Raw genomic sequence first — 72,089 nt, 5'->3', positions numbered from 1 at the left:
ATAGAATGTGGGAAGATGTCCTGCATGTGGGAAATGACAATGTTGGAAAATGTTAATGTGGAAACTGCCCGTACACCGTCACCGTGACAGTTCAAAATGAACCTGACTTACGATATAGAACGTAAGCTCCACTACCACCTCCACCACTTCCACCACCACCCCCACCCTTATCACACACTGCTGTTACCTGAGGACATGTATTGCAACTCTGTTCCCAACCACAGTGCACCCGGGAACATCTGTGAAACAATAACAATTAATCGTTGAGTCCGTTTTCTTCAAATAGTCACTTGTGTGTGTCCTGAACAACGCAATATGGCATGTTCCTACACTAAACGCATTATCTTTTTCACTTTTTTATTATAACTTGTATCTAACTTCGGTCACACTATTCCTCAGCAAACAATATTCCATAAACATCATTCGTGAGTGTTCAATTCATACTTCAATTTCCGCGCCTCATTATTGTATAATTAGACCATTAGATGAACGACGTCCGAAACATTTAAAGTCGTTTTTTTATTACGCAATAGCGCCATACAGTGGGGGGGAGGTTTTCATAATGAATATAGGAAGGCAACTGGGATGCACATACACATACAATTATATATATACACTTACATACAATACACTGGGTATTGTACATCCATTCAAAAGGGAAGTAAGCTAGAGATGTCACGCAGGGCATCAGGTATTATGAAAACCCACCAAAGCGGGGGTAACGGACAAGTATTTCATCTAATTTATTTTGTGATAGGAGATGACGACAGATGGCATCTAATGGTAGTCCCTGGGGTATTAGATGTGTTACAGTGGGGCACGCTAGCCAGTAGTTGTCGATGGTGTTGGCTAATGGAGCGTGGCATAGGCGACATTCTGTGAATACAGGCTCGCCCTCCACCCCGGCGACCTGCCACGGTGGACGGTAGCCTAGCCGCAGTCGGGCTGAGACAACATTGTGGCGACGAACCATAACTCCCCTGCGGCGGTATGAGGATTTGTGGCGGCATACGGATTCGTAGTTGGTGATGGTGACACTGAAGGGTCTCTCGGTGTCCCGTCGACGTTGCTCGGGTAGAAGCGCAGTGGAGCAGACCCTGTTGAGGTAACATGGCAGGGAGATAGGTCGTCCATCACCACGACGGGGGAGTCGGCAGGCTTCCTTTGCTAGGCGGTCTACTTTGGTGTTATGGTGTAAACCTACATGAGATGGAATCCAAATAGATTTAATGCAGAGATTACGGATAGTCAGTAGGTACAGAAATGAAAGGATTTGTTGTACAACAGAATGGTGATTGGAATGAATAGCGGAGAGGGATTGCAGTGCAGGCTTAGTCACATCTAATGACAGCATTTACTCCTCTTTGACAGACGAGACTGATAGCATCTAAGATGGCGTATAGTTCGCACAACGTGGAGCTGGAGTGATCTCGGAGTCGACAGCCGACCCAGTCCTCAGGAGGAGGCGGTAGGTCAGGTGAGAAGACTGCTCATCCAGCTGCACCATCTGATTGTAGTGATCCGTCAGTGTACAGTAGAGGCGATACGAAGCAGTGATGGAGGATGTTACCTGGGTAACATGTTCCAAGGCCAGCTGTAGTTGTAGAGGAGGTGGGTCACATTTTGCTGTAGGAGTGAAGCTAACCACAGGCGATGGTAGCGCCCACGGGGGAGAGCCTGGGGTTACGTCAGCTACTGGTACTTGTAAATCTAGGCTGCGAATGAAGGAGGAGATAGACTTTATAAGACGGCGACCGGGGGTCATGAGGGGAGGGGGGCTGAGAGAAGCTCTGACCATTGCTGTGAAGTGTGGTGAGAGGTGGATTGAGGTCAATGCACCTTTTTATGCAGTTGCTCGTGCCTAGATAAATCCTATTTATTTAGGCACCAGGAGTAACACAGGCTAATTCCTCTGTTCTGTTTTCTAGTCTCCGTCTGCTTCTTTTCGACCTGTCGTTTGTTCACCAGTTGGCTTTTGGCCGATTTCCTTTCTCGAAAGCGGTCTCCCAATGCACCTCTTCGACTTCCCCTTCCCGTGACTTTTGTCCTCATTTACAGTTGTAGTTTGCTTCCTTTTTCTCTACGGTTCTTCTTTTTTCTTATCTTCTTTGCTTTTTATTTGTCTGCTTGTAATGTAATCATTTGTTATTGAGTCCTTGTTCCTCCTGTCCCCCACTTCCTACTTCGTCGGACATTTGATCCACCTTCTTTGGATTATGTTTTTTATTTTGTCTTTGGATTATGTTGTTTTTACTTTTGGGATTCGTTTTGATGTTTTTTGTCACACTTGTTTTATGTTCACTGCCATTTACTCTTTTTGTTTAGTATTATTTGTTTAGTTGTAATTTAGCCGTTTGCCCTTGACATTTCTTTGCGGACATTTGGTCCTTGTTCTATGTTCTGAAGTATCTGTGTGTGTGTGTGTGTGTGTGTGTGTGTGTGTGTGTGTGTGTGTGTGTGTGTGTGTGTGTGTGTGTGTGTGTGTGTGTGTGGATTAAAAAGTGTAATGAGGAATAGAAATTTGGGAATGGATGCTAAGAGGAGACTGTATGAAGGAGTGATTGTGCCAACAACACTGTATGGAACAGGAACATGGAACATAAGAGAGGGAGAGAGAAGGAGTTTGAGATGAGGTGTCTGAGAAGTATGATGGGGGTTACTAGGCTAAATAGAGTGAGAAATGAGGAGGAGAACGGGAATGGAAAGGGAGTTGGGAGATAGGGTTGATGAAAGAGTATTGGGATGGTTTAGACACATGGAAAGAATGAGTGAAGAAAGACTAGTAAAGGAGGTATGGAAGGCAGATGTGGAGGGAGTGAATATGAGGGGACATCCTAGGATGAGGTGGATGGATGGGGTGAAGGGGGCTTTGGGGAAGAGGGGAATGTCTGTTGAGGAAGGACGGGAGAGGACAGAAGACAGGGGTGAATGGAGAATGGTTGTATATGGAAGATGTTGTGATGCATGAAGTGGAATGGATGGGGGGATGGGGGGTGAGGAAGTGTGTGTGAACAAAATTGTGACGCAGCCCGAAGGGATTTCTCCCCGTCCTCTCCTATAAATGGGAGGGGGGGTCGCCGATTTAATGAAGCGGCCTTCCTGTGGATGTGCTGTGTCTTGCGACACTGCTTCTGACCCAGGGCAGTGAACAGGGTGCAGGGATGACCCGTCATCTAGGAGGTGCTAAGATGGGAGGTGAGGGTGGAGGGGTGTGGAGTGTTTTCAGGGATGGAATGGGTGGGAATGCTTTTATGCCTTTTCCTTTTTGGCTACCTCCCTAGTAAGGGGGGAAAAGCCTTGGTATGTGTATATATATATAGATATTTATATATATATATATATATATATATATATATATATATATATATATATATATATATATATACATACGTAGAAAGATCACTAATAAAATCGAAAAAAAAAAAAATTCCCAAGCGTTTTTCGTGTTATTCACATCTTCAGGGGAATACAGAAAAATTTGTGTTACAAAGAGGTTCAAAAGTAACAAGATTATTCACTACGAAAGGAACTGGGATAGTACAAGATGTCACAAGATTATACACTAGGAAAGGAACTGGCATATACAAGATTATGCACCAGGAAAGGAACTGGCATAGTACAAGATGTCACAAATGGAAAAGAATAAATCTTGGTACAAAAAGTCACCAATGAAGAAGAAATCTAGAGAACAGCATAATTCACCAAATTAAATTTGGTCACTTACAATCTGATTACAAATTTTTTAATAATAAATTTATCTAATTCATAAATGCCATTACTGATATTAAGATTAGAACCTTCAGAATGTTTTATGATACTACTTTCTATTATGTTTCTATTTACAAATGAATAAATGATAACGGAAGCATTAGTCCAATTAATACAATGATTGAAATTTTTCATGTGAACAAATAGAGCATTGGATTCTTGTGCTGTTTTAACACTACATTTATGTTGTTTAATTCTAGTTGATAGTTCTTTGCCCGTTTGTCCAGTGTAATACTCTTCACAATCTCTGCAAGGGATTTTGTATATGCAGACATCAGAATCAGCAGGAGAATGATTAATTATTAATTTCTTAAAAGTACGTGGGTTATTAAAAGCTACTTTAATATTCCATTTTTTTAATAGATGAGGAACTTGAGAAAGATTGTTACTGTAAGGTAATACTAAAAGGTTCTTAATGTCAAAATGAGCAGGTACTGGGAGTCATTATTATGAATATGTCACCTGAGAAACATATAAACAAGATTTTTGGAGAAACTTATAATTTGATAAGAACAATCAAAGTGGCATTTACATACCTGGATGAAGAAATGGTGAAGAAAATACTAATCACTTTGATAAGACCAAGATTGGAATATGCAGCAACGATGTGGTCACCAAGTACAAAAAATGTATAAAAAAAATTGAAAGAATACAAAGAGCAATTACAAAATTGGCACCAACACTCTCAAAACTATCATATGAAGAGAGACTAGCAAAACTTGAGCTACAGACACTAGAGCAAAGAAGAGAGGAGATTTGATAGCTATTTACAGAATCATGAAAGGCATAGAAATTATTAATAGAGAGGATCTAATAAAATGGGATGATAGAAATACAAGAGGACACAGAAAGAAAATCAAGAAAGACAGTTATAGAAGAGATCTGAAAAAGAACAGCTTTCCTCACAGAGTAATAGACAGTTGGAACAAGTTAGATGAGAAAGTGGTGTGTGCAAAAACAATACATGAATTTAAAAATAGTTTAGATAACATGAGATATGAAGACGGGACACCACAAGCATAGCTCCCTGTCCCGTAAAATACAACTAGGTAAATACACATGTCGGTCAAAGTGACAGCGAAGTTTGGACTCCGGATTTATCCAAGCAGAACAATACAGGCATTCCTCCAGTCCTCCGGCACTCTACCCTCTCTTAAACAAACATTAAATAACCTCACCAGCCAGTCCACCATAACTGTACCTCCTTTCTTCAGACATTCTGCATGGCATCCATCTAACCCAGGTGCCTTACCTGCTCTCATCATCTTAACAGCTACTTTCGCTTCATCCTTCCCTATTTCTCCTCCATTTTTTTCACTCATCACTCTCATTTTCTTAGTGCTTCCCACTGCAACTACCTTTCCCCCCCTATCCTCCTTCACATTTAGCAACTCCCTAAAATACTCTGCTCCTTCCTCTCACTGCACATGGAAGTGCTGGTTGGAAATCGTGGTTGTAAGTGTTGGCTGTAAGTGGTTGTAAATGGTGTTGTAAGTGGTTTTAAGTCATGGTTGCAAGTAATGATTGTAAGTCATTGTTGTAAGTCGTGTAAGTAGTGGTTGTAAATTGTGTAAGTAGTGGTTGTAAATTGTGTAAGTGGTGGTTGTAAGTAGTGGTTGTAAGTCGTGTAAGTAGTGGTTGTAAGTCATGTAAGTGATGGTTGTAAGTAGGGGTTTGAAATTGTGGCTGTCTGTTGTGGTTTTAAGTGGTGGTTATAAGTTGTGTAAGTGGTGGTTGTAATTCGTGGAAGTGGTTGTATATCGTGGTTGTATGTGGTGGTTGTCAGACATATAAGTGGTGGTTGGAAATCGTATCTGTAAGTGGTGGTTGCAAGTGGTGGTTGGAAATCGTGATTGTAAGTGTTGGTCGAAAGTGGTGGTTAGGTTAGGTTAGGTTAGGTTAGGTTGGGATGACTCTGCTGGCAGCTACCTGAAGGGCTGCAGAAAAGTCAGCTTCTAACATTTCCACGTCCTGTGGTGGAACGTATGAAGCTGCCCATTCTTCAACAGATCTCTTGAAGGCCAGCCAGTTTGCCAGAATAGTCTTCCATCTAGGAACAGGTGATACAGCCGGCATGGGTGGTGCATCCCGTATGTGCATAGACACACCAGGTTACCCTAGGGAGCATAGTTGCTGTCACCAAGGTCAGATCAAGTCGTCCACCTTGCAAGTGTGTCAGATTACCATCATTCAGCAACCCAATATCAGTGCATTCATCTAATACATAATTGAAGTGGTGCCCAGTGATTTATTGATTTATGGAATTTTTGGCTTGAAGGCCAAGCGCCAGAGCCGGTTGGCTATTCAGCGCGCCCAGTGACATTGGGTCTTTGGGGTGACATGAACAATTGATGGTGTGCGTTGAAGTCCCCTCCTATGATGAGGAGCCTGTCCGCAGCAAGAGCATATACTTCTCCAAGGCCCAGCACCGCACTATGGCCCCTGTATACGTTCTAGATGGTGTGCGTCTCTTGTACCCAATGGAGTTGAACCACAAGAACATCTACATGATACAGGGTCCAATATTTCGCTACAGAGGATGGGTGATTTGACAAGGACCATGCACCCTCTAGTAGTGGGTATGCGAGGGAAGGAAAAGACACGATATCCCAGAAATTGCATCTCATCCCTCACCAATGTCTCTTGGAGAAATATGATATCGTAATCATACTCTTGCACAAGTGCAAGGAGATACGAGCTTTTACTGCAGAACCCATTTATGTTCCACTGCAGCAACCTTAATTGACTACTGAACCAGTTCCATTATGTCCTTGCCTTGTCTTCCCCAGTCAGAAGACAAGATGGGTTGCAACTTTACTGTGGTGGAAGTATTTTCCTCCTCATCAGAAGAGGAGTTTTCAAACCAAAGTGCACATTGATAGTGATGATTGTAAGTCATTGTTGTAAGTTGTGTAAGTAGTGGTTGTAAATTGTGTAAGTAGTGGTTGTAAATCGTATAAGTGGTGGTTGTAAGTCGTGTAAGTAGTGGTTGTAAGTCGTGTAAGTAGTGGTTGTAAGTCGTGTAAGTGATGGTTGTAAATCGTGTAAGTGATGGTTGTAAGTAGTGGTTTGAAATTGTGGCTGTCTGTTGTGGTTTTAAGTGGTGGTTATAAGTTGTGTAAGTGGTGGTTGTAATTCGTGGAAGAGGTGGTTGTATATCGTGTAAGTGGTGGTTGTCAGACATAAGTGGTGGTTGGAAATCGTATCTGTAAGTGGTGGTTGGAGGCGCTCTCTTTGTCTTTGTTGGTGTAGGTGCTGCTTTTCCAATAGTGAGAGTGGGTGTGGTGGGCTTGGGGGAAGTGGAAGGGGAGGAGGTGGAGGGGGAGGGGGAGGAGGAGGAGGAGGAGGTGGGAGAGGGGGGAAGGATTCCTCTGCTGTCAGCTGGGTCTCGTGGTGGTGTTCAGTTTTGACTTTCTTTTTTAGGGAGTCGAGTACATTAGCAACAGCCTGCTCCACCATGTCTGCTGTCTTCTCTGGAGCACTCTGCCTTAGAGTACTTGTGATGACACCAACCACAATCAGTTTCATGTCACCCTCCCGCAGGATGGGGACAAACGACAGATATTGAGGGGAAGGGGGCTGCAGTTTCTGTGCTCGTGGGGTTGGTGCTGGTGGCATGGGCTTGGGGGCTCTCATGCGAGCTGGTTTTGTGTTCTGTGTAGGAGTGGGGGTTTGCTTGTGGTTTGAGCTTGGAAGTGTGGGAAAGTGCTCCTGATTGTTCAAATCAGGAGCACTAGGTGCAGGTGTTGTGGTCTCCATGTTGGAGTGCTTCCTGCTGCCCCATACCTTGGGGGGGGGGAGGGGGGCATAAGTCTTCCATCTCTTGTATTAGTGCACTAATACTAGAGAACTAGTGCACTAATACTAGAGAACTAGTGCACTAATGCTCATGAACTGGTACCAGTGTACTGGTATTAGTGTACTACTGTACTAGGACCATTGCACTAATATTATTGTGCTTGTGTACTCGTACTGGTGTAATAGTACAAGTGTAGTAATGTACCAATACTAACAAACTAGTTCTAGTGCATTAGTATTTGTGATCTACTATAATAGTGTACTAGAACTCGTGCACTACTGTAGAAGTTATGGCGTATTGGTGTCCTACTACTAGTGCAATAGTGCTAGTATACTAGTACTAATGAACTAGTGTAATGTACTACCACAAGTGTATTGGTGTACTATCGTGGAGGTAGAATGTAGATTGAGAGAAGCAAGTAAATGCCTTGGTGAATTGAAGAGTGTAATGAGTAATAGACATTTGGGAATGGATGCTAAGAGGAAACTGTATGAAGGAGTGATTGTGCCAACAGCACTGTATGGGTAAGAAACACGGAACATAAGAGAAGAAGAGAGAAGGAGTTTGAATGTGTTTGAGATGAGGTGTCTGAGAAGTATGATGGGGGTTACTAGGGTGGATAGAGTGAGAAATGAGGAGGTGAGGAGGAGAATGGGGGTGGAAAGGGAGTTGGGAGATAGGGTTGATGAAAGAGTATTGGGATGGTTTGGACACATGGAAAGAATGAGTGAAGAAAGACTAGTAAAAGAGGTGTGGAAGGCAGATGTGGAGGGAGTGAACATGAGTGGACATCCTTGGATGAGGTGGATGGATGGGGTGAAGGGGGCTTTGGGGAAGAGGGGAATGTCTGTCAAGGAAGGATGGGAGAGGACAGAAGACGGGTGAATGGAGAATGGTTGTATATGGATGATGTTGTGATGCATGAGGTGGAATGGGCAGGGGGATAGGGGGTGAGGTAGTATGTGTGAGCAAAATTAGATGCAGCCCAAAGGGATTTCTCCCCTTCTCCTTTTATGCATGGAGGGACGGAGAGGGGGGGGGTTGCCGATTTAATGAAGCGGCCTTGCTGTAGATGTGCTGTCTTGCAACACTGCTTCTGACCCAGGGCAGTGGACAAGGTGCAGGGATGACCTGTCATCCAGGAGGTGCTAAGATAAGAGGGAGGGTGGAGGGGTGTGGAATCTATTCAGGGATGAAATGGGTGGGAATGATTTTATGCCTTTCCTTTTTGGCTACCTCCCTTGTAAGGGGGAAAAAGCCTTGGTATATATTGTACTAGTACTATACCAATAGAGTACACTAGTAGAGTACTAGTACAATAGTAGAGTACACTAGCAGAATACATTAGTAGAGTACTAGTACACTAGTAGAGTCCTATTAAACTAGTGTGCCCAACTCTGCCTGTAGGGTAAGTTTAGGCCAAATTGGTGACATTCAGATTTTCTAAAAAAAAAATTTCATAGCTCCCTTTTGAGATTTTTGAGATTTTGGGTCATTTTGGTCACCTGCTCCAATTTTCCCATCTCACCCATAGGTCGAGGGCAGCCAGGGCTCCTGTCGAGTCCACTTGGACACAGTTCAGATCAACAGTACCGATGCCAGAGGCAGGAAAGTGAAAAATGGGAGAAAAGGCTCAACTTTGGAGGGGGTGCCACCACCATGCCCTTGGGCCCAGGCTCCTCCTTGCATAAGTGGAAAGGATATTTCTAGGGGCCCATTAAATCAATTGCCGATTCCACAAACTCTTGTACCAGAGGTATTGAAATTACTTCATAATAGTGATAATAGTTCTCATCCAGGAAAAGATAAAAGTGATATTTACTCACATAATGATAATTGCTTGAAATGTGCTGCTCCCATGCTATCATGCTATTACAGAAACCTTGGGAAAGAGTTCACTTAAGGCAGGCCACCCCGCTGAATTTTTCATGAATATCTTTTAAATTTAATTTTTCAGTTTTATTCACTCACCCTGTCATTGTTACCCAATTCTCCCACCCCCCAAAACGCCATTTTTAAATGACCTGGACATCATAGTGTGACGTGTGTGCTAGAAAATGAGGTATCATTCAATGCTCGTAACTACATAGAACTATCATTATAATAATTTTTTATATAAATTTTGACAAACTGCATCCCTTCCCCACAGTGTGGTCTTCCTAGCAAGGCCTCTTCAGTACCTACATAGACAGAGAGGTTGTTATGCTGCATTCCTGCAATATTTCTCTTATATTAGTCTTGCAAGATGACCTGCGAATATATGTTTGCATTAGTGTAGATATCCAATCTCAAGAAGGCTAAAGGGAGAAAGAAAAGACATCAAGACTCTTCAAACCAAGGAGAAATGAGCAGTGTGTTATTGCTACCTGGCTTATCGCCTATGAATGATTAATACTTTCTTCAGAAAGGGGAACCAAATGCCTCATCATTCTCCACTAAGTCAACAATGTATACACAATCATATGTGAAAATTTCATGCCAATCAGATGAATACATACGTCAGGACCAGGAATAGAAAAAAAAAAAAACTTTTGTGGCCGATATCTTTGAAATGTTTTTTGGACTTCAAATAGTCTCACAAAATCAGTAAAATCTCTGATCAACTTATGTTAGGTATCATTTTATACTTCAACAAAAATTGAAATTTTAATAGGAGGAATTAGATTTTTTAACTTATCTAAAAAAAATGGGATTCTGGAGCCCTAAAAATATATATAATTTTTTTTCCATCAAAAACAAAAAAAAATGAAAAACTGATACCTACAAAATATAGATATATGACCAAATTTTCTACGATAAAATTTTCAAATAAATTAAGTGAAAAAAAAAGTCATTTTTTTTTGTAGCCGCTACCATTCCAAATTTGATGAAATTTACATAATAGCATTACTTCACACCAACAAACAACACATTAAAATTTCGAAGAAATTGGATGAACCAGAAGCGAGATATGAGCCTAAGGAGTTTTCAGGGGTGGCCCCCTTAAATACAAAAGTTACCTTTTCTATAAATGAATTTTTATTGTTAAAACAAAATTGTAGTTTTTTTTTTAAGATAATACCTTTTACTTTTATCAGTTTTGATGTTGGGATGAAATGGTAGGAGTGCATTTTATGCCTTTGTTTTTTTGGCTATCTTCCTTGTAAGGGTGAAAAAGCCCTTGGTATATGTATTTTGTATGCCTTGTATATAAGACCATATGGCAATAAACATGAGTATTGGACGGGGTTGAAAAGGGTAGTAAAAAACTATGAAATTTCAACAATTTATTTATCTATCCAAATAAGTAATAGAGCAATATTATTTAAGTCTTTGAATATCCATTTCAATCATTATTACCCATAATTTATCACTCGATCATTTACAAAGAAAACTGACTGTACACCTATTGAAAGCAAGACTATATACATAGCAATAAGAAGAAGCCAAAGGTATCATGTACATGAATATACAATTTCCCAAACATCTTCCCACATGCATATGATTGGGAAGACCTGCACTTGGCCATACTTCATTAGCTTTGTTGGCTCCACTTGTAGCTATGGCCAAACAAGTATCAATTACACATTCTGGTTTTGTACCAGACAAAAAAAAAAGGAAAAAAAAAATAAAAAAAAGAAAGAAAAAAAAATCAACCCTTTAAAGAACAAGAGCTCCATTGCGAGGGTTGTTCGCCATTACGTGTAACAGGAGGCCATTATTGTAAACAGGATTATTACTTTTTATTCTGTACTTGATGGTCTCAAGTCTAAAGAATAGTATGGTTGGTTATCATATGTCAATGTTGAGGTTGGTATGGACTGGAAGCAGCCAACAGGGGAGGAAGGTTGCATACTCTACAAATGTAGCGCAGAGACGATGAAACCCATTGCTTTGCCCTGGAAAGCCTCTGGAATATTATGGTGGTATTGCCTGAGCAGCCTGTGGGCAGATCCCTAACTTGCATAGAGTACACAGTAGTGGGCGGCACAAACATAACTGTAGGCAATAATATTGCCCACATGCTGTGCTATGAATATATGTATATATGTGCATGTATATGTATGTATGTATGTATTATATATATATATATCTATATATATATATATATATATATATATATATATATATATATATATATGAACACACACACATGCATATATATATATATTCATTCTTTCTTTTTTCTTTTTCTTTTTTAATATATATATATATTTTTTAGCTTAGGCTAGGATTGGTTAGGTGAGTTTTATTATGTTGAGTTAACAATGGACCCTAAAAAAATCCTTGTTCAGAACATGGGATGACATGCAAGTCGGCCCTCACACATGCAGATGCTGGACAATGCGTTTCCAATAAATCCAAACCTGATCTGAGAGCTACATTCAAGTAACCATACAGAACATGAAAACCTTTACACTTCTCATCCACTGCCACACAGCATTCAACTCGAAAGAAAAAGAGATAGAGAAAAAAGTAAGCCAGGTCACTTGATTTTACTTTTGTTTTACATGTCTACAAATTACAGAAAATCAGCACAAACTTTGGCATGCCTACTGTATTAGATCTTGTAACAGTTACTATGCATCAGATACCTATAACTATTTAGAAAGTTTTATATTTACAGCAACTTAGGGATACAATAAACTTCAAGGGGTATTAAGAAGTTTTTCGCATAAATGATGTGCCACAGTCACACCCAAATTTCAGATTACAATTTTGTTGAGTCCTGGGGGCAAAAAATAACAAGCTTATTGTATCCTAAGCTGACTGTTGAAATTTGCAAGCTGCTCCTTCCCTGCATCAGCTGTTTTTATTGTCATGAGATGGACTTGCACAGCAAATCGTACTACTACACCCATCCCCACTATGGTACGAGATAGGGTGCTGCAACACTTTCACACAGGATCAGCCTTCTATGTGTCACAGGAGATGCAAGTCATCCCTTCCCTTACTTTATCCTCACTTGAAACAATTGGTGTCAAATAGTTTTCCATCATTCAGTGCCCTTCTTTAGTTAGCCATATATTACCATTATCATTTATAATATTATTACTACTATTATTATTATTATTATTATTATTATTATTACTGTTTAATTAACTTACATTTCTCATGAAAAAGCTTGGGCCAAAGCCTTCCTCATGAATATCACAGGTTGACTCTTTACAAAGGCTCACCCACGGTGTGAAATTATCTTATCAGCTTTATCACACACCACCATCTAAACATAGCACAACAGGATTCAACATAAGAAAAGGAGGGGCATGGGGGGGGGGGTTAAATCACATGAAAACATTGTAAAGCTAAAAGAGAAATATGGCACAATGCTTTTAGCAATCCCACATGCACAGCTAAGATCCAACAGACCTGTACTGGTTAGGCCAACACATTTAAGTTTAACTCCAGGGTGGTATTATATAGGTTACACTACAAACATACTTGAATATATGGTTATTTCACACATTCATTAGGTTACATCAACCTGTATGGTTTGTATACCTTACATATGTATTGGTTATATGCCTCACATGCATAGGTTACAATCCTCAATTGCGTTGGTTACATACCTCACATATGGGTTATTCACCTAACATATGTACGAGTTATATACATTCCTACATGTATGGGTCACATGTCACATACATAGGATATAGTTCACACATGAATGGGTTAAACCCAAGTATGGATTACACTATAAATATGTAAGGGTTAATACATGTGGTGTGGAATAAATCAAACATACAAATGCATTCAACCAAAACATATGAACAGGTTCAAGACCCACAGCTACTACTTCATCCCCCAAACATACATGTGCAAGTTAATCACAATACATACCTAGGTTTCAGTGTTGCATCATAAAATCATAGGCTTGGACATGGCATGTTTGAGTTGAACCCTACTCATACACAAGTGCCAGCAGACAAGTTCTCTCCTACTTGCTCAAGATTGAGACAAACCTACATTTGCAGTCTGGGGCACACAAACATTGCCACTGAGCAGAAACACAGCTGCTACCAACCAACAATAACTTGGACCACATATTGTTGCCACAGAACTGTCAACAAAAGAAGCTTTACAATCACAATACCATTGACATGCACATTATTCACAATAATAACAATAAAAGCAAGAAACATTTTACATAAAGCTGGATGACAAAACAACGCAAATATCATGACCACAACTCCAAAATAGAAATAAAAATATTTGTTCTGATTTAGATGTTATTTTCTGTCACAGGAGGGCTTACTGATTCAGGTTTGGGTATTTCCAGTATCACAAGACTGTGGCTCAGACATGTGCAAGCAGCTACTGATGAAAGTAGGCATCAAATCCAGTCACACCAATCTGAGAATATTTGCCAATGACACAATTTCACTACAGACACTTGCTAAATGACATTTTTTGTGCATAATTCCCATAGAAGCAAAAAGTCCTTTAATTCAACATCTCTCCTCACCTCTCACTATGAATCTGAGCTGGCATACATCTGCACTTCAGGTGGCCCCGACTTGTCCCTTTCTACTTTGCTGAACTTGTCCATGCTTTGAGCCCAACCTATAATGACTTCCTGGTGCCAAGAGCATGGTAATAATACCAGTGCTCCAAATAAGACTTACTACGACTTGAAGTGCTTTTGATCTTTGACCTGACCCTTGTAAAAGAGCTGGTGCTGGCAGGAACTTGTTCTACTGTTTTGATCATCCAACACATTTCCCTCACAAATGGTTCCCATATATCCAAAAGAAAGAGCAATAACACTACTTGAAATACCACTTGTCTGACTTCCACATGGGCTCACAATTACAAGGCAAAAATATTTTAATAGTTTATACACCAATGAAATAATGTATAGTTATTTGTACATGTATATAATGCATGCTAATATAGTGCATCATGTGTCCACACATTCAATATGACACCAATGATGGATACCTGCTTGTGGTGGTCCTGCAAGAGAGACATCATAAAGACCCACTTGTGATGGTCCTGGTAGACAGACATCAGAATCCTCTCCCTGCAGCTCCATCTCTAAATATAATCAAGCTCTGGACAAGACAAAATCTCTATCAATGCTGACTCCTTCAGTTCTTCATATAGAGCAACAACTGACAAATATTCCTCTCCCCCTACCAGCCAGCCACAAAGAGACCCACACTAATATAATACAGACAATAACCCAACATTTCTTCCCAGAGATCTATGGGGGGGAAGGGGGTGTCACACAAAGGATCAGTTTGCTACTATGGGGTTCAGTTTCCAGTTAGTGTAACTCAAGGCAACAATTATTATACTGAGGGCATTAATGAGTTCTATAGTGATGCCCAAAAGGAGGATGGGAATAGTTCTGGTCATAAATGTATTCTGGGAAGATGGGGCAGTGGAGTGTCCAATCATTACCTATTGGAAAAGAATTTGAGAGTGAAGATTAAGTGTAGGAAGAAAAGTGAGGGAGGCAGAACTACTAAAAGCAAACAAATTAAACAAAAGGAAAAGAGAAAGATTATCAGGCCAAGTTAAAAGAAGTATGAAATGTAATGGAGGATTAAGGAAAATCAGGAGTACAGGAAGAATGGGTATGTTTCAAGAAGAAAGTGCTAATGTGCACAAAGTATGGATGAAGGGAAGAGAAGGAGAGGTGTTAAATGGCAAGGGCAGTGGCACCAGTTAAGTAAAGAGCATATAAAGAATGGCTGAAAAGAAATGTAAACATATGAGTGGTAAAGAATAAAGAGGTGGAAGGAAAACAAGGAGAAGGAGGCCATGAGGACAGCAGGTGGAGTAGGTGTTTGATTGAAATTTTCTAAAATACAAAATTTGGAAGGAAGTGATAAGAGTGATAGGGGTAATAGGTTTGGTAAGGAAGGTAAATGGTGCAGATGGACAAATGCTACCAGAAGTGAAAGCAGTAAGGGAAAGATGGATAGGGTATTTAGGCAAGTTGCCTTCTGGTTGATTGTTGACCAGTTGTACTGACTTAACATGAACCAGCAACTTGCTAATTGCTCAACAAAAAATGCAGACTACATTATCACAGTGCACACAAGGTCATAGAAATAAAGGTCCCTCCAGCCTAAAATGTAAATCATTAGTCCAACATTTGATTAAAGACCATAGAGAATACACACACACACACACACACACTAAAGTGGGGTAGAAGAAAAACAAGAGGACATGAAAAGAAACTTAAAAAGGATAGTTACAAAAGAGATCTGAAAAACAATAGCTTCCCACACAGAGTGATAGGTGTCTGGAACAAACTGAATGAAGAAACAGTGAGTGCAAAAACTATACAAGAATTTAAGATCAAACTGGATATGGGTCACTACAAGCATAGCTCTCTTCCTGTAAAATACATCTAGGTAAATACACTTACACACACACACACTGGAGCAGAGAAGAAAAAGAGGAGATCCACTGACTATCTATAGAATCATGAAAGGAATGGAAAGCCTTGATAGGAATGATTTACTAAAATGGGACACAAAAAGAAACTCAAAAAGGATAACTAAAGAAGAGATCTGAAAAAGAATAGCTTCCCACACAGTGCTGGATACCTGGAATGATTTAGATAAAGAAACAGTGTGTGCAAACACTATTCAAGATTTTAAGAAAAGCTCAATGCTGAAATATACAAAGACGGGTCACCACAAGCATAGCTCCCTTCCTGTATAATACAACTAAGTAATTACACACATCGCAAGGTTCTGTGCTGGCTCCAATCATGTTTGCCATATATATAAACGACATGGATGAAGGAGTAGTGTTGTATGAATTTCTTTACAGATGACACAAAAATACTAAAGAAAGTAAGAACAGAGGAGGATTGTGAATCATTAGTCAAACCTGGACAAAATCTGGAAATGGACTCAAAAGTGGGAAGTGAACTTCAATATCATGAAATGTAGTATAATGGAATTTGGAAAAAGTAAAAACAGAATATAAATAAATTATAAAATTGGTGGTCAAAAAAGTGAACTCGGAGAGAGACCTTGGAGTAATAATCAGAAAGTGAACTCGGAAAGAGACCTTGGAGTAATGATCAGCAAAGACATGACACCAGTCAAACATATCAATAAAATAGTTGGAGAAACCTTCAACCTATTAAGGTCAATGAAAGTGGCATTTGACTATTTGGATGAAGAAATTATTGAAAAAATATTAGTTACATTGATAAGACCAAAACTATGGACACCCAGTAATAAAAAGAATATAAAGAAATCAGAATACAGAGAGCAATATAGAGAGGACTTACTAAATTAGGACAAGAGAAACACATGAACAAAGATTATCCAAATTGGAATTACCAACATTGGAGCAGAGAAGATCTACTGACTGTTTATAGAATCATGAAAGGAATGGAAATCCTTGATAGGAATGATTTACTAAAATGGGACATATGAAAAACAAAGACATGAAAAGAAACTCAAAAAGAATAACTATAGAAGATATCTGAAAAAATAGCTTCCCACACAGATTGCTAGACACCTACAATAATTTAGATAAAGAAACAGTGTTTGCGAACACTATTCAAGATTTTAAGAAAAAACTTGATGCTGAAAGATACATAGCTCCCTTCCCGTATAATGATGATGATGATATGGTTTAACATTACAAACTCCCCCCCTACTGGAAGGCTAGGACGGTCCCTTTCACAGAGGGCTTTGTAGCGTGGAATTTAATGAACCATGCCCCTGGTTCAACTTCACCGGTGGCAGGATTCAAACTGCCATCCCCTTGACCTTCGCTGCAAGTAACGACACCCTAACCCGCTCAACCAGCGAGCTTCCATAGTCTGTATAGTACAACTATGTAAATCCACACACACAATCACAGCACAACAAGTTGGCACCCCATTCTGAAGTCTGAACTCTCACCCAGGAAGCTGCCAATCACAAATCCAACACACACACACATATAGATCGGCGTCCCTAATGAGTACAATAGTTAAAATTTGTGAGAGAATCATTAGATAGATGGACAAAATATCTGAAGGAAAATACTATATTGAACCCAAGGCAATTTGGATTCAGACAGGGAAGATCATGTAACACTAATTTGATTTGTTTCTATTCAAGATTGATAGATATATTGCAAGAAAGGGATGGCTGGGCAGACTGTGCCTTCATGGACCTACAAAAGGCATTTGATAAGGTACCACAAAGAAGATTGCTATATAAACTGGAAACAATAGGAGGTATATATGGAAAACTATTGAATTGGATGGAGGACTTCCTACATGGAAGAAAAATGAGAGTAGTGCTCAGAGACAAATATTAAAAATGGGAAGGTATGAGTAATGGCATCCCACAGGGGCCAGTACTAGCTCTGATAATGTTTACTATATATGTAAACGACATTGATGAAGGTAATGAAAGTTACAAGAACTGCTTTGCAGATGGCGCAACGTTATTAAAGAGAATAAAATCCGAAATAGACTGACTCATTACAAAGTGATCTGAACAAAGTCTCAGAGTGGAGCAAGAGATGGTAGGTAGAATTCAACATCAAGAAGTGCAGTATAATTGAATTTGGGAAAAGCAAGAATAGAATATCAGGACAGTATAAAATTGATGGAAAAGAAGTAGAGAAAGTAAATTCTGAAAGGGACCTAGGAGACATGTCGCCAGATAAACATATAAATAACATAGTCGGAGAAACATACAATTTCTTGAGATCAATAAAGGTGGCCTTTAAATACCTGGATAATGAAATGATTAAGAAAATATTACAAACACTGATAAGGCCAAAATTGGAATATGCAACACTGATATGGTCACCCAGTACAAAAAAGAAAACAAGAAAATTAGAAATAATACAAAGATCAATGACAAAGATGGCCCCAACGCTTTCAAACCTGACATATGAACAAAGACTGGCTGAACTGGAATTGCCAACCCTGAAACAAAGAAGAGAACGAGGGGACCTACTAACCATCTACAGAATTATGAAAGGAAAAGAATGCCTTGATAGAGAGGACTTATTAAAATGGGACAGAGGAAAAACAAAATGACATTCAATGAAACTCAAAAAGGATAACTACAGAAGAGACCTGAAAAAGAACAGCTTCCCATACAGTGATAGATATATGGAACAAAGTGGATTAAAAAAAGTGTGTGCAAACACAATACAAGAATTTAAGAACAAACTTGATCTTGCAAGATACAAAAATGGGTCACCACGAGCATAATTCCTCTTCCCGTATAATACAACTAGGTACATACACAGAGACCTAAACAAGGTTTGGAAATGGAGTCAGAAGCATAATGGAGTTTGGAAAAATTAAAAAAGAATATCAGGACAATGTACAATTGGAACAAAGGAAGTGGGATCTGAAAAAGATCTGGAAGTAATTATTTCAAATGTCACACTAATCAGGCCTAGACTGGAGTATACTGCAACACTATGGTCACCCAGTACCAAAAAGATTATAAAAAAAAAAAAAAAAAAATGAAAGAATCCAGAGTGACCACAAAAATGGCCCCAGCACTTTCAAACCTGTCATATGAGGAGAGACTGGCTAAATTGAAATTACCGACTTTGGAACAAAGAAGAGAGGCGATCTATTAACCATCTACAGACTCATGAAAGTACCACACAGAAAACTACTAAAAAAAACTGGAACACATAGGAGGAATACAAGGAAACCTACTAAAATGGATAGAGGACTTTCTGACTGGTAGAAAGATGAGAGTAGTGCTCAGAGAAAAATATTCAGATTGGAAAGAGGTGATCAGTGGAGTACCGCAAGGATCTGTGCTGGCACCAATAATGTTTGCTATCTATATGAATGACATGGACGAGAACGTGAACTGCTACACGAGCTTCTTTGCTGATGACGCCAAACTGCTAAGGAAAATAGAAACTGATGAGGACTGTGAAGCACTGCAAGAAGACCTAAATAGGGTATGGAACTGGAGTCAGAAATGGGAAGTGGACTTTAATACTAAGAAGTGTAGCATAATGGAGTTTGGAAAAAGCAAAAACAGAATATCAGGAAAATATACAATTGGAACCAAAGAAGTAAAGAAAGTAGGATCCGAAAAAGATTTGGGAGTAATTATCACGAACGACTTGTCCTATGATATACAGATTAACAAAATTGTCGGGGAGACTTACAACTTGCTAAGATCAATAAAAGTGGCGTTTACATACTTGGACGAAGACATGATAAAAAAAAATATTGGTTACATTGATAAGGCCTAGATTAGAGTATGCGGCGACATTGTGGTCCCCCAGTCCCAAAAAGAATATAAAGAAAATAGAAAGAATCCAAAGAGCAGCTACAAAAATGGCACCTGCACTTGCAAACCTATCATACGAGAAGAGATTGGCTAAACTGGAGTTACCGACACTGGAGCAAAGAAGAGAGAGAGGTGACCTATTGACCATCTACAGAATCATGAGAGGCACAGAGGTACTCGATAGAGAGAACTTACTTAACTGGGACAAAAGAAACACAAGAGGACATGGAAAGAAAATAAAAAAACATAGCTACAGAAGAGAACTGAAGAAAAACAGTTTTCCTCATAGAGTTTTGGACACTTGGAACAAACTGGACAATGAAATAGTATGCGCAAAAACCATTCATGAGTTTAAAAACAAACTAGACACTGCGAGATACAAAGGCGGGACATCACGAGCATAGCTCCCCTTCCCGCAAAATACAACTAGGTAAATACACACACACACACACACACACACACACACATGTACGTTAGATGGACGGCGAGGATTGATGTTCTGAAGAGTGAAATTCTTGTGGATCTCAACGGAAACGAAGTACCTATTGTATTTACAGGGGGGGATTGCTCGTGGTGTAGTGGGAAAGTGAGGAAAAAGAAGGGGAGGGATTACTGAGGGAAATGGAAGGAAATGAGGAAGGGGAGGACTTGGTCCAAGAGGCCAGGCAGCTTGTAAACAAACGACGAACCGATGATTTGGATTTTGATGATGGGAGTAACAAAAATGTAAAGATTAGAAACATAGATAAGAGCAGTTCAATGGAAGGTGAGGATAATAATTTCCAAGGATTTAATGAGGGGGCGGCGGATACCAACCTCCCCTGACTGGCAAAACTGGAGGAAAAACTTGAACGAATGACCGAACATTGGGAGATTAGGTTCAGTAAAACGTAAAAAATTGCAAAAAGGGTTCAAAGATTGGAAGAACTAGAGAAGGCGAAAAAAAATTAACTGATGAAATAGAAGAACTAAAAAGACAGTTAAGAGAAGTAAAAGAGGAGAATGAAGAATTAAAAAGGAACAATAAGGACAATAAAGAAGCAATAGCAAAAGAGGCACAGGGGTGGAAGAAGATACAGGAAAATAGTAAAGTTGCATTTACTGATATAATTAAACAGCAAATGAAAGAACTGAAGACTCAGTTATCAAAGTGATGAGACAGGAGAATATTGTAAGAGACTTAGCAGATAAAAAGAAATGTATAATTATATTAGGAATGGAAGAGAAACATAACCCAGATAGAACCACAAGAATCAAGGAGGAAAATGAAAAAGTAAGCAGTTTACTAGAATTAGTTCAGGAAGATGAACCAGAAATAATGAAACAAATTGAAGAGAAGTTTAGGCTCAGAAAGTATAGTACAGATAAGACCAGACAAATTAAGATTAAATTCAGGTCACAAACGACGGCAGAGAATATCTTAGCAAAAACAGGGGGATAAAAAGGGAAATGAATAAAGAGGAAAGAGAGGAGGAAAAAATGAAAAGACATGAAGCTAAGGAAAAAAACGAGAACAGAACAGTCAGAAAAAGAGAAATTCTATTGGAGATTAGTGAATATGAAAGTAAGGAAATTCGACATACTAGAGAAAAACAAAAGGGAAACAGAGAACACAATGGAAGTGGCAGAAAACTAAGAGTGTCTTACACAAATATAGATGGACTAATAACAGGATTGAATGAGCTGAATGATTATCTGAAGGAAAAAGAACCGGACATAATGGGAATTGTAGAAATGAAATTAAAAGGTCCACTACCACCCAACAGTATAGGACATGATACATATAATTATTGGATTAGAAACAGAGAGACAAAGCAAGGGGGTGGAATTATGTTCCTGACTAAGAAGGATATAAACGTGAGGTATGTCACATATGGAAAGAATACAGTAGAGATGATTATGATTGAAGTGGAAGACAGAGATAAGAAGAGCAGAAAGTTTGTGATAAATTATGTGCCTCCGAAAACAAAGATAACATTGAATAAGATAATGGAAGATGGAGGAAGAATAGTTATGATGGGCGACTTTAATTGCAAAGAAGTCTGCTGAGAAGAGATGACAGTAAAGGGTGGAGACGGCTCATGGGGAATCATTCTACTCGATATGATTACTGACCATACAATGACACAGTGGATACAGGAGAACACTAGGTATAGAAATGAAGAAGAACCATCAAGACTAGACCTAATAATTACATCTGAACCTAGAATAGTGGAAATGATTGAATACAAAACACCAATAAGTAAAAGTGACCACATATTGATTGAACTGAAACTAAATGAGGAAAAATACATGAAAAGAAATTAACAATATAGAAAAGGAAGAATGATGTATGAAAAAACAAACTTTAATAAAACAAGAGAATTCTTTCAAAAAGAAAACTGGGAAGGAATATACAAAGAAGAAACAACAGTGGAAGAGAAATGGAATATTATGACAAAAATTTATAAAAAAAGGAGTGGAAAAGTATGTCCCAAGACAAAAACAAGAAAAAGAATACAGTAGAGATGATTACAACAAAAGTTGTAGGAAGTTAAAAGACAAAAGAGACAAAGCTTGGATCAGATGGAAAAAAGACAAAAGGTCTGAAAAATGGAAAATATATACTTGTTATAGAAATGAATATGTACCAATGTGCAGAGAGGAAAAGAGAAAATATGAAAAAGATGTCATAGAAAAATGTAAAGATCAACCAAAACTATTTTACTGATTTGAGGAAAAGTTCCAGAAGATTGGAAAAAAGCAAATAAAGTACCTATATATAAAGGGGGAAATAAAGAAGACCCTACCAACTATAGACCAGTCTCTCTAACAAGTACAATAGCAAAAATTTGTGAAAGAATTGTCAAAAGTAGATGGGTAAGATATTTAGAAAAAAAACAATGTGCTAAATCCAAGGCAATTTGGATTCAGACGAGGACGATCATGCGTCACCAATATGTTTCTATTCAAGGCTAATAGATATAATACAAGAAAGAGATGGATGAGCTGATTGTGCATTTCTAGACCTAAAAAAAGCTTTTGACAAAGTACCACATAAGAAGTTACTTAAGAAATTAGAAACCGAAGGAGGAATACAGGGCAAACTGCTTAAATGGATGGAAGACTTTTTGCAAAAAAGAAAAATGAGAGTAGTGATAAGAGACAAACACTCAAATTGGGATGAAGTAATAAATGGTGTTCCACAAGGAACAGTTTTGGCCCCAATAATGTTTGCTATATATGTTAATGATATGGATGAAGAAATTGAAAGTTATACGAGCTTCTTTGCAGATGATGCAAAACCATTAAAAAAAAGTGAACACAGAAGAAGATTGTGAATCACTAGAGTGATCTAAATAAAGTCTGGGGATGGAGTAAGAAGTGGGAGATAGAGTTCAATACAAAAAAGTGTAGTATAATGGAATTTGGAGAAAGCAAAAACAGAATAACAGGATCATATAAATTGGGAGAAGAAGGAATAAAAAAAAGTTGAAAATGAGAAGGACCTGGGAGTCATTGTTATGAATAATATGTCACCTGAGAAACAAATAAATAAGATTTTTGGTGAAACTTATAATTCAATAAGAACAATCAAAGTGGCATTTACATACCTGGATGAAGAAATGGTGAAGAAAATACTAATCACTCTGATAAGACCAAGATTGGAATATGCAGCAATGATGTGGTCACCAAGTACAAAAAAAAATTATAAAAAAAAAATTGAAAGAATACAAAGAGCAATTACAAAATTGGCACCAACACTCTCAAAACTATCATATGAAGAGAGACTAGCAAAACTTGAGCTACAGACACTAGAGCAAAGAAGAGAGAGAGGAGATTTGATAGCTATTTACAGAATCATGAAAGGCATAGAAACTATCGATAAGAGAGGATCTAATAAAATGGGATGATAGAAATACAAGAGGACACGGAAAGAAAATCAAGAAAGACAACTATAGAAGAGATCTGAAAAAGAACAGCTTTCCTCACAGTAATAGACAGTTGGGACAAGTTAGATGAGAAAGTAGTGTGTGCAAAAACAATACATGAATTTAAAAATAGTTTAGATAAAATAAGATATGAAGACGGGACACCACGAGCATAGCTCCCCTTCCCGTAAAATACAACTAGGTAAATACACACACACACACACACACACACAAAGTTCAAATAGACCATCAATGAAGTACTCAATTGGCAATGAATAAATTACAAAAACTAAAAGAAAGGATGATCAAGTACTGTTGGTCACACACCCTGTCACCTGACAAACATATCCGCAAAATCAAAGGGGAAACAAATGGACTACTGATGAGCATAAAGTTACTTCTCACTACATGGGCAAGATAATGATGATAAATAGAAATAAATGAATAAATAAAAAAAATTACAGAATACACCTAAGTTTGAATATGCAGTGGTATCTGGTTAAAGTGAAAGATATAAGCAAGATTGAGAGAATACAAAAGGCTGCAACCCAATTGGTTCCCAGCCTTGCAGATGAAATGTATGAAAATAAGAAAAGGATGAGGTAACTCAATAGCGTTAAGGTCATTTGAGGTAATAGATAAAATAGATAAAATTGACAGAAATCTTATTTGGCTTGGAACAAATTGAACATGACCATATTGTCTTAAGAATGTCCACAAAAGGCTTTCCACAATGTTGTCAACTCCTGCAACAAGCTAAACCATTGGCAAATTCAAAAACTAGATATGATGGCTGGAGAAAGAGACAGGACCTCATGAGTGTAGCTCCTTTCCTGTATATTACAATTAGGTAAATACACACACATTTTTATACATATACATTTTATACAAACAAGCTACATTTAGCTTTTTTATGGTGAATGGTGCAGAAAATTATATACAAGTTTTCACATTTCTTATAGACATCTCCCTAATAATGAAATGTCACAAAGGAATTCCAGGCAAGATAACATAACAAGGATTATTCAATAACCTAGAATTTGTGGATAACAGTCAAACAAGTGGGAGTCATACTGATCAAATTAATACTGATCCTTCCCCTCCCTCCCTCCCTCCCTCATTCTAGTTACATATTTTCATTCACTAAATCCAATTCATCAACAATGGGTGTTTAAAAAATAAAAATAAAGATAAATATATATATATGAATAAAATAATAAAATTAAATCAAATTACTACCTGGGAGCCACTTCTGGCTTGTGGCAAGGTGACACTACTTCCTCCGAGAAATACCTCCTCTAGTGGCTGCACTTCAGTATGAAGACAGATGCGTTTTACAAAATCACACCTACTTTGCTTGTGTATGTTCGCATCAATGGCCTCCATGCAAAGCGCTTTGGACAGAAGTTAAGAGCCAGGCACAAGAAGCCACAATAATGTGCTAAGCACATATTGCACTGCTCACAGCAATTCAAGCTGACATTCAAACTTAAATAAAACAAAGCTGATAAGTGATGATGATGTGATAATGAGAAGTTATAAATAGATGGTAAGTGTTGAACGTTCCTATACGAGACTTGATTATAGGAAGGTTCAATAAACAGTGAGGGAAAATATGCATTTATCAGAAATACAACTTCTGCTTAAAATATACAATACTTTGTACAAATCTTTTACACATGATTTTCACCTCTTGTACTTCCATCTAGCCTGTCACTCCTTCTGCTATGTAAAAAGCATGTATAGTCTTTAGGACAATGGGTGGGTCTACAGGCAATGTTCAAAATACAACACACATGGTCCACAGGTAGCCTTCATTACCACATACAGCTTAATAGCTAATTTTAACACCGCAAAGGGTCAGAAGATGGATACACTACCACATATGTTTTGAAGGCAACCTTTAGTACTGCACATGGTATGCACTCAGAATCATACATTGTCCTATAAGGAAGCTTAAGCATCATGCATGATTGACAGACAACTTTTAGTACCATACATGGTCTGAAGAACACATTCTGTACCATATATAGTTTGCAAACTATTATAAACACCAAATATAGCCTGCTGGAAACCTCAAGCACCACACATGGACTGTGTATTGATACAAAACACAGCCCTTGTCTGCTGAGGGCCCTCAGCATTGTACTTGGACTGCAGGCAGTCTTCAGCACCACATACAGTCTACAGGTGGCCAATATATAGTCTATACATGGCATTCAGCAATAGCACAACTTATGAACACCTTTAAGAACATTTCTTGCACCCAATTTACACATGGCAATGTTCAACAAAATTTTCTGGTACTGAACAAGTAAGACACAGACAGGTTAATCTAAAATACTGGGCCTAGCAAAGAATGCTATGTTTAGGCTCTGCAGGGAATCTTCAAGAGTGAATCATGTGAGACAAACTGACCTCCACAAAGGAAGAGTATGTGTGTGTGTGTGTGTGCAGGAGGAGCTGCGGCAGGAGGGAGCACTGGGAAGAACATTCTACTTTGAAGACTTGAAACAGGAATAGCAGGAAAATACTAACCCACTCATTTCTATGAAAACTTTGATCCTCCAGATAGCACTGCCCCTTCAGTGTGAAAACTCAATATACCCATGGCATGACTCATACAAACTATGACTTGTACCAACTGCACTTCCTCTCTCTGATTCACAGACCTACAAGTAATCCTGAAGTTCCAGTGAGTTACTTCTTGACAGGTCATAAAGCAAAATAGTTGTAGCTGAAAAATACCCTCTTTATGGCTTCTGAAGACTTTTTAACACAACTTTTTTCTAAACTTTAAATTGAAAATATGGTACCATAGAAATATACAAGTTGCTGTGCCATGGAGATGTACCAAGTAAATAAAGTGATTCTTCAGTTTTTCACTTCCTCATTATGCTTTTCCCTTCATACACATGACCATATGTACAGATGGTCACAAATCATGCTGGTTGTAACTTCTGAAGTGTCTCTATATATGACAAAGCTTTAAAATAAAAAAAAGTGAAAATTATCAAGAAATGCATTGGTCCAAGGACTAAGATAATCTGTCTGCAGCTCAACATGGTAAGACAATACAAGAAGCCTTAAATTAACCAATACATTATTAAAAAAAATCAATTCACATTCATCTTCAAAGGTCCTTACTCCTGCCTTGAAGCTGTACCAAATTTATCAGTCTTGTGTCATGACATCAGGTTCTCATCTCAAACTGTTTTGTCAATGCATCCTATAAGTCATGGGCCTTTTCCAAGAAATTCCACATGGTGGGACTGGGCACCTTTTGCCCAGTGATGGAAAACTCTAATTTTGCATTAGGATGATTTCTTATCCAAGAAGCACACTCAAGTGGTGGGCAAATTATTTCTGACTGGCAAACCCTTCAACACAAGAGCTGTTGGAAATTGTAGGAGAGTTGTCTGATCTCTTTCTGTAACTAAATGAATATTCCCTCATATATTTTTAATCTTGAGTATAAACCAAATCTAAAATCATCAAGACTCTTAAATATGACATGTCTGCCAAAGGGTAGAGTAGTTATAATGGAATGGGTAGTGAGATTGTTAATGTGTGCCACTATGAATGAAATGAGTATGAACATAGTACATACAGAGGGATCACTCTATTAAGTGTAGCCAATAAGGTGCATGGGAAGATTGAGAGGATTAGGGGGGGAACAGAGGGAGTAAATGGGGAAGAGGAGTGTAGATTTAGGACCAGAAGAAGACGTGTAGATCTGTGTTGTGTTCCTATCTAGAGAAGGTGAGAGTAGGGCAGTGTAGACTGAGGTGCTCTATGTCTCATGTGCAGTTGTACCTGCAGCAGTTGAAGTCTCTTGTCAGGCCAATTCTGTGTTGAAATTGTTCTATTGACAGGTAGTGACCTCAACACAGTTGAAAGAAAAAATGAACAAAAAGGAAAGGAGTGATTCATAAAGTTGAATTGGACATCTGGACTCTCACTAACTTTCAGAAGTTTAAGTGTGATGCTGTGGGTGACACTTTGTAGCTGCTGAAGTTAATGGTGTCCAAGATGAGATTAATCCAAAAAGATTAATCTCATAAGATTTAACATGTTCATATTAAAAAAAAAATCCTCATTAAAGATAGCATTGTACTACACCCTGTGGCCAATTAGTATATCTCTGGTTTTCACGATGGTGGGTTTTTGTAGCCCAAATCTAGCTAGGGTATACCATATTTATTTACTTATCTACTTTTTTATCTATCTTCTTTTATCTTTTATATTTTTATTATTACTTCTTTTAGTTTTTATCTAATTATTAGTATTATTTTTTGGCAACCACTATCAAGGGTCCAACAACTGGATTAATAAAAAATAAGGTCACATGAAGTTTTGAAAATGGACCACTGCAACATCATGGTCCTCATTTAGTGAAAAAGGATCTTGACATTCAATCAGTTTCAACTTCCAAACTTGCAGCATCATCTCCATTGATCCCTTCAATGCCATTTCATATATTATGTTGTGTCTATCAGTACAAGTTTGTTCTAGTGTATGTGAACACTTGACTAGATAGGGGGGCCTCTCATCAAGAACCTTGTGTCCAAACTGCTGTCCATACGACCTTGTCTTCATATCAACATACATCAACATATTCACCACTCTTTGTTCAGTTACTACAACAGTATCTTCTGGTCACTGGTCACCTTTTTCTGGGCCATAGAATTAAAATCAGACTACCATTACAATTGTAAATTCAAAGCCATCTCATTTTGCCAGTTCTATAATCTTACTACATCATTCACCACATGACTAAATCTAAATGTCTTTTTCCTTCTTGCACAATAAACCAACTTCTAAATTCTCAAGGCTTGTCTTCCTTTGGGTCATGACTGTACTATATTCTTCTCCTCATCTGAATACCAGTGCACGATAAACATCACACCAAATCATATTAAGCTTCAAAATACTATCAATCACTCCACTGACCCACAACTCCAAGAAAACTAGCAAAAACAACCAGATTGGCCCAGAGGTCATTAAGGGAAGAAATATTGTTATAAAGTGTCTTGTGTCTTCTATGGTGAATGGATCTGTGGCAATCTGAATCATCAATGGCCAGGCCTATTCTGTATTGGTACCGTTTCAATATTGGGTAATGGTCTGAAAACAGTCATGCCAATGTGGTTCTTGTCTATCATGAGAGGAATTTCTTGAATGGCTGATGTCACGAATCAAGTGGAGTATGGAGTTTGTGAGCTGCTCATACCAACTATATTGTGTTACTTATTCTGTTAATTACCACTGGTATTATAATACTGAGTCAATCTTTTTCAGGCTGCTTATACATTCAATGTACTTCTCCCTTGTAATAATTCATTTAACCTGTCTTCTTAATGCCTAACAATATCATTGTGTCTTCGAATATCAATATACTGAATGGTTGTTTTTTGTGTTGTATCCCCTTAATGTCTTACCAGGTATTCCACCACTTCAACCCCCTGTACGGTTTTCTAGAATATAACATGGGTAGCCAAAAATTAGACAAAATTGCAAGCATGCTGCACCATTGCCATCAAGTTCTGCAATCCAAACGAGTAGTCACCTGATGTGATTTCTATATACTGTGTGGCATAGTGTCACAACAAATCTAAAATTTTTGTAAAACAAAACTGAAACAATGATCCATTTGATTGCAAGGTGAACAAAAGGCAAAATTGAAAGCTTCTCCAAAGAAATCCAGAACATTATGACAGCAACACCAGTATCCTTGACTAGTACAATAGCCACAATGTATGAATTTTTTTTTTAAAAGATAGATGGATAAAATATTTGTAGAAGTCTTGGTTGACAATCAATCTGGAATTGGGAAAGTCTTGTGTAACCAACATGCTAAGTTTTTATTTGAGAGTGGCTGATGTGCTGAGGGATGGGTGAACTATATATACCTAGATTTGAAAAATGCATTTGACAAGGTGCCACCCAAAATATTTACATGGAAGTAAGAAAAACTTAAGAGTAGACTAAAATGGGTAAAAAAAAAAAAAAAACTCTTAAGTGATGGATGTATGAGAACAACAGTGAGAAATGAAGTCACACTGAAGAGAAGTAACTAGTATTTACCTAGTTGTATTTACCTAATTGTATTTTACGTGACGGGAGCTATGCTCGTAGTGACCCATTTTCATATCTCTCCACATCCAGCTTATTCTTGAAACTGTGTATAGTTCTGGCATTCACAGTTTCTCTGTTCAGTTTGTTCCAGACATCGATCACTCTGTGTGGGAAATTAGTTTTTTTAAGGTCTCTTCTGTAATTGTCTTTCTTTAGTTTCTTTTCATGTCCTCTTGTTTCTCTTTTGTCCCATTCTAATAGGTCGTCTATATCGAGAACTTCCATCCCTTTCATAATTCTGAAAATGGTCAACAAATCGCCTCTTTCCCTTCTCTGCTTTAGTGTTGACAGCATTAATTTCTCCAATCTTTGTTCATATGTCAGATTTGAAAGTGTGGGTGCCATTTTTGTCGCTGCTCTTTGGATTCTTTCTAATTTTCTTATGTTTTTTTTGTTGTTGTTGTAGGTGCCCACACTGATACAGCATATTCTAATTTTGGTCTTATCAGTGTAACAGTTACTTTCTTAACCATCTCCTCATCCATGTAATCGAAAGCCACCACAGAGGTGTTCTGGAAACTAATGTTCCAACTGTATATTGATATAATGAATGGAATAAACAACTAAGCAAACTTATTTGCAAATGATGCCAAGATCATTAAGTGAAAAACAATGAGGACTGTAAACAGCTACAGGAAGACTCATGAATGGAGCCAGGAATGGAAGATGAACTTTAATATAAAAAACAAGTAAAATGTAAAATTCTGGACCTAGGACAAGATGAAAAAAAGGACCAACAAGAAGATATAAAATAGGAATTGAATTAATAGCAAATAAAAAAAAAAATTCTTAATCAGAGATGATCTATTGCCAGAAAATCATATAAAGAGAATGACAAGATATAAATTGCTGAAGAATATAAGAGTGGCACTTCAATATATGGAGGAGGACATGTTGAAAAAACACTTAAAGTCCAATTTGTCCAAGACCGAATATGCAGCAGTAGTGTGGTTACCACATCTAAAGAATGATAAAAGACAAGAGGAAACAAAAAACTGGGATGTTCCACATTGGAAAAGCAAAAAAGGGAGAGGTAATATAGTAATATTCAGATCAGATAAGGTACAGAAAAAATAGACATACTCTCTGCTAGTATGGGATGAAAGCTCAACAAGAGATTATATAGTGAAAAACTGAAAAAGTACGATTGTTTGAAATGTTAAAAAAAAAAAAAACAGCTTTCCCCATCAATGGAGCAAACTGGATGAAAATATAATACTGGCAAACAACATAAACAAATGTAATGCAAAGTTTGATAAGGAGGCAAAGAAACATGGTTACAATCATGGTTACTATAATTAAGTAAATACTAGGGACAGTGAAAAAGTGTATCTGTGGGCTACACAAGAGTATCAAGAGCATTCAAGAAAAGAAAAAAATTTAGGCAATCCAAAGATTACTACATTTTGCTGGAACCAAACCTTTCCACCAAACACTGAAAATTGGATGCAATTCTGAAATTTCCTGAGCGACTCAAGTTCCATTTCTTGGCCCTCTTCTTTTTCAGTTACAACAGCCATTCTGACTACAAAAATTAATGAATCTTGGTTTATGGCATCTACAATAATCCCAATGAATGTAAAACCTGTCAAATATCTAAACATCCAAAATGCAACCATATCTTTAGTGTTCACTGCAAAATGTGTGCTGAGGGTGGTCCAAGATAAGAGTCAGTCATACATACATAACTCATGAAATTGTCAAATTTTTTGCAATATTATATTAGCAGTTTATGAAGAAAGGAATCTTTTTTATTGTTGCCAAAACAGCATCATGATCATGCTCTTTGCATGAGTGCACTCAGAAACCAAAACATGACAAGGCAAACAAGATTAACTCTTTTTGGAAACATTGACTGAGTAGAATGATGCACCATAACCACTAATGAGCAATTCAAAAGTATTTTGATGGATAAGATGAAAATGTTTAAGTTTCATCAACATGTGTTTACTTCATTCCTTCATTTCTATATTGTTTGAAAAGCTGATGATGCTCATCTGGATTAATTTTTTTGTAATATCTAATTCTTTTGTACATAACTTTTTTTAATACTTTGTACGTTAAGCTCGTGCTGGGAGCTTATGTGCTGGATTCACCATAAAATCAAGAGTTTATATCAGTACTACAGTCACTTTGTACAAGTACATCATTCCATCTCTTGAACTGCAATAAAACAGCAATCTTTTGACAACTTGTTCATTAGCAAGTAATTTTACTTCCATGTACTCATGAGAAAGTAGCAAGACCTACCCAAAATAATATAAAGTGGATTAAAGTGTATGGCATACTCCTGTGGTCATAGGTAAATCTGCAATTATTGCTCATTCTCTGCTCAGAGCCAAACCTCTATATATTTTTAATTGTACTATACCTTATACAAAACTACTTTCATGTCCCTTGAATCACCATTTGTATTTACCTAGTTGTATTACATGGGATGGGGAGCTATGCTCATGGTGACCCATCTTTGTATCTCGCAACATCTGGTTCATTCTATTGTTTGGTCCAATTTATTCAAGACATCACTGTGTAGATTTTTTTTTTTTCAAATCTCTTCTATAACTGTCCTTTTTGAGTTTCTTTTCATGTCCCCTTGTTTTTCTTCTCTGTCAATAGATTGCTTCTTTCTCTTCTTTGTTCGAGGGTTGGTAGTTCCAGTTTAGACAATCTTTGCTCGTATGTCAATTATGAACGCTAATCTGAAGGGAACCAAGCAAAATAGTGTGCAATCCCTTCCAAGAGGTATGTTGACACCCTTATATAATTCTTTCCAGCCATTTCAATAGGTGTCCATATGGACATGTACAGCTAATAAGCATTCACAAAATGAATACTAATTGTTAAGCAACTGAATGCACTTACAGCAAAGGACACAATGATCATACATGAGGCTAGAAGTGTTGACCCAAACTCAGTTGATAGCGAGCTGGGTAGTTACTGTAGCGATACAGGACAACACCTCCAAACCCATGTGTAATCTGGCTAAGCAGATGATCATTTCCAATATTCTAAAGGTGATCACTGCCCCTATTTTTTCCTTAAGCTTGTTATACAATCACTATAAGATTTGGGTTTCAGGAAGGAAGATCCGTATTCAGTTGTGTAATAATTTATATTCAATTTGAATTCAGATTGTACATTTTACACATCCATACAGCCACCATAATGAAACAAATGGAAAGAACTATTGAGGTGACAGGGACCTTTAAATTTCCTGGTACCCAAGTTCCGAAACACACACAATTCCTCTTCCTCCCACAATTGTGCAACAAAACTTAAGCTAACTGTATCATCCATTCCACATTTTCTGACCCATATACTACCTCATGTCTATACTGCATTTGCATTGTTACATGAGCACCTTTTCTTCCTGGATATATTTGTATCATACTCCTCAAATAAAGCATAAAAAATTATTAATCAAAATATACTGCATTCTGGGGGCAGTGATAACATCAAAACCTGTGAGTCATACACAGGAATGGAATTTATCACTTTTCTTATTAATGGAATCTAAATGGGGGGTGGGGGGGGGCAACCCAAGAACAAAACTATCCCTCCAAAAAGTGCTACACTCAAAAATAGAGAGAGAGAGAGAGAGAGAGAGAGAGAGAGAGAGAGAGAGAGAGAGAGAGAGAGAGAGAGAGAGAGAGAGAGAGAGAGGGAGGGAGAGAGAGAGAGAGAGAGAGAGAGAGAGAGAGAGAGAGAGAGAGAGGAGAGAGAGAGAGAGAGGAGAGAGAGAGAGGAGAGAGAGAGAGGAGGGAGAGAGAGAGAGAGAGAGAGAGAGAGAGAGAGAGAGAGAGAGAGAGAGAGAGAGAGAGAGAGAGAGAGAGAGAGAGAGAGAGAGAGAGAGAGAGAGAGAGAGAGAGAGAGAGAGAGAGAGAGAGAGAGAGAGAGAGAGAGAGAGAGAGAGAGAGAGAGAGAGAAGAGAGAGGAGAGAAGAGAGAGGAAAGAAGAGAGAGGAGAGAAGAGAGAGAGAGAGAGAGGAGAGAAGAGAGAGGAGAGAAGAGAGAGGAGAGAAGAGAGAGGAGAGAAGAGAGAGGAGGGAGCAGAGGAGAGGAGGGAGCAGAGGAGAGCAGAGGAGGGAGCAGAGGAGAGCAGAGGAGAGATGAGAGCAGAGGAGATGAGAGCAGAGAGCAGAGAGCAGAGAGCAGAGAGAGAGAGAGAGAGAGAGAGAGAGAGAGAGAGAGAGAGAGAGAGAGAGAGAGAGAGAGAGAGAGAGAGAGAGAGAGGAGAGAGATAGAGAGAAAGGGAGGAGAGAGATAGAGAGAGAGAGGGAGGAGAGAGATAGAGAGAGAGAGGGAGGAGAGAGATAGGGAGGAGAAAGATAGAGAGAGAGAGGGAGGAGAGAGATAGAGAGAGAGAGGGAGGAGAGAGATAGAGAGAGAGAGGGAGGAGAGAGATAGAGAGAGAGAGGGAGGAGAGAGATAGAGGGAGAGAGGGAGGAGAGAGATAGAGGGAGAGAGGGAGGAGAGAGATAGAGAGAGAGAGGGAGGAGAGAGATAGAGAGAGAGAGGGAGGAGAGAGATAGAGAGAGAGAGGGAGGAGAAACATTGAAAGAGCAAGTGAGCCAAGAGAGAGCAAGTGAGCTGAGAGAGAGTGAGTGAGCCGAGAGAGAGTGAGCCGAGAGATAGAGTGAGCCGAGAGAGAGAGGGAGCCAAGAGAGAGCGAGTGAGATAGAGAGACAGAGATAGAAAGATAAAGAGTGAGAGGGAGAATGGAGAGAGAGAGAGAGAGGGAGAGTGAGAGAGGGAGAGGGAGAAAGAGAGAGAGGGAGAGAGAGAGAGGGAGAGAGAGAGAGGGAGAGAGAGAGAGAGGGAGAGAGAGTGAGAGAGAGAGGGAGAGTGAGAGAGAGAGAGGGAGAGTGAGAGTGAGAGAGAGAGAGGGAGAGAGAGAGAGAGAGAGAGAGAGAGAGAGAGAGAGAGAGAGAGAGAGAGAGAGAGAGAGAGAGAGAGAGAGAGAGAGAGAGAGAGAGAGAGAGAGAGAGAGTGAATGAGAGAGAGAGAGTGAATGAGAGAGAGAGAGTGAATGAGAGAGAGAGAGTGAATGAGAGAGAGGGAGTGAATGAGAGAGAGGGAGTGAATGAGAGGGAGTGAGTGAGTGAGTGAGAGGGAGTGAGTGAGTGAGAGGGAGCAAGTAGAAAGAGGGGGGGTGAGTGAGAGAGAGTGAGAGAGAGAGAGAGAGAGAGAGAGAGAGAGAGAGAGAGAGAGAGAGAGAGAGAGAGAGAGAGAGAGAGAGAGAGAGAGAGAGAGACAGAGAGAGAGAGAGAGATCTAGTACATGCACATAGGAAGATGATGATGTTGACAATGATAATAATAATAACAACACCAAGAATTGTTGTTACCTAGAGTTTCAATGACTGAATACTTGGCAGTTCCTTCAGTATTCAGCTACAGGTAGAAATGTTGGACTGTTTTTCGTGTTGCATGAGCATAGAAATCTTCCTATGTGACTGGCTGGAAGTGGAGCAGTTTGCCTTGTCTAAAAAAAAAGGAAAGACAGTCAAAGAGATATTTTGGACTGACCCAGAGACTGAGCGCCAGCAACTCTGGATGAAGATGCCTCTTAGAGGGATTTTAAAACGAGTGCTGGGGAGATGATTCCCCCCCAACGTCCATCTCACAGGACCCACCATATGCAGGCTCCCACTTTTGGTCTCACAACATACGATAAACCGACCAACCAGGTCAACAACAAAAACAAAGTCTTCACTAAATCATAATAAGCACATTACGAGATTCTAGTCAATAAAATTTCTATAAAGAAAACATAATGCCTGAACTAAAATCTATAATTCCTTTCTACATGTATATTCTTTCTATGAAAATAACCAAATGATAGCCTCTTATGACCAACTAGTTAAAACAAATATCACTACTGCTACTTTATCACACAGCTGTGTAGGATGTTGTTCATAACTTGACTGCATGATGTTAAATATCTATTTCAAAATACTCCTGTCTCACCTACCTGATAATGTACAATATTTATCCAAACAACTTTCGCAATGTCTGTATGGAAACGATTAAAAAAAAAAAAAATCACAAACAACTTTCATCATGTCTGAATGAAAACTAAATCAATCAAACTATCGAGTCTTCAAGAGCACATGTGGTCAGGGCTAACATACCACAGTTAGTAAGAGGCCATACATGGGAATTCACATGCTGGAGCAACACTTAACTTACCAAACTTCATCATAAAAAGACACCTAAATGAAAGTAAAAGGGTCTGAAAATAACGACACATTAATAATACAAAATATTCATGAACATTCGTAACTAGTGCTGCTCAACATTATACTTACAAAGAAATAATTCATGCACTGGGTTCTTTAAACATACAAACACTGTACCATTGGTTACCACTACTGAAGAAGTTATCTTAGCCAACCAATGTTCAATGATGTATCATTACTTATTCATTGTTTAGATTAATATATTCACATCTCAAAACCTCAATTAAAAGTTGGCAAACTGGTTAAAAACTATGGTGGGACAGCAGATCTTCTCAACAATCTTCTTTCTTGTTTCCATCCATTCCTTGAATTGTTTTAAATATTCAACCTTCTTTTATAAAGCTATAAAGATCATTCTTCCAAATATCACTTAATCTATAAACAAACTGCTGGTTCTGACTGCAAAGTTTTGTGTCTTGTCCTCTGCACACTCAACCCCACTTGTAAATGACAGTAAATCTTTGGTGTCATAACTAACCTTACTAAAATTCTACTCCTGTCCTTTTCCACAATTCATACAAATCTATCTTCCAAGGTTTTCTGTTTGAACAGCCACAAGTCAGTTTTCATTCAAACACTTTTTTTTTTTTTTTACAGCTCCTACACAAGACAATTTTTACTGTCCTTCCATCTACCAGCAAGCTACCACAGTTACAATCCATTAATAAAATCACTGGGTCCATGTTAAACTGCAAGGTGATTACACGTGTTACTTAATCTCTTCTTCGAGTGCTATTTATGACATATTTTTTTTTTTAACCTGTAACATCTTGGGACTTGTCACAACTAACATCATTACCATGGTGACCAACCATGCAGTCCTGACACCATGCATCCTTTTCTTCAGGTCTCAGCACATAGGTGTTCTAATACATATTTTTCTTTTCTTTTCAATACCTATGATAAAAATCTACCACTATCTCCACTACAGCCTCCCAGTACAGTAACTCATAACTCATACAAATCCAAACCTAGCCAGAAACCATACACATAACAACAAAAATGAGTCTTCAGAGTGAACAACAGGACTAGCACACCCTAAACCACTCCAACCATCACACGCACATCATAACAAAGATGTCACACTTCACTGTTAGTGTGAACACTATAACAAGATACTGTCTCACATATAAAGTGGATCACCAGTCACTTATATACACAAGAAAACATCACAATCATGACTTTTACACATATGGACTCCCACACACGCAGACACAAATGACAAAACCATGCCTCACATACAAACAATGGGGCCAAAGGGACTGGACCACAGTGAGACCCGGGCTTCACACAACAGTTCCACCGGAAGCCATAGGTCCCCCGCCCCCCATGGCCCGAGCTGACGTAGGACTGGGCGAGGAGTGTTGGTTGCTGGGCGGCTGCAACAAACACACAAACTACTTTAGTCATACAGTGGCTGGTTGATAAGCATTAAAACAGAATCATGTGTGGCAAGCATAAAACAAGTCTAATTATGTGTATGTGTGTGTGTGTGTGTGTGTGCATGTCTGTGTATGTGTGTGTGTGTGTGTGCATATCTGTGCATGTGTATCTATTTACCTAGTTTTTGTAAACAGGTTTGGCACAATACTCATGGGATCTCATCTCTTTTCCTTCATTTGCTTATTGTTTCAATAACTTTAAGATTTCTTGTTATGATCTTTTGTTTTTTGTTTAGACAGTCTTGCTAATGTAATCTTGGTTCTTTTGCCAATTGGGTCATGATGTTATTAACTGCTATGTGCAACAATATTTTGCTCCATTATTCCTCACTTCCACCCACTTCCCATTCTCTACAATTAAAGTCTCCCACCCATTGTATTTCTACTTTTTCAACAATTTCTATTTGTTGTATTTATCAATAAATCTACCATTACACTTCCCATATTCATTATCTTGGCCATTTCTTTTCCCATTATACACATACACAGGGAGGTCGCCAAGTCAAAAGTCATGCACCCACTCCCACTTCTTTCACTCCTACCTATTATATTCTCATCCACCACTCTTTCCTCACCTCTCATCTTAACTCCTCATGGATGGCAGACCATCCCTGTGTCCTACCCATTGCCCTGGTCAGAGACAATGATGCAAGACACAGCATATCCACAGCAAGGCTGCTTCACTTAATCGGTGATGGCCCCTCTCTGTCCCTTCATGCATAAAAATAGAATACAGGTAGAAATCCCTTCAGGCTGCATCAAAATATTATTCACACATAACCACTGCCTACCCTACCCCATCCCCCTTCCTTCATCACAGTATCATCTATACACAGCCTTTCTCCACTCACTCCTATCTCCTGTCTTCTCACTTCCTTGCCCAATTGCATCCCCTCTTGCTCAATGCCCTTCATCCCATCTATCCATCTCATTATCAGTCATCCCCTCAAATTCACTCCATCTACCTCTGCCTTCCATACTTTTTACTAATCTTTCTTCCCCCATTTTTTTCATGCATCCAAACCATCCCAACTTTTATCAGCCCTATCTACCAACTCCTTTTCCACACCTGCTCTCCTCCTAATTTCTCATTCTATCCAACCTTGTAACTTCTACCATACCTCTCAGACATTTCATCTCACACACATTTAAACTTTTCCTATCTGCCTCTCTTAAATTCCAAGTCTCTGCCCCATACAGTACCACTGGCACAATCACCCTTTACTAAATTGGGATAAGAGAAACACAAGAGGGCATGAAAAGAAGCTTAAAAAGGACAATTATAGAAAAATGATAGCTTTCCCCACAGAGTGGTGGATGTATGGAACAAATTAGATGAAAAAAGTGTGCAAAAACAATACAAGAATTCAAGAGCAAACTGGATATGGAGGGATACAAAGATGGGACACCACGAGCTTAGCTCCCCTTCCCATAAGATAAACTAAGTAAATATAATTTCCTCTTTGCATCTATTCCCAAATGTCTATTTCTCATGACACTTTTTAATCACCCAAGGTATTTACTTGTTTCTCTCACTCTACAATTTACTTCCACCTCCATCCATTCCTCCCTTTCCTGCCACATACGACTTACTTCCAACTTGTTGCCATCCTCTTCTGTTGTACATCTCATCACCTTTTACCCACATTTACCTTCAACTTTCTCCTATCACATACTTTCCCAAACTCCATCACTAACTCCCTTAATCCCCCCTCTGACCCTGTTGTACATCTCATCACCTTTTACCCACATTTACCTTCAACTTTCTCCTATCACATACTTTCCCAAACTCCATCACTAACTCCCTTAATCCCCCCTCTAACCCTGCCAGAAGCACAGTGTCCTCACCAAACAACAACTAGTTCATTTCCCACACCATTGTGAGGCCAAATGTGATACCAGGATTAGAAAATAGGCACATAGACCAGTTCACCATGAGATTAGCAGGAGTGACAACATTAGCACCCATAGCTAAGGTATTACTTGAAATAGATGGTGAGACAGTGAGCGATGTAGTAGTGGAACTTCCAGTGAAAGGAATAGATGTCCTCCTCAGGAATGATGTTGGTGAGATAGTTCAGGTTAGACTCAAGACAATAGATGACCCCATGACCCAACAGACAAACAACGGAGCCCACATGAATTTTTCCCAGCTCACTTTAAGAAAAAATTTCCTAAGGTTCTCAGAGTCCATTTTACTATCTTCGCAATTGGTGTCTTGTATTCAATATTGTCTACTATCTCAGGTTCTGACATAAATAGTAAATCTAGTCTTGACGGTTTTTCATTATTTCTATATCTAAGGTTTTCTTTTACCAATTGTGTCACTGTATGTTCTATAGTCATGTTGAGTAATACATTTGCCCCATTGATCCTCTCCACCTTTCACTGTCATCTCTTCTCAACATATTTCTTTGCAATTATATCTCCCATAAGTGTGTGTGTGTGTGTGTGTGTGTGTGTGTGTTAGTGCAAGTCAGTAGTGCTGCAAATATCAACAAAAAGAGAAATATATTAATCAATACACATTTACTGTGCATCCTATTCCATTTCCTATGACATTTTTTCTGGTAATACATATATAATGAAAGACTGTCATATTTCCAATGCAGCAGAGCTTAATCATATTTACTCACACAAAAAATCTTTACAAAACAGTAACAAGCAACATCAATAGGCAAAATTTTCATGCTTAGTCAACAAAACTATTGACAGTATGTGGTATTCTATACTTTTCAAATACAGAAAGGATGTTAGAAAATCACTGGATTCAACAAGTTCCTGTACATCTGATCAAATAAAATATCACAAATTTGTGAACTTATGTATGTACTCACCTAATTGTAATGTACAGGGAAGGACCAATATTCACAGAATCCCATCACTTTTTCTTCACCAAAATTACCTTTCAGTTTGCTTAATCTTAGATTGGACTTTATTTTCTGATTTGACACATTTGACACATCTGGTTATCAACATCATCTTGTGGGATGTTTTCTGTACAGATGCTGCATTGCTTCTGACCCAGGATATTGGGTGGGATAAAGGGATGACCAGTTGTCCATAAGCAGGTAAGATGAGAGAGAGGAAAGGGTAGTGGATAGGAGTGGAATGGGTGGGAGTGGGTACTTTCCTTGTAAGAGGGAAAAGCCTTTGGTATATACATTAGTTAATACAGAAAACACTTTCTTAAATACTCAAGGTGAGTCTTCTCTAATTTGTTCCCATCATCTTCTGACACCCTCCTGTCCTAAACCAACAGATTATCTATGTTGGTTTTATCTACTCCTTTCACTGACATTATCACCACAATTATGATTTTTTTAATGATGACAGGTCCAATACTTCACATTCCCTTATATGGTTCATATATTAGACTGGGTATATCTAATTGTTGTTCTTTGTTTACTCTTGATCTCATCTATATCCTTCATTCTGGGCACAGACCACACCACCACTGTATTCTAATCTCAGATTAGGTTCTCGAGTTTTTTTCATTATCTCTCCATTGATGCAGTGATATGCCAATTATGTTTATCAACATAATTTTCCTGATGTGTCTGTCAGGTGACACTTTATCTATGACCAACATTTCCAGACCCTTCTCCTATTTTGTTTTTATAATTATTTCATTTCTCACTGAATGAATCACTGATATCTTTGTAATGTTTGGTTGTTTTCAATATTTTGCATATTTTGGAGCAGTCTATTTTCCAAATTTGGCTTCAGTCACATACTCTCTAGATCTCTTTGTAATAACCTGCAGTCTTCTATTCGTATGATTCTTACATTGCCTCCACAGACAACGGAGTTGCCAAAGTCTAAGGTATAAATCCACTCCCACCCATTTCATCCCCACATACTATACTCTCATTCACCACCCCTTTCTCTCTCTTTTCTTGGCTCCTTCTGGATGATGTGTCATCCCTGCATCTCACTCACTGCCCTGACACAACACAGCCACAGGAAGGCCACTTCATTTAATCAGTAACCCCCCTTTCCATCCCCTCATGCAAAAAAAGAGAAGACAGAGAGAAATCCCTTCAAGCTGCATCAGAGCATCATCCATACACAACCATCTTCCATTCACCCCTATCTTCTGTCTTCTCCCTTCCTTCCTCAACAGATACCTCTTTCCCAATACTCCTTTTACCCCATCTTTGGTCACCCCCTCAGCTTTCCACGCCTCTTTTAATCTCTGCCTTCCACAGCTTTTACTAATCTTTCTTCACTCATTCTTTCCATGTGTCAAAACCATCCCAACACTCTTACAGCAACCCTATCTCCCAACTCCCTTTCCACTCTATCCAGACTAGTACCCCTACCATACTTCTCAGGATTCCATATCTTCCTCTCTTATTTTCCATATTTCTGCCCCATACAGTGCTGTCAGCATAATCACCCCTTCATACAATCTCCCAAATATCTATTTCTCTTTGCAATCTTTATTCACCCAAGGTATTTACTTGCTTTTCTCAATCTACATTCCACCCCCACTTCCACTCATCCCTTTCTCATCACATTCGCCCCCAAGTATTTAAAGTTATCCACTTCCTCCAGTTTTTCTCCCTCAATACTCACTTCCAATCTGCTGCCATCATATTTACCCACATTTATCTTCAACTTACTTCTGTAACACACCTTCCCAAACTCGTCACTAACTTCCTTACTACCTCCTGCTAGAAGTGCAGTGTCATCAGCAAACAACAGCTGGCTTATCTCTCATTTTTCTTCATTTTCTTTAACCATCTTCAGTCCCCTACCCATTACTTTTGTATTTACCTCTCACACCACCCCATCCATGTGTAAATTGGGTGGAGGGAGGTTGTAAGCCTTGGTTGGCTACCTCCCTTATATAATGTGACTTGATAGTACTGTTTAGGACATTATAGGGAATACATAAATCCAAGATGAAATCTAGTGATCTAGAATGAGTCATAAGATCAAGGGAACAAATTGAAATTAAATAAAATAAAAAATAAATAAAAATAAAGGCAGTCAAGAAATAGTTTTTCATACAAATGCATTAACTCCTGAAATAGCTTAGAAGCTAATACTGATTCAGTTTAGTCACAAACTACTCTATCAGGAGGCTAGGATGACCTTTACAGAGTACTTTGTACATACATACATATATACTAAAGGGAGGTAGCCAAAAAACAAAGGTATAAAAACCACTCCCACTCATTCCATCCCCACATACTACACTCCCATTCACCCCCTCCCTCCCTCTATCTTGGCTCCTCCTGGATGATGGGTCACCCCTACATCTTGCCCACTGCCCTGTCGCAAAATAATGTGAGGCATGTTTAACATCTCGTCTCACATTATTCCCCTAATACCCATGGCCAGCAAAATATTAAATATCTAAACCACCCTTTGTGGACATTTCGCCCACGGACATTTGGGCCAGCATTCTCATCCTTTCCCAGTGTCCAATCCCCCCCCCTTCTCCTCCTCCTCCTCTTCCTTTCCCCCCTTTTCTCTCCCCGTTCCCTCCATTTCCCATATTTAATCTCAAGCATTTGTATCTCAACTTGTACTTGAAAAAGCTGTAATAAGCGAAACGTCGTACAAATAAAGGCTCCGTCCTCATATGGTGTTTATCTTATCTCCAATCTCCAACCCACTATCCTTTCATTTATCTTTTGCACCACCCCATCCATGTATAAATTGAACAGCCAAAGCAACATAACACATCCCTGGCAGTCCCACCTTTACCTCAAACCACAAGCTCTACTAATCTTGTAAAAATTTGTGACTGCTCTTAACAGCTTTCCTCCTATCCCATATATCTCCAATACCTCCCACAATGCCTTCCTGTCTACTCTGTCATAAGCCTTTTCCAAATACATAAAGGGAAAAAAAAAATCCTTACCTTTTCCTAATGCTCTCTCACATATCTGTCTTACCACAAAAATCTGATCCATGCAACACCTACCTGTCCTACACCCACACTGTTCCTCACTGATTACTCCCTCTGTTCCTCTCCTAATCCTCTCAATCAAGACCCTCCCAACTACACTTTACAAACTGATCCCTCTGAAACTACTACACTCACACACCCTTTCCCTTGTAAAATGGAACTAAACATACATTCCTCCAGCACTCTACCCTCTCTTAAACAAACATTAAATAGCCTCACCAGTGAGTCCACCATCAATGTATACACTTTTCCCCCTTACAAGGGAGGTAGCCAAAAATAAAAAGGCACAAAATCATTCCCATCCATTCCATCCCTAAATACACTCAACTTCCCTCCACCCTCCCTCCCATCTTACCATCAATGTACCTCCTTTTTTTAGACATTCTGTATGACACCCATCCAACCCATGTGCCTTACATGCTCTCATCATCTTAACTGCCTTCACCTCATCTTTCCTTATTTCTCCTCCATTTTCCTCACTCATCACTGTCATTTTCTTAGTGTTTCCTACTGCAACTACCTTTCCCTCCCTATCTTCCTTCACATTTGGCAATTCCCTAAAATAATCTGCCCATCTTCCTCTTACTGCCTTCTCTTCCATAACCATCTCTCCATCTGCACCTTTTACCTTTTCTCTACTTGATTCATCTCCTTTTCCTCTCTTAATTTATTTTCAAAACACCTTTTTATTACTTTCAAAATTTTGTCATACTCTTACCCCATTTCACATCTACTCTCCTCTTTCCCTACTTTATCTTATACTTTACTTCTCTTCTTTTTTCTTTGTACCTCTCATATGATTCTCACGTTCTATTTTGTAGCCAATCTGTGAAAGTTCACTTCCTCTCTTCTACAAACTTCTTTGCTTCCTTATTCCACCACTCACTACCCTTCCTTCTATTTCCTCCCATCCTCCTTGTTCCACACACCATCTTTGCACACCTTGTGACTCCCTCCTTGAACCATCCCCATTCCTCCTTCACTCCTAGTTCTACTCTATCCTTCACTCCCACTCCTCTCTCAGCTTCTTCTTGTACTACATCTCTTCTTTATATTTTAAGCAGTTCACTTTAAGCACCTCCCTACCTTCTGTCATTTTCCTCTTCTCCATCTATTCTCCTCTCTCAACTTACCTTTCACCAAAAAATGATCTGATATTTTTCCACTTTCTCCCCTTAGAACATGTACATCCTTAACTCTTCCTACTATACTCCTGGTTACCACTATATTGTCCATTAATGCTCTAACTACCACCCTTCCATCCACCCCCCTCTCCCATATGTACTTATGCTTGACTTTCTTCCTAAACACTGTATTTGCTATCATCAACTCTCTAGACACATCTACACCATCAACTCTCCACTACAATTTTTTCCTGGAACTCCACACTACATTGACATTTCTCCCTAATCCCTCTATGCACTTGGAATTTAATGAGCTATGTCCTTGGTCCAACTCTCTGGCAGCACAGCTCAAACTGCTATCACCTTGACCTACACCACAACTAGCTACACTCTAACCCAGGGTTTCTCAACCTTTTTAGCCATATCGTCCCCTTTTTCAATTGAAAAAAAAGGATCGCCCCCCTTAATTGGAAAATAATACTAAAAATTATTGTAACAATGATAAACAACTAATTTAAAATGTTTTACTCACGTTGTGTTTTAACGAGATCCTTGGGCCCAGCTGGTGCTTTGCTGCTAGATCTTTTATATTAGGCTTAAAATTTGTCAGTTAGAAGCAATACCTGTGACGTTTTTCTCCCCCGAGCTCAAAAATCGCCCAAACTGAGAATGACTGCTCTAACCCATTCAGCCAGCAAGCATCCAGAAGAAGCTAATACTGACCAAACTAAATCCATAAACAGTTTCAAATGTACATACATATACCAAAGGCTTTTTCCCCCTTACAAAGGGGGTATTGGCTACATGTTATTGTGGCAAAGTAGCATACAGTTGATACTTTAGGGTCTATATGGGGCGCCCCTACGGACCAGAACCACATGTCATTTAGTCTGTGATAGAGGACAACTCTGCTCATTGAGACATGATGACACTTTCATACTACAACAGTACCTCTGTTATGCTGTCCCCTAACCCCTTGTACAATTTCTCTGAATACTCATTTCCTTTTTTGCCTACCTACCCTATGGTGGGGGAAAAGAATACTGCCACCAAGTATTTCCACTTGGATCGTAAGAGGCGAGAATAAAGGGACGGGGATTGGGACCAGGCATCCTTCTCCCTGTAGCCCCACAGGGGACATTCCTAAAAAAAGTAAAGGCATAAGAGGGTCTAAGAGTTTTCCAACCAGCACCCTAAGGTTTGGGTCTTTTAATGTGCATGGATGTGGTACAGATGAGAGTAAAAGGGAAGAGATAGGTAGTATGTTTGTGAGATGAAAGATGGATGTGTTGGCTTTGAGTGAAACTAAGTTGAAAGTGAAGGGCAAGTGTAAGTTTGGGAGTGTAAGTGGGAGGTTATCAGGAGTGAAGAGAGGGCGAGGGAGGGAAGGGGTGGCTATACTAGTAAGTGAAGAGATAGTTAAACGTGTAGTGGAGTGGAAGGTTTCCTCAAGGATAATGTGGATGAAGGTGAAACTGGGAAAGGAGATGTGGGTTTTTGTAAGTGCATATGGGCCTGGCAGTGAGAAGAGTATATAAGGGAGGCTTTTTGGATAGATTTAAATGAGTGCATAGATGGATTAGGGAGAAATGTCAATGTATTAGTACTGGGAGACCTTAATGCTAGGGTAGGAAATGATCCAATTGATGGAGTGGTTGGGAAATGTGGAGTTCCAGGAAAGAATCATAGTGGAGAGTTGATGGTGGAGATGTGTCTAGAAAGAGAATTGATGATAGCAAATACAGTGTTTCGGAAGAAAGTCAAGCATAAGTACACATGGGAGAGGATGGTGGATGGAAGGGTGGTAGATAAGAGTGCTAATGGATTATGTAGTGGTAGATAGGAGTATGATAGGAAGAGTTAAGGATGTACATGTGCTAAGGGGAGAGGGTGGGGGAATATCAGATCATTTTTTGGTGGAGAGTGGAGGATAGATGGAGAAAGAGGAAAAGGACAACAGGTAGGGAGGTGCTTAGAGTGAACTCTTTAAATGAAAAGGAAAAGGAGGAGTACAAGAAGAAGCTGAGGGAGGAGTGGGAGGGAGTGAAGGATAGAGTAGAGCTAGGAGTGGAGGAGGAATAATGGGGATGGTTCAAGGAGGGAGTCACAAAGTGTACAAAGATGGTGTGTGGAACAAGAAGGACAGGAGGAAATAGAAGGAAGGGTAGTGAGTGGTGGGATGAGGAAACAAAGAAGGTTGTAGAAGAGAAGAAGCGAGCTTGCACAGATTGGTTACAAAATAGGACGAGGGAGTCATATGAGAGGTACAAAGAAAAGAAAAGAGAAGCAAAGCACAAGGTAAAGGAGGCAAAGAGGGGAGCAGATGTGAAATGGGGTAAGTGTATGACAGAAAATTTTGAAAGTAATAAAAAGATGTTTTGGAAAGAAATTAAGAGAGGAAGAGGAGGTGAATCAAGTAGAGAAGAAAAGGTAAAAGGTGCAGATGAAGAGATGATAATGGAAGAGAAGGCAGTAAGGGGAAGATGGGCAGAATACTTTAGGGAGTTGCTAAATGTGAAGGAGGATAGGGATGGAAAGATAGTTGCAGTGGGAAATGCTATGAAAATGACCGAGATGAGTGAGGAAAATGGAGGGGAAATAAGGAAGGATGAAGTGAAGGCAGTTGTTAAGATGATGAAAGTAGGTAAGGCACCTGGTCTGGATGGATGCCATACAGAATGTCTAAAAAAAAAGGAGGTACAGTGATGGTGGACTGGCTGGTGAGGTTATTTAATGTTTGCTGGAGAGAGGGTAGAGTGCCGCAGAACTGGAGGAGTGCCTGTATAGTTCCACTTTACAAGGGAAAAGGGGACAAATGTGAAAGTAGTTTCAGAGGGATTAGCTTGTTAACCTCTTCACTCCAGGGCACATCGCACGTCTGGCAGCATTAGCTGCCCAACGTGCTATGTTGCATCATAATAATTGCATTATAAAAAATAAAGTCAGTGCTCAATCATTCGTTCTCTTTCACCCGTGTATTTTGATAACCATAGAAAATATGATGAAGCCATTTTAGAGAGAATGGAGGTTACGTAGGTACGACTACAATAAATATAATCAAGATGCCGACGTTGGCATCATCGCGTACCCACTTGCTCCTCATGACGCCTATGTAGGCATCACCGTATGGAAGTGGTTAAGTGTAGTTGGGAAGGCTTATGGGAGGATCTTGATTGAGAGGATTAGGAGAGGAATAGAGGGAGTAATTGGTGAGGAACAGTGTGGATTTAGGACAGGTAGAGGTTGTGTAGATCAGATCTTTGTGGTAAGACAGATATGTGAGAAAGCTATAGGAAAGGGGAAGGATGTTTTTTGGGCCTTTATGGATCTGGAAAAGGCTTAAAACAGGGTAGACAGAAAGGCACTGTGAGAGGTTTTGCAGATATACGGGATAGGAGGAAAGCTTCTAAGAGATGTAGTAGAGCTTGTGTCAGGATTAGAAATGGAGAGAGTGAGTGGTTCGAGGTAAAGGTGGGACTTCGTCAGGGATGCGTTATGTCACCCTGGCTGTTCAACTTATACATGGATGGGGTAGTGCGTGAGGTAAATGCAAGGGTGGTGGGTCAGGGATTGGAGATGGTTAAAGAAAATGGAGAAAAGTGGGAGGTGAGCCAGCTGTTGTTTGCAGACGACACTGCACTTGTGGCAGGATCAGAGGAGGGATTGAGGAAGTTGGTGACAGAGTTTGGGAGAGTGTGTGATAGAAGAAAACTGAAGATAAATGTGGGTAAAAGTAAGGTGATGAGATGTTCAAGGGGTGAAAGTAGCAGCAGACTGGAAGTGAGCATTAACCTCTTCACTCCGGGCCAAAATCTCACGGGCAGCATTATCTGCCAGACGTACGATGTGTCGTAATAATACTCACATCATAAAATATAGTCACCGCTTATATCGATCGTTCTCTCTTTCACCCGTGAATTTTGATAACCATAGAAAATGTGATGAAGACAGTTTAGAGAGTATGTCATTACGCAGGGGCAACTACAATAAATAAAATCAAGACGCCGATATGGCAGCCTCGCATATCCACTTGCTCCTCATGCTGCCTACGTATGCGGCACCGTACGGAAGGGGTTAAGGGAGAGCAACTGGAGGCAGTGGATAGTTTTAGATACTTGGGTGCAAATGTGGCAGGAAAAGGCGAAGTGGAGGTGGAGGTAGAATGTAGATTGAGAGAAGCGAGTAAATGCCTTGGTGGATTAAAAAATATAATGAGGAATAGACATTTGGGAATGGATGCTAAGAGGAGACTTATGAAGGAGTGATTGTGCCAACAGCACTGTATGGGGCAGAAACATGGAACATAAGAGAAGAGAGGAGTTTGAAGGTGTTTGAGATGACGTATCTGAGAAGTATGATGGAGGTTACTAGGCTGGATAGAGTGAGAAATGAGGTGAGGAAGAGAACAGGGGTGGAAAGGGAGCTGGGAGATAGGGTTGATGAAAGAGTATTAGGATGGTTTGGACACATGGAAAGAATCAGTGAAGAAAGACTAGTAAAAGAAGTATGGAAGGCAGATGTGGAGGGAGTGAACATGAGGGGACATCCTAGGATGAGGTGGATGGATAGGGTGAAGGGGGCTTTGGGGAAGAGGGGAATGTCTGTTGAGGAAGGACGGGAGAGGACAGAAGACGGGTGAATGGAGAATGGTTGTATATGGATGATGTTGTGATGCATGAGGTGGAATGGGTGGGGGGATGGGGGGTGAGGTAGTATGTGTGAGCAAAATTTGACGCAGCCCGAAGGGATTTCTCCCCGTCTTCTCTTTTTATGCATGGGGGGACGGAGAGGGGGGGTCGCCGATTTAATGAAGCGGCCTTGCTGTGGATGTGCTGTGTCTTGCGACACTGCTTCTGACCCAGGGCAGTAGACAAGATGCAGGGATGACCCGTCATCCGGGAGGTGCTAAGATGAGAGGGAGGGTAGAGGGCTGTGGAGTGTATTCAGGGATGGAATGGGTGGGAATGATTTTATGCCTTTTCCTTTTTGGCTACCTCCCTTGTAAGGGGGAAAAAGCCTTGGTATATGTATGTACAAAGGTGGTAGCCAAAAAAACAAAGGCATAAAAACTACTCCCACCCATTCCATCCTCACATACTCCATTTCCATCACACCTTAAAAAAAAAGTTTGTATTCCTCATTAGAACTCTTTCCCTGCACATTACAAATAGGTAAATGCAATTATGTAAATGTATATCCAACCTAGGAGTTCCTCTAATTTCAAACAAATTGTCGGTCACTGGCCAAAATAAAATTGTTAAACATATAAAATTTTATTCAATTGGTATGAATGAGCTAGAGGTAATGGTTTACTCAAGCCCCTTTCACAAACTAGGGGTTCCTCTACACTGAATAAAATCATCTGGCATTAGCCAGAACAAAATCAATATATCATCAAATTTAGTGCAAATGGGTCATGATAACAATTGTTGCCTTTACTTTCACTGACTGGAAACCTGAAGCCCCAGAGCAGCTGCTCATGATCTTAGGGCCCTCCTACAGATTTCTCTGGAAGAAATTTGGACTGTTGCCTATGTTACATATGAGTGGGTCTGTTTCTGTGTTACCAGCTGAAAGTAATTGGCGAGAAATAAAAGTTGAAGAAATGCAGATAATTTAGCAGAGAGAGAGAGTGAGTCATCTTGGGGACCAGAGCAGGGACCATGTCTCCTGATGGAGGTGAGGAGGAGGTTTTGAAAATGAATGGTCAGCAGGGGAAACATTATTTCTGCTATCCATCTTGCAGGACGACCACCACTACTAATCAGTGGTCCCTCGTTCATTCAAGATAGCTGTATATCCCATTCACATGCAAGGGTTCCTCTACACTCAACAAAACTGTCTGACATTGGTCATAACAAAGTCATTTGATGTATCAAATTTGAAAATCTAATGTGAATAGGATACACAAAAACTATATATACACGCAAACAATAAATATCTATGTTAAATCATAACTACAAATATTATAAAAAATTTAAGTAATCAAGCTTCTAACTAAAGGTTAATACATTCTCTTTGAGTGCAATATTTTTGCTACAACTTTGCCACTGGTTACCTGTCTTCCTGGTCGGCCCCATGTGAGTACACAGCCATCTTGACAAGAGGTCACGATGCAATCTTCTCTGAATACAAGCCCACTCAGCCGTTCATGTCCAATCTTTTTACACACCAATGGCTCCAAAACTGGGCACTCATCCAATCGTGGACACACACAACTACCAATCCTCTTGAAGCTATCTGTGTCCCCACTGCTAGTCTGGTTCTTTTGTGTGGACGACTTGTTGCAATTGGACGTTGAGTTCTTGCATGCCAAACTGAGATTTCTCTTGTGATCCTTCTCCCCTTTCTCCTTATCCCGCTTCTCTCCAAAATTTAGGTTGGCCAGCTTTGCAGTTAAGGAGTTCGAAGAGTGGGAGTGATGTGATGAATCTGACAGAGCAGTAGATTCCTTAACACTGTTGCACTTTGCTGTTGTTGGCTGCTGTCCTGCTTGCTGCCCCCCCACCCCCCCACTGCTACTCACCACTGTACTAGACCGTGGTCGCCTGTAAGGTTGCCTCAACAAGTCATCCTTCAAGTCCCACAGACAAAATAACGTGTCCTGACCTACTGACCCAAGTCTATAACTCAACACCGACAGATTTAACTTATCTGATGCTACCGAGTTTCTATTAGAATTTGATCTGGAATTGGGTGTGCTATTGCCTTTGCGATAGTCATTAACGTAACTATTATGTTTGGTCGTGTCCTCATTGCATAAATCGTAGGTGTCCACATCACTACTATACAGGGTTGTGTATGGGTCGAAGGCCACCACTGTAACCCAACTCTTGTGTCCCTGTCCCCGTGCCACCACGCGCTTTTCATGGAAGGACCAGATAGTGATGAGGTCATCCTCCCCTCCTGTGACAACATAACGACCATCAGGAGACCAACACACACACAGAAGTCCACCATAATAACTGCGCGCACAGCCTACAAGGTCCATAGTGTCGAAGTTGAAGACTCTAAGATATCCATCCTGTGCAACAACAGCGAGGTACTTGGAGCATGGTGAGAAGGCAAACTGGTTAATGCTTCCCTCACCCACAACCCATCTGTACAATGGGTTTCGTGTACTCTTGGTCTTGCACGTATACACTGCATAACCTTCCCCTTGCTTGAAAAGCTGGTAATGAGGGCGGTCAAGCACACACAGCAATTCCTCATTGTAAACATACATCTGTCCGCTGCTGTGGGAGACTAGAAACTGGTTGGGGGAACCTGGCAGCCATCGTATACACGTCACTTTCGTTTTGTCTATTAACCGCTGAAAAAGAAGGAGAAATAATATAAACAATCTGCATGTAAATACAAATATAGCTAATGCCCCTCCCATCTCAACACCTTATCCCTTGACTTCACCAAGCCAGCATGTTTCTTACAATCATGAAGACAAATATAGGCACCCTGCAAGCATCACAAAACAAAGCACAGGAAATGGTAACAGGTGTGACAGGTGGGAGGATTCAAGGATTCTTACATATAATTGTGTGCCTATCATTCTCATGTGCTGTCTCATGAGAAGGATTTTGGTTTCCAAGTATATATGTTCTATTGAGGTTGTCTTAGTGCAATCAGGTATAATTCCTTATGATTCATTTTATGTTGTTTATAGGATCTTTGTCAATTCAAGTGGAGACAAGTTTACACAATTATGTTGGAAATTTTGCACCTCAGTTAGATCTCACTGTTTTATGATACTGCCACTGCAGAATTTAGCAGTACATCTAAAGTGGTGCTAAACTCCTTCAATATGGTGAAATAATTTATAGATTCTATATTGCCTATGAGCAGATGGATTTATGCATTCGAGATGAGTACCGTATTTTACGGCTTGCAAGACGCTGCATCTTGGAAGACGCACCCTAATATTTGAAAGAAATTTCTAAGAAAAAGAAAGAAGTCATTCTCATACAAGAACACATCCACCATATATCCAACCACTGAACACAAAAACATAAGAAGCAAGCTGTTTACATTATGAAATCACTTGTCTGATTTTGTTTGTATGGCGATGATACTGGTTGGCGATTAGTAAATATACTATACATTTTTCATTGTCCAAGGGTGGTTTTATTTTCATAAAAATAAGATAAAAATTTCAAAAATATGGATGTAGATATATAAAACTCCACTGCCGAATCATTTTTTCGGTAGGCGGTGTTCCAAAGTGTCTTTCTCCTGCTCTTTTACAGTGTTCTTTGGCATATCGTACAACTTGTAGCTTGTATGCGATAGTATAACTAAACCATTTTGATGAATTAGCCATGGGTGATAATTTCCAGGACAAAAAATCTTATGACACGTATGATAGCCTGGTGGTAACTGATAAAGGCACCTGGCATTTGCGTGCGTTCGTGTGTATGTGTGTGTTGCTATGAGACGAGGGAACGGCCCGTTTTCTCCACACACCGAGTAGGCTCCAGGAAGGATTATGCTATTGGAATACTTGTAACAGCTAAGTACTGAGTTTACATAATTTAAAAGGTTGAATTAAATAGTACTTAAGCTAACATCATAGTGTAATGACTCAACATACAAATCAAGGTCGCTATCGGTCAAGTGTCCAAGCTTACATGAGCCTGGGTGTTGCCTTGCAATACGACATTCGTCTTGGAAGACGCATTAGCATTTTTCAGGGTATTTTTAGGAAAAAAAGTGCATCTTGTAAGCCGTAAAATACGGTAATTCTACCCAGAAGGTCTCGTTCAATCAAGACCCCTTCAGTTCTGAGTTCATCCCATTAGCTGCTTGAAATCTCTTGCTCTTGGACAGAATATAATCCATGAATTATGCCACCATAATGAAGGGGTTAATAGAAAAACCTTAAATACATGAAGGTTTTTGGTATCAGGAACTTCAGGGCTGCTTGGAAAAAGTTTAATGGCTTTGCTAACAGAGAGTAGGGATGTCAATGAACTTGTGTAACCCCAAATTTCCCAAAATCTAATCAAGCATGACCTATGAAATCAGAAGACAGTCTCAACCATTCTGAAGATAGAAAATCCAAGTTTCATTTTGTTACTGAAAAATCCCCAAATTAAGTTTTGAGATAACCAGGATAAGTAGTACATCACACAGAATAGAAATACTGTCAGATCACTTACTTTCTTGTTGCTAAAGAGCATCATGCAAAACTAAAAAATATGTAAGCAATTCAAATGTATCTATACATATTGCAGTACCAAAAACAGATATTAAAAATATATAAACTAAACTGAACATTTCTTTGAGAGTACATTACGTGAAATCTGCAACAAAGTATAAATATAAACTACAGCAAGAAGAGTCATTCATAAGTGATCTTTAACTGTGCACAAGACAGTAATGTATAACAATCATGTAGAGAACCAGCAACTCTACTAAGTATGCAGATTAACTCACCTCTCCTGCATTATAAGCTTTGTTTAGGTCCTTGGTAATTGGGTCTATTAATTGCACCTGACCCCCTAAGAGCCCAACTAGTAAAGATACACCTTCTGGACTTGCTGTGCTTTGGTTGAAGTCATGACATGTTGGGACTTCTTCTTTATTATAGGCTCGTTTGTCTATGTGTTTGGTTAGGTCTGCAGCCTGAAAAACAGCCTAATATTAATCATAACTACTTACATGTCCATAAATACGATTTAGAAATTATATTGAAAACTAAAATTAAATAACAAACAACAAACAGAATTACTCTGACAAATCTGTGCCTTTGTGGTTGACAGTTCTTCTCTCAGAACTAATAAAAAAAATATGCTTAGAATGAAAAGACATTTAAGAAGTAAAACAAATTAATACTGGTACATATTGTATACAAAAACTAAAAATAAGCCAAGTCATGAAAATAAAAATAAAAACACACTTCATAAATCTTGCAGATGTCACTTTCACTGGAAAAAATATTCTGGGCCTCACTTTTGATATACACTTGACCTTCAACCTATACATCAAACATATGATTGTACATACATACATATACCAAGGCTTTTTCCCCCTTACAAGGGAGGTAGCCAAAAAGGAAAAGGCATAAAATCATTCCCACCCATTCCATCCCTGAATACACTCCACACCCCTCCACCCTCCCTCTTATCGGAGCACCTCCTGGATGACGGGTCATCCCTGCACCTTGTCCACTGTCCTGGGTCAGAAGCAGTGTTGCAAGACACAGCACATCCACAGCAAGGCCGCTTCATTAAATCGGCGACCCCCCTCTCCATCCCCCCATTGCATAAAAGGAGAAATCCCTTTGGGCTGAGTCAAATTTTGCTCACACATACTACCTCACCCCTCATCCCCCTGCCCATTCCACCTCATGCATCACATCATCATCCATATACAACCATTCTCCATTCACCCCTGTCTTCTGTCCTCTCCCGTCCTTCCTCGACAGACATTTCCCTCTTCCCCAAAGCCCCCTTCACCCCATCCATCCACCTCATCCAAGGATGTCCACTCATGTTCACTCCCTCCACATCTGCCTTCCATACTTCTTTTACTGGTCTTTCTTCACTCATTCTTTCCATGTGTCCAAACCATCCTAATATTCTTTCATCAACCCTATCTCCCAGCTCCCTTTCCACCCCTGTTCTCCTCCTCACCTCCTCATTTCTCACTCTATCTACCCTAGTAACCCCCATCATACTTCTCAGACACCTCATCTCAAACACATTCAAACTCCTTCTCTCTTCTTCTCTTATGTTCCATGTTCCTGCCCCATACAGTGCTGTTGGCACAATCACTCCTTCATACAGTTTCCTCTTAGCATCCATTCCCAAATGTCTATTCCTCATTACACTTTTTAATCCACCAAGGCATTTACTCGCTTCTCTCAATCTACATTCTACCTCCACATATGATTGTGAAGACAAATAAAATTAACATACTTAGAACAGTAGCAGGTCCTGAATTTGGACAGTAGAAAATACACTAATTGCTGTGCCAAAAACAACTAAAGAACTGCAATAAACTATACATCCACAGCATAATAATCAACAATTAAGAAAACAAACACTTGTCCAAAATAAAGCATTAATAATAATAATTAGCTGCAACAAAACAACCCAAGTAGAACACCTACATTGACAAATCAAAATCTTTCCTATAGAGCAGCATACAAGAATGATCATAGGCATTCTTGACCCCCCCCCTCACATCTCTCACACCATTTCACAAAAACACAGCCCACTGAACACAATAAACACCTTCCCTCCCGTATATTACAACTAGGTAAATACCAACATACTATTCACACATTTACATTAACCTACAAAAATACATACACATCCAGATCACAAAACAAGCACTCCATGAGAGACCTCCACAGAAATCTGAAATTGATCATATCACTAGAGAAAAGAAACAGATCACATACAATTTTGGGGTCAACAGACTGGATGGAATTCATGAATAATGGGATAATAGAGAAGAAATGGGAAACATTTCTATTCTTCTGCAACTTGGATATGAAAGAATATGTGACAAGGGTTAGTGGAAAAAAAATAACTATAGAGGACTGGCTTAACAAAATAATTGTTGCCTTGAGTTTTATTGAATGGAAAAACCCACAGCTGGCAACAGTCCTTAAACTCTTCCACACATCTCTCCAGAAGGAATAGTGGACTGCTGTCTGTGTTGTAGTGTAGGACTTTTTCAATGCCAATAATCAAAGGAGCAGTCACTAGCTGTCAGCTTTCCATGTGTGAAAAGGTGTGAGAAGTACAACTGACTTTGACGGAGATCCTGAGCTCAGTCCAGAGACCGAATGTTGGCCCCATCAGGGCAGTGAGAGGGTTGACAAGTTCTGAAATGGTCCCTCAACACAAAATGAAGGATATGAATAAGATCAATAGAACAGAAAAAGTAGTAACCAAAGTGATTCCCAGACTAGCAGACAAACTATGTACTGTTTAGATCTGGTTTGGGATGGCTGTCATAAAGTTATGGGGAAAAAAAAAATAGAATACAAGCCTGAAGGATATCAAGAAACAGTTCTAGGGAACAACAACAACTCATGAAAGAGCCTAAGAGTTAATACAGTAATCTCTGTTCATATGTGGACTGTTGTTTTCTGGAACTCACCACTTTCTGGGTGTGTACTTATGGCAGGCATTAACCCATAAATGTTCACAAGTTTTTGCAAACAACTCCAAAATGCATTAGCTGATAATGCAAGTTGTCATGGTGCTTAGAATAGCATATTTACAAATAATGTTAAAGTCAAAGGCTGTAACATTGCTTATTATAAGAAATTATGTAAAAGTAGTAAATAAAATATTTCAAAACAAAATTGTGCTCATTATCAATTTTATATTTCATGATACTAGGTAAATACAACTCCTCTCTGCCATTCATATATGTGATTTAGCTATACTAATGTAATTGAATGTTACATTAGGCATGTACATAGCTATATAGTGCTAATATACCTATCAGAAGGCAATTAACATCAAAGATACACAAAAAGTTATGCACACAAAAAAATGACACTGCCATAATTAAAGATGGTCTTCCTACACTTGACATGTATGGTTCATGTTAACGTTTCATTCATTATTACATTTGCTATTACTAACATTTTAAAATACAGTAAATGCATGGTAAACTTGCTAATATACAATATTTTATTTTTTCCAACTAATAACTGTCATGGCTGATGTGAAAATACAAAAAATGATGCATGCAAGTGACAACACCAAATCTATTTCTTCAGTATATTCTGACATTATCATCAATGGGGAACATTCAGACTTTTTTTTATTTATTGGGTTATAGGCCCACTGACGTTTGGAAATAAAAAACAGCAAAATTCCTCTTTTTTCTGGAGAGAGAGAGAGAGAGAGAGAGAGAGAGAGAGAGAGAGAGAGAGAGAGAGAGAGAGAGAGAGAGAGAGAGAGAGAGAGAGAGAGAGAGAGAGAGAGAGAGAGAGAGAGAGAGAGAGAGAGAGAGAGAGAGAGAGAGAGAGAGAGAGAGAGTGAGAGAGAGAGAGAGAGAGAGAGAGAGAGAGAGAGAGAGAGAGAGAGAGAGAGAGAGAGAGAGAGAGAGAGAGAGAGAGAGAGAGAGAGAGAGAGAGAGAGAGAGAGGAGAGAGAGAGGAGAGAGAAAGAGAGAGAGGAGAGAGAGAGAGAGAGAGAGAGAGAGGAGAGAGAGAGAGAGAGAGGAGAGAGAGAGAGAGAGAGAGAGAGAGAGAGAGAGAGAGAGAGAGAGAGAGAGAGAGAGAGAGAGAGAGAGAGAGAGAGAGAGAGAGAGAGAGAGAGAATGGCCAATGAGAATGTATAAATGAAACCAAACTGGAAACAAAAGAAAGAAAGAAAAAAAATAATAATAATCCTCCAACTTGACAAAATGGCCTAAAAGCTTTATAGAAATAAATGTGTTGGGGGCATTATTTTCTTTTTTTCCAGTCCGATCTAAGGGGAGGGATCTATGGCGCCTTTAACCCAACGAGTAAAAAAGTCTGGCCTTACATGCTGGCAACATTCCCATTTCCCAGAGCTAGTAACCCTGCAACCACCCTTCCCATTCCAAACAGCTCTCAACCATGAGCTCTGTGGTTGTCCCCTTCATCTCCTCCACCAAGGGTTGTCTCTTGTATAAATTATAGTACAGTAGAACCCCATGTATCCAGTATTCTGAACTACAGCACACTCAAAATAACATCAAAATTTTGACCAGCCAAAAATATAGTAAAAAAAAAAAAATAACTTAAAATGTCAAAAAATGTACCACCATGTACATCTAAATCATCCACCCTGCCAGGTGGTGCTGGCTGTTAAACTGTTTTTGCACATAGCAGGATTCCCAGGTTGGCATTATAAATGCCAAATGACTCGTATCTGGCAATTTTTATTTGTGTCTGATATTCAAAATTTGAGTTTGGCATATTTTAAGATTCCGGCATTTTTGTCATTTTTTATTTTTTTTTAATACAGTCTGGTCACAAATAGCACAGTTATTTGGTGGATGAGCACAACCACACTAATCAAAATCCCACAATTGGAACAACTGGTAAGAAATTAATTTGGTGGGTGGATAGGAGCCAAAAGAAATCCGAGCCTGAGTGTTATATACATGTTAGGTAAGGTAAATTTTGCCCTGATGTAATCTTATATATCATTATTTATTCATACAAAAACAAATCAATGTATTTTCTTTACCTTAATTCTACGGGGAAGCATTTTTTTTCTTTTTTGGTCTGACATAATTTGACATTTTTCTAAATTTTTCTGGCATTTTTAGCTTTTTACAACCTGGCAACTGGCATGTAGCCATTCAGTTTCCCACCTACACTCACCCACACAAAAACAACTGGTGTTTTGTGCCACATATTTCATCCTTCCTGCCATCATTTGTGGACTGTGTGGACATTTATTTGGCATAAATATGGCAGGCAAAGGCCAAGGCATTGTTAAGGCAAAGGATCATAAAAGAAAAGTATTAACACTCAAACAGAAATACAAAATTTGTAAACATCTAAGAAAAAACAAGTTGACATAAATGTCCAAAATGAAAACTGAAGACATGAAAGGGATAGAGAATAGGCAAATCCTTCGAAAACCAGCATTGGAAGAATTGGATGTGGCAGTATTCGAATGGTTTAAAGGTGCATGTCTGTGAGGGCCATTGGTGGTTGAGAAAGCCAAGGAGTTTTATGAAGAGTTAAGGGTAGAGGCAACATGTGTATTTTCACAAGGTTGGTTGGCTAGGTTTAAAGTGCGTCATGGAATAAGGAAACTAGATATATAATCGGGGGGGGGAATCTTTCTGCAAACATCATCTCTGCCAATATATACAGACATATTTAGAGCTCTGATAACAAGGTTTGACACCCAAGCAAATTTATAACAATGATGAAACTGGTCTTTTGTGGCAATGTTTACCCAGATCAGAGAAAATGGCACCCACCAGGGTCATGTGTTGCGGTAAAGCCTCTGGCAAGCATAGAGTTAAATTATTGGTTGTGGGTAAATATGCAAAAACATGACATCTGAAGGATATTGTTCACCTACCTGTACTTTACAAGATCTTCAAGAATTGTGCCATCTGTCAAGGACAATCTAAAAGAAAAATGCCTCCCCCCCCTGCAACATCTAAAGTAGTTCTCATATTGGATAATTGTAGAGCACATCCCCCCACTGAAGAGTTAGTGTCAGGAAATATTTTTGCTGCTCATCTTCCACCTAATGTGACCAGCATTATTCAACCTATGGACCAGGGCATGATACAAAATACGAAGATGTATGTCAGAATTAGTGTTGACATACAGAAGAAATTTACTCTTAAAGACACAAATTTTTCAATCACACTGGCGAAAGTTGCAGCCGCGGGTTCTAGAACTTGTTGCAGATGAATTCCTATGCTTCAAAGGCAGAACAGCAGAATTCTGACAAATTACATGAGGTGATTGTAAACCTGTTTGATACTAGAGTGCCAGAAGAAGAGGTAGAAGAATGGATTGACATAGATAAGGATGTACCAGTGACCTACACACTCACCAATGAAGATATAAATGCTGTTCATGATAGGAGCCAAAAGAATGCTGAGCCTGAATGATGATGAAGGTGAATACAAGCCACCTCTGAGCATTAGGGAGGGGCTTAAACTCTAGAAAACTTCATCAAATTTGCCAAATGTCAGTCATATGTTACAGCACAGCAAGTACTCAACCTTTATCAAATGAGCTATGAAGCAGATGGACATTAGAAAACTCTTTGCCAAGGCTGTTACACATTCATGTGAGCCACAGCCAGGTCCTTCACATGAGCCACAGCCAGGCCCTTCACATGAGCCACAGCCAGGTCATTCATGTGAGCCACAGCCAGCCTCATCAACTTCGTCGTGAGAGAAGGAATGATTATAGTAAATTGTACATCAAAGTAGGTGCATGGAACATGTGCACCCTTATGGATGCCAGAGACACAGACTGCCCTGAAAGATGAACAGCCTTGGTCTCAAGAGAACTCACCAGATTCAATGTCGATGTGGTTGCTCTCAGCGAGACTAGAACATCTGGTGAAGGGCAAATCATAAAAGTTGGGTCAGGGTATACTTTTTTGTGGAAAGGGAAAACCCGGAAGACCACCGCTCCCAGGGTGTTGGCTTTGCAGTTAAGACCCAATAAGTAAAAGCCCATAACCTGACACCACATGCAATTAATGAAAGAATTACATCACTAAGACTACCACTCCCAAAAAAACAGTTCATCATGCTAGTATCAGTGTACGCCCCAACACTAGATGCAGAAGACCACGTCATCAAAGGTGCCTTCTACCAACAGCTTGACACTGTCATATCCCAAATCCCAGTTGGGGACCGTCTCCTTCTCTCAGGGAATTTTAATGCCAGAGTGGGGCACGAACATGAACTCTGGCACAACATAATCGGCAGGCAAGGTGTGGGAAACTGCAGTAATAATGGCCTCCTCCTTGGCCTCTGTGCTGAACAGGAACTGTTCATCACAAACACGCAGTTCAGACTCCCGAACCAATTGAAGATCACCTGGAAACATCTTAGATCAAAACACTGGCATGTCTTAGATCATGCATGCCCGGAGCCGATGAGTGCTGGATAGACCATCAGCTGCTCATCACAAAATTAAAACTAACCATCAAAAGAAAGCTACATTACATCCAACAAAACAAAGCCAGAAGAAGATACAACACTGGTAAATTAAAAGATCCTGATACATCCTGAGCTTTCCAAGCAGCAATCCAGCAGAACCTACCAGCCAGAGAATCTTCAATTGATGCTGAATGGACTAACATACAAGATGCCATCAATGAAGCTGCAAGAACCGTAATCGGCTACCAGAGCAAACAGCACCAGGACTGGTTCGACGACAACGATGAAGATATTAAGTCCCTCACTTACGCCAAATGGAAAGCCCGACTAGCCCTCAACCAAGACCCTAATTCCCAACCAAAGAAGGCTAAATATGCACAAGCAAAGTCACAGTGTCAAGCCAGGCTTTGGGAAATACAAAACGAGTGGTGGCAGCAAATGGCGCAATACCTACAAGGTTATGCTGACAGCAGGGACCTTAAAAGCTTCTTTGTAGGCACAAAGAAAATTTTTGGACCAAAGCACACTGCTGCAAATGACAATGCTGCTGTAGCCCACACCCAAGCAGAACTCCAAGAATCGAAAGAATAATTTCCATGCTGCCTACACATGTTTTGGCCTAACAGTTAACAATACCAAAACTAAGATATTGGCCCAACCAAGACGAGGGGAAAATCCACGAGTAACTAACATCACCATGGATGGAACCACCATTGAATGTGTCAAACACTTCCCATACCTGGGAAGCATCCTTTTCACCCAGAGCACCTCCTCCAAAGAGAATGAAAACAGGATACAAGCTGGCCACACTGCATATGGGAGACTATCCACCAGGGTGTTCAAGAACAAAGACCTGACCAACCATACAAAAGTGATAGTATATAACACCATTATAGTATCTACCCTGTTATGTGCATGTGAGACGTGGACTCTTTATAGTAGGGACCTCAAAAAACTGGAACAATTCCACCAGAAAAAATTGAGAGCAATAATGAAAATCAAATGGAATGACTGTGTGTCCAATACAGCAGTCCTTGAAAGAGCCAATATCACCAACATCGAGGCCATGATCATGAAACACCACTTAAGATGGTCTGGCCATGTGGTGCGTATGGAGGACACAAGACTACCAAAGAAAATTCTCTTCATTGAGTTAAATACAGGTGATCGCCCTAAAGGCCATCCTATGCTTTGATTTAAAGACCAACTCAAGAAATCCCTCAAGGAAGCTAACATAGACCCAATCACCTTCAAAGCTTCAGCGAGCAACAGAAATGAGTGGAGAAGAGAAATGAAAGTGGGCACGAACATCTTTGAAGAGAATAGAAGTGCTAACCTGTTAGCTAAACGACAGCAACGGGCAGAAAGAACAAATCGACCACAACCACCTCCCACAATTCAGTGCGATCAATGCCCTCGATTATTCAGGGTATGAATTGGTCTTACGAGCCATGAGAAGGCTCACCACCCTAACAATACCTAACCTATTATGACCACCTCCTCTATTCAACCTTCTTTTGGGACTGAAAACTATGACATTCGAATAAGAGTACATGCCGACGACAACGGCACCACCCTGGCTGCCCACATAGTGGGCTTGGTGGATTTGATGGGGCTAGATAGCAAGTCCAACCCCCCAAACCCCAGATGCCATATACATGATCATGAAAATTCACCTTCCCAGTTCATCATGCTAGTATCAGTGTACACCCCAACACTAGATGCGGAAGACAACGTCGTCAAATGTGCCTTCTACCAACAGCTTGACACTGTCATATCCCAAATCCCAGTTGGGGACCGTCTCCTTCTCTCGGGGAATTTTAATGCCAGAGTGGGGCACGAACATGAACTCTGGCAAAACATAATCGGCAGGCAAGGTGTGGGAAACTGCAGTAATAATGGCCACCTCCTCCTCCTCCTTGGCCTCTGTACTGAACAGGAACTGGCCATGTGGTGCATACATATGAAAGTAAAACTATATATATAAAGCATGTAACTATACTGTAAGCTTAAGATAATAATAAATATTTGAATCATGATACAAGTACTGATATTGCATTTAATCAACATAATCTATATACAGAGCCAGAGGAGACTCAGTAATGGGATTATGGGAAAATACACACACCCAACAACTTAGTTTTGTGGAGGACAGCCAAAGACTGTGCAGAGCTGGCCTTGGCACTGGCTTTTTGGCTCAAGGAAAGTCTGACTAATATGCTCACATCAGATTTACCTCTTCATGGCAAGAAGAGCAACTCATCTTGGCCTGAACTAAGGACTGAGAAGATGTGTTGCTATACCCAAAGGAGCACCTTGGAACATACACAGCCTCCAGGACTCCCATCTCCTGGCCCTGCAGGATCACTTAACATAGGAAATGTACAAGTCAATGGATGGAAACCTAGACTCATAAGGCATTCATTTGACCTCTGGAAGGTCTTCTTTTTCTTTTATCTGTATGTCCAACACCTCTTCAGTGGTAGGAAATCAATGGGGAAACCATAAATCCTTCCCCTGACCATGCGGCCAGTAGTGCTGGGTTACATGGTACCAACAGAAGACCAATTGTGCCTCACTTTACTGGTGTCTATGGAAAGATAAAAAACAAAAAGGTACTGCCCTTTAAATATATATATATCAATATGTTGCCCCAGCACTCTCTTGCAGGACACTCATGGATCTCAGATAAATAGAAACAGCCACAAAATTGGCCCATAAGTTACACAGGGAAAAACTACTATGTTGTTACCTGGATACAGCAAGGGTTGGACAAGTATGATGAGGTGCTTGGTGTCTTCTATGTTTTGGTTGGATCTGGGGTTGTTTGTTTCTGTGGTCAGGCCAATTCTGTACTGGTATTGTCTTAGTGCTGGACAGCAACCTAAATGTAGTTGCACTAGTGTGGTTCTTATTTCTCTTGGGAGGTATTTCTGCACAGCTAATGCAAGTCTGATGGTGTAGTGCTTCTTTTGTAACTTTAGTGTGAATGTGTTTTTGTATGGATGTGTTCTGTGGAGTAGGTGATAGGTTGTTTTAGATGTTTGAGCAGTATACCACTGGTGTAGGTATTTTGTTGAATTCAGTTAGCTATGCTTGTGCAATGTGATGAAATCAGTGAATAAGATTGTGGATTCTTACACAGAACTACAGTATACATCATTTTCATGTGACATTCCATGGGAGGAGTCTGGTTTCCAAGTGTGTTCTATCATGGTGGTTTGGTACACAGAAGAGAGATGATTGCAGAGCTCAGATCAACGACAGGAGTGGACAAAATTAGCAAAGAATATTTAATGGTTTGAAATGAAAGAATGACATAAGATTACAAGAAAACATTGAAAAATATTATGTGCCTATAATGATTAAAAATACAATCATCTGTATAGATGTGTCAACTTATGGAACAAGAGGAAATAGATCAACCAAACACCATAAATAAATTTAGGGCTACACTTCATCAATACAGACAGAGATAGGACCATACAAAAGCCTTTTGTAAGTCTTGGACTTACAAAAGGCTTCTGACAAAGTGCCACACAAAAAGCTGCTAAGAAAAATTGAAACAATAGGTGGAAAACAAGGAAAATTATTGGAATGGATGAAAGATTTCTTGAACAGAAGAAAAATGAGGGTGGTACTTGGAAACAAGAACTCAAATTGGGAAGATTTGAGAAGTGGAGTCCCCCAAGGCTCTGTATTGGCTCCGATAATGTTTGCTATTTATATAAATGACATGAATGAAGTTGTGGAATGCTATATGAACTTCTTTCAAGATGATGTGAAACTATTAAGAAGAATAAGTACAGAGGAAGATTGCAAATCTTTTCAAGAAGACCTGGACAAAGTCTGGAAATGGAGTCAAAAGAGTGAAGTGAATTTTAACATTAAGAAATGCAATATAATGGAATTTGGAAAAAGAAAAAATAGAATCTCTGGTCAATATAAAATTGGTACAAAGGAAGTAAAAAAAAAAGTAAACTCAGAAAGGGACCTAAGAGTAACTCAAATGACATGACACCAGACAAACATGTCAACAAATTATTTGGAGTAACTTTTAACTTTTAAGATCAATGAAAGTGGCCTTTGACTACATGGATGAAGAAATGATAAAGAAAATACTAGTTACACTGATAAGACCAAAATTGGAATACGCAGCGTCTCTATGGACACCTAGTACAAAAAAAAAAAAAAAAAAAAAAAAAATAGACAGAATTCAAAGAGCAATGACAAAGATGGCACCAACACTTTGCAATTTGACATGCAAACAAAGATTGGACAAACTAAATTTACCAACCCTGGAACAAAGAAGAGAAAGAGGTGATTGATAACCATTTACAGAATTATGAAAGGGATGGAAATTCTTGATAGGGATGACATACTAAACTGGGACAGAAGAGCTACAAGAGGACACGAGAAGAAACTTAAGAAAGACAGTAATAATAGCTTTGCACACAGAGTAATAGATATCTGGAACAAACTGTAAGAGGAAACAGTGAGTGCTAAAACTATACATGACTAAGAAAAAACTGGATGCGGAAAGATACAACAGCAGGTCACTACGAGCATAGATCTCCTCCCCCAAAATACAACTAGGTAAATACAAGTGTAATCTCATCCTGTACATTACAATTAAGTACATACACACCAGTGGTAAGCCAAAAGTTACAAATTTTCAGGTTTCTCATCTCTAATTACATACCAGTACTCTATTCAATCATCATATATAATACATATTAAAGTAAAACTATATATGTAAAGCATGTAACTATACTGTAAGCTTAAGATATTAATAAATATTTGAATTATGCAATAGAAGTTCATGATACAAGTACTGGTATTGCATTCAATCAACATAATCTATATACAATACAACAATAATGAAACTTGTAATGCAACAATAACAAATGCAACTTAATACAGACTTGGATGTTAATATATACGTAACTGAGTGCAAACAATAATCAAGACATCAGCACTTAGTTTTTACAGAAAAATAAATTAAACCAATTCAATATACAAGAAGCTGCAAAAACTGCATTTTACCCACTAATGAAACATCTACAGTGCAAAAGATGAAGAGCATACACCAGGAGACACATGGCTGCAACCTTTGCCCCAGTTGTCTGGACTGTTGGGGTAGCTGGGAATCAGTCAGAGAGAGGACTCAACCCATGATTAGGAAGATACATGACCAAAACCACTCTACATCTGCCACCAGTACAGTACTAAAGGTTCATTCAATAAAAAACAAATTCCTTAGCACCAACAAAGGTTGATGACATAGTAATACATATGCACACCAGAGGTGCAAGTCAGGATGTACTGATAAATCCTCTAACCATTTTGTCTTATCATCCCTATTATCTGCCACCATCAATACCCTGTTGATGCCACATCATACATATTGAAACAATCTTCTGGATCCCATTCAACTTTCAATCTTACCCACCACAATTCCAGTTAAGCGGTTTCCTTATGTGGATAGGAGGTAAGGGAACATGGGCTGAGGGGAAATACTTTTATTCCTGACTAGTTTCGCCTGAGTGGCTTCTTCAGAGGAACATAGTTTGAAGTCAAGTTGGTCAATATATATGGCAAAAGAAGGAACGTGGCAAAGTGTCAGGTTGGTCCCCCACTCGACCTCATCTGTCGGTGTGGCGGACTGTCACAGCGGGTGGACCAAGTATCCTCCTGTTGTTCGCGTGGCTGAAACGTCCGTCTGGATCAGGGGCTCTGTGTTTATTATTATAATAAACACAGAGCCCCTGATCCAGACGGACGTTTCAGCCACGCGAACAACAGGAGGATACTTGGTCCACCCGCTGTGACAGTCCGCCACACCGACAGATGAGGTCGAGTGGGGGACCAACCTGACACTTTGCCACGTTCCTTCTTTTGCCATATATATTGACCAACTTGACTTCAAACTATGTTCCTCTGAAGAAGCCACTCAGGCAAAACTAGTCAGGAATAAAAGTATTTCCCTCAGCCCGGGTTTCCTTATGTTAAATGTCTTATCACCTTGAAATATACATCTATTAACCACAATTCTCAATTGATACAATAAATTTTGAGGCCTCACAATTCTTATTTGTGTCCTACACAACACATGATTTGGTTGTACATGATAATATGTTTACAATGAACAAGGTTAATTGTTGCAGCACAGGTTAAGGTTCAATTCAATTGCAACTTGAGGCCCAAAACCAGCCCACTTCAATGTGAATCAGCTTAAAATGAGAGTGCATATAAAAAATGCAGCAATAATAATACTGGATGCTTGTATGGTAAAACCGATGCAAAGAACAATCCAGTTCCATTATTGTTAAAGAATGTTTTTTTTGTCTTTCACATCCTGAATACATACATACATATACCAAAGGCTTTTCCCCCCTTATAAGGGAGTTAGCAAAAAAGAAAGGCGTAAAAATTACTCCCACCCATTCCATCCCTATCACACTCCATTCCCCTCCACCCTCTTATCTTGGCACCTCCTGGATGACAGGTCATCCCTGCATCTTGTCCACTGCCCTGAATACCTTTTTTAAACCACTTTGTTAGGAATGACCTGTGCTACAATTCCAAAATCATTCACAATGTAGCAGCACCACTAATGAACTGCATATGCTGTGAGAAACATTAGGTCAGCTGCTATTTTCCTCTCTCAAATATTGCCATCTATTATATTTTTATGATAGAAAATAATCAAATAAATAAATGAAGTTCTGGCAAATGCAAGCTTATGCTCAATCTCAAAGCTAATGCTCAACCTGTGCATCAATTTTGACAAAACTCTTAAATCAAAACCAAAAATCCATCACACCCTCATATTCAACATGAACATGACAATACTATCTACTATCACATATCAAATTTCATTGGTTCCTCACTGCAATGCCAGCACCTCTAAGCCCCACTACTTTCACCAAAGTAGATAAACAAGAAAATGGTCATGTGAAGATATGGGTAAACAAGTAGGTAATGACATAAATCATTTAACAATCAATTAGAATAAAAGAAGAAAAAGTAAAAATAAAAATAAATGGAAGCATTTTTATATATGCTAACAATCAACTGCACTATTGCATGCTATCAATAGATCCATACTTGAAGCAGGTATCATTTGACATATCCGTGTACATGAAGTTTTTTTTATATTCTTTAATAGGATTTTGGGTGAGGGTGGGGTCCAATGGCCATTCACCAAAAAATACCTAAATCAAGGGCACTCCCTTTACCCAGTATGGATAAAACTTTCCTCTTGTGGAATCAATGTTCCTAATTCTTTACTATACACCACTTGAAATAAGTGTTGCTGATATACACTATCAAGTCTGATCAAATTCTAATTGATAAATACCAGTGCCATCAACCAACACCTGCTCTAACAACTGCCCCCAACCCACACTCAGCCCAAACATCTATCACTCATGCACTACTATAAATCAATTCCAGCCCTCGTTCCATGAATCCATATCCATTGCCCCACCCCCCACATTTCCCTCCCCTGAGGGAGATCCATGGCTGCCCCCAGGTCATTGGCAAGAGCCATGTCACTCAAAAATGAGGTATAATGATGCTGTTTCTATGAAGGTTCCATTGATAGGACAAGCAATATCTATTATCAACCAATGCCTACTCCATCAACATATCTAAAACCTTTCTACTGCATCTTGAAGTGTTTGCCTTTACTGTTAGACATTTTCCACTGGAATCCTACCAGCAGTCCAAACAACACTATAGTTCATTAGTGCCATCTGGCAACACAATTTGCTCCCCTACCCCTACCATGCAAATCAAATTATCTATAATCTATTTCATCACCACAAATTCAAAATACCTTAGCTTCAACATACAAAGGATTGTTGGTAATTTATTCTGCAATGTTTAAACAGGTGGGGGCAGGGAAATCCATTGGGTTGCCAGATGGGATCACTACATTCCAGGAGTGTCATCCTAACATCTACAAAGTCTGCAATTCTAGGAGATAATAATGCTCCCTTTAATGACAAATCCATAGAGAGTGTAGTGTAACTGGCCAATAAAATAGATCCTATGACAATACATGGAATTTTTAGTAATGTTACTTTTTAATAATACACACATTTTAGAACAATTCCTCTTTGAGTTTGTGCACCACACCCGCTCAAGAACCACTGCTTCACATATCAACAATATGTATGTATATATATAATTTTTGTCATGATATGTACATCAGTATGTCACTTTCCTACTTAAAAGAACTTTAGAAATTAATGAAGTTTCAAATCTTTTTAATGCCCGTTAGAAAATAACCTAAATGCATTAAAAACTTGCTTTACAACCTTTGATTAGTAGCAAAAGCAAAATGAAAAAAGTTACAAAACAAATATTTCCTAAACAAAACCTAACCACAAAATTGTTGACAAAAATTTATGCAAGCTTCACAAAAAGTTTCTAAAAATCTAAACCATTTTTTCTATAAATCACCCTTATCTATCCAACATTAACAATAGCTAATTATAATTTAAATGGACATACTAAATCTAATGCCTTGTTTAGAAACAAGAGCAACATAATTCTTGAGAGCAGAACAAACTAGGTAAGATGTGGTTCTCTCTATGATTCTATCACTCAGAACTTAAAACCAATCAGTATCTTCCTTCCCTATGTAAGAGTAATTCTCCCTTATCATAAGTTTTACCCTCCTATGTACGACTCCCTGGCACGTTTACTAACGTGTAGGTGGAAAATGGGAACCAGCAACTCCTAATAATTAGGTATAATCAAGCCGAGTCTTGTCTCTCCACATAAACAATATGTCTTCTTCCCAGCATTCTTTTAAATATCGATATGAACACTTTGGCATGGCAAATAATTCGTTCGAAAGTTCACCTATTTTCGTAGTCTTTGATATTTGCACAAGCGCCTAGAATCACACAGAAATCATTCCAAAACATAAGCATGAATTGGATACGTTTTCTTCCCAATAGGTACACACAAAAATTCCATTCACAACACAACTGCTTCACTGATACATTGTAATGAGGCCTTGAAGGCATTTTTCAATTGTTAACTTACCTTCTTGACTCCTCTATACGTATATACAAAGAGTTCTCTACCGTAATTAAAACATATTTTGGTTCTATCTCCGTTACTATTATTTGAGTTAGTACTACTACTGCCACTGGGTTCTGGTATCCACACAAATGACACTTTAACTGGAGGGCTTGTCGCATTACCCGCACTATTATTATAGGCCACTCTACTAGGTCTACTATATTCGGATAAAGGCAATAATCTGTACACTCCTTCTATCGTTGTAAACTGTTTTTTGATTTCATCTTTAGTTCCCGTGTCGCCTTGCACCGCCATGTTTTCAGTAACTGACGGATCATAAGCGATGTTCAAGTACCCAACCAAAAAGAAAGCGTATCCAAGGATAATAGCAAACTATACCAATCACTCATTATAAAATATGAATTATTTATATGCGTGTCATATATACTACTACTAAATGCATACTGCACTAAAATAATAATCTAAATAAATTATATATCCATCAATGTTGTGTCGATTATATACAACGAGTATATACATAAAAACAATCAGGTATATTATATGACAACAATGTTTACGGCATGCGATCATTGTAGTAATAATTATGATAAAAGAAAGTATTGTTCCCAGCTGTTTAGAAGTTTTAATTCAACATGAGTATAACTACAGCATTTGTAGCAGAGACTGAATATTAATTACATCATGCAATGGAAGCTATAATAGTGTAATGAAACAATTCCGGTATTTTTTCCACTAGTTGTACATAACTAGTTGGCCAAAGTAAATCAAAATAACTTTTTTTCGGGTTGGTTATTGACGAATTAATTATTCTAATTTACATGACACACAACCAAAACAAAAAACTGTATTAGTATACAAATGGATGAATGGAGGGTTTCATTGCCCCGAGTGATGAGTACTCGAACTATTACTTTGATGAGCTAAAAAGCCCCGGATGGCATTGTGCGCATGCGCAAGTATCTCGAACTGAGATCTCTACTTCTTAATTAAAGTTCTGTTGGAATTGTGTCAGAGCTAAGATTTCTGCTCTTACTACCAGCTTGACTCAAGATTGCGGTTCTAAAACTTTTTTTTTCAAACTGTTATCAAATATCTGATACCAGACTTCCTTATACTGAGGCTACTATAGATAATAAAGTTGGGGAAGAAATGGGATCATGTTTCCAATTGATAAATCAACCTGTGTATCTTATATTTATGAAACCATGTTGTCTACGTTCTACACAGGTATTCTGCAACATATACAAATTAGTGAAATATGGCAATACAAATATAATTCAATGCATCAAATAGCTATATATCTTGTACACTGAGAACCACACCATCATCGCAGTCGCTTCTCAGGGTCTTCAAGCGACAGTGGGGTGAGAAACTCACCCTGCGATCGAAGTCGTCACCTTTGCCCTTGTACTCTGACTGCCAGCGTTAGTAACAGCAACCACTGCTGGGATATAATGCATTTCCGCGTCGTACGAAGCACGATCGGAAACAATTCGCCATACCTGGCTATATATTGATGAAATGATTGGACTACCACTTGATTCTGGATTGCAATTACAACAGAAGAAAATACAAGGTCAAGGGTTACCAGTTTAGTACGTGGCCATTACGGATTTTCAGCACCCAGAGTGAAAAAATGTAAAATCTAGAAAAATATGAATATATGAAGAATTTCATAATATTCTGGTGTCAAATATTCATGCAGTCATTGTACGTAAAATTTAAAACGTCCGCGCCCATGCGCCTTCACATACAAATCGCTTTAACACACACACACACACACACACACACACACACACACACACACACACACACACACACACACACATATATATATATATATACATATACATATACTATAT

At 39.2% G+C, this 72,089-nt stretch overlaps 1 protein-coding gene across 5 annotated transcripts; it reads right to left on the bottom strand.

Moving 5' to 3' along the window:
* Positions 1 to 34,776: 34,776 nt before the first annotated feature.
* On the bottom strand, positions 34,777 to 70,523 carry LOC143041399 (WD repeat-containing protein 20). Of its 5 annotated transcripts, XM_076213226.1 has the most exons (5): positions 70,228 to 70,523; positions 54,008 to 54,208; positions 50,637 to 51,890; positions 37,329 to 37,465; positions 34,781 to 35,329 (listed from the first exon to the last, which is right to left on the bottom strand). In XM_076213226.1, the coding sequence occupies exons 1-4, from the start codon at positions 70,519 to 70,521 to the stop codon at positions 37,373 to 37,375; spliced, it is 1,842 nt and encodes a 613-aa protein (XP_076069341.1). In that variant the 5' UTR covers positions 70,522 to 70,523; the 3' UTR covers positions 34,781 to 35,329; positions 37,329 to 37,372. The 5 variants fall into 5 exon arrangements, with proteins under 5 accessions (XP_076069340.1, XP_076069343.1, XP_076069341.1 ...); XM_076213225.1 differs by having other exon boundaries at positions 34,777 to 37,465; XM_076213228.1 differs by having other exon boundaries at positions 34,777 to 37,465; positions 54,008 to 54,196.
* Positions 70,524 to 72,089: the final 1,566 nt, after the last annotated feature.

This window comes from Oratosquilla oratoria, chromosome 31 (genome assembly GCF_046742065.1).
Source record: "Oratosquilla oratoria isolate Oo_2021 chromosome 31, ASM4674206v1, whole genome shotgun sequence".
NCBI lineage: Eukaryota > Metazoa > Arthropoda > Malacostraca > Stomatopoda > Squillidae > Oratosquilla > Oratosquilla oratoria.
This window is presented reverse-complemented; position numbering and strand designations above follow the sequence as displayed.

What these genes read in the sequence shown, in the direction of transcription:
- LOC143041399 (XM_076213224.1), bottom strand. Translation starts at nt 70,521, where the DNA reads ATGGCGGTGCAAGGCGACACGGGAACTAAAGATGAAATCAAAAAACAG. An exon ending in AAGCTTATAATGCAGGAGAG is followed by an intron (nt 51,891 to 54,007) that starts GTGAGTTAATCT and finishes CTTCTTTTTCAG; the next exon opens with CGGTTAATAGACAAAACGAA. An exon ending in GGGGCCGACCAGGAAGACAG is followed by an intron (nt 35,330 to 50,636) that starts GTAACCAGTGGC and finishes CTTTTTTTTTAG; the next exon opens with ACAAGGCAAACTGCTCCACT.